The sequence below is a fragment of the Myodes glareolus genome, chromosome 23 (genome assembly GCF_982192425.1).
Source record: "Myodes glareolus chromosome 23, mMyoGla1.1, whole genome shotgun sequence".
Classification (NCBI taxonomy): domain Eukaryota; kingdom Metazoa; phylum Chordata; class Mammalia; order Rodentia; family Cricetidae; genus Myodes; species Myodes glareolus.
In genome coordinates this window covers 4,735,374-4,807,462 of record NC_142048.1, presented here as the reverse complement: position 1 = coordinate 4,807,462, position 72,089 = coordinate 4,735,374, and the positions used below count along the sequence as shown (strand labels likewise).

The window sequence follows — 72,089 nt, the reverse complement described above, 5'->3', positions numbered from 1 at the left end:
TGATTAATGTTTAAGTTTTCCACAATGAACAATGAGTTTTTCCCACAGTGACATTTGAAGTTTCCAGGAAGAAGATGGGGCCCCATAACAACAACTCCACTTGGTTGATATGATGTCATGATACTTATAGTGCTACTACAAGACCTGTTTGGGGTACCAGCTGCACAAGACGGTTCCAACGTGCTGAAATGGTGCACATTTTGTACAACATTCTGGCCAGACCTCCACAAAATACTCAGACTATTTGCAATTTTAAAAGACATTGATCTTGAAATTTAACCATCATTTTACTTTCACAGGATCCCCCAGAAAGAACATCGCCCCCATGACAGATGGAAGTAATTCTAGAGAATGACGTCCCCTCTCCCAGTAAAGTTTGTCCTTGGGTTTAGGGACATCATTTAGGGGTTGGTTATAATTAGTATACGGTTGAGGGTTGGGGGAGGAATTTTATAAGCACAGGAATCTTTTTAAAAAAAAAAGAGGGATAATTGGATTATGGGATAATAGATTTGTACTTGTGAGTTATTGTTTTTAGACAAACATATTGGTATCTATTCTTATATATTGATGCAAAGTTAAATTATGTTGACTATTTTATGCATGCATGCTTCTACCTCTGTTTAAAACATTTTTATGTATTGGTATATATATATTGTATTGATATATGTATATTTACCATATTGCATTGTACACTTCTACCTCTGATTAAGATACTTATATATTGTTTATGTATTGATATATATATTTACCACATTGCAATGTATACTTGTACATTGTTTATATTTGGATTGTTCTTATTTATTGCACAGTTGTTTTTATCTCAGTCTTTAAGTTAGATAGATATTGAGAATTATATAGATCAACAGTCATCTAAGTTTGTCATTTATAATTAGACTAATCAGGTTCTTTAGATACATAGAGATTATATTCAGTATAGATAGATAATCTTCAACCTCTTCAAAGAGCTGTAGAAAATGGCCTTTAATCTAATTCAGAGTTCTGTGGTATGGAGACACAATCGCTCCTGGCAACACCGATCTATTCCCAAGAGAATGTTGAGCACCAAAGACACTTCACCTGGAGCCTTTCTTCTTGGCAGAACTGGCCTTTGGGTAAAGAAATGCCCATACCTCAACTACTGACAGAGTTATAGAGTATCCATAAATGGATAAAACAGGACTGTCATATCCTGCCAAGACAGGGTAAGATAGTTTTGAAGTTTCTTGCCTTTGAAAATAGTATGTCAGTTACGTTAGGCCTTAGCCAAAGTTGGTTGCTTCAACGCTGCAAACGTGACTTTGGGTGTTTGTCCAGGTAGCCAGTTGTCTCTGCGATTTGTTACATGTTCTGGAAGTTGTTTGATTGCACTTCCTAATTACTCAGGTAACATTATTTCCCTTCTCAGATCTTCAATGGGATTGAAGATTATATAAACATAGTTACTTTCCTTTCATGACTTGACCAAGTTATTTGTTATACAAGACTTAAGCTAGTTAGAATAGGATATTTGTATTTATTGTATATAATTTCGTAGGTTTGTACTTATTGTATATAATTTCACAGTAGGCTTAGAACTCTCTTACTTAAACAAAAGGGGAAGATGCATCCCCAGCTTTTCTTCCCTGGGGCCCAGGTTGCCACACCCCCAATTCAATGTGATAGGTTAATAGAGTTTCCCTATCAGTTTACTCCTTGAATGAAGGTGGAAAGTACATAGCCTCATGGATTTTGTCTTTATAAACCTTTGACTAATGTAGTTTATCTCTATAGTCTGAGACTCCTGGCTATGGACCTGACCAGTATTTAATAAAGCTTAATTCAAATTTGGTTAAAAAATTGTGGTAGTGCTCTTATTCTTGACTGGGTGATTAACATCTTATCCCCAGCAAGATCAGACCATCTACCCAAGTTCTCAAGCTGGGTCTTAACTTGAGACTCCAGGGCTGAAGGGCCACTTCAGTAGGCAGATACTTTGAGACCTTCCGAAGCTCCGAGACTGCCTTCAGTTTCTTGGATTAGTGGAGTGAACTGCCATGTTGAGAAAAGCAGCAATTGCCTACAGAGGCGTAACTTGGTAAGTCATAGTGTTGTAAAACGGCATGAGGTGGACCTTGGTGGGTCAAGGGGCAGCAGGTGAGAGCCCTTAGTGGGTGAGAAACAGACATGCTGTGAAGGCAGAGCGCATGGGGGAGTTTTATTGAGATAGGGAGAGGGAGGGAGGGAAGAGAGAAAGAAAAATTATGAGGACCTGACTTTGCAAATTCTATTTTTTAAAAAGGGGCTTCATCTTAAGCCGTATAATGAGCTAGGGGAGGGGGCAGATCTCAGCTCCAGAAATGTGCTGTGGTAGCAGAAATTTGAACAGATTCCATAAAAATAGCCAATTAAGGAGCTAAGGAGAGGGTCATAAAATTTAATGAGGTCCAGAAGTTCCTAGCAGGCACCGTGTCCTTGAAGACACTTTGTCAGTTATTGATGGCTCTTTGTTAGGTTTTCTCAACCAAAAACTGACCAATGATTTCAGAAACAACCTCACCCTATGGCCTCCTTACCCAGTCTCAAGAAGACAGGATATGAACTCCCCTGATTGCAGTGTTTCCTCTTCATAAGTTCTACCCTCCTAGGGCTCCCTGCCACACTTTCTGTACCCACCATGCTGGGTGCTGGAAACTGAGTTGGTCCAAACTTGAGTTTGAACATTAAAAAACCCTCATGTAATTTGCATTGGAAATCCAACTCTGTGATTTCATTTGGGGATCAGAAACTTGAGTTTAACAAGATACAGAGAAAAAGAGGAAGAGAAAGAAGAGGCAAGGGGCAGACTGCTTCTTCAGAACAGCAGCAGATTTAGAGAGCAAAAATGGGTGGAGCTTGTCTCTTAAAGGGACCTTCACAGTTGCATAGTGACATAGCAGTCATAGGACCTTGAACTGGCTAGGGTTCATCCTGCAAGGTGACAGAGCCAGCACAGTGCTTGAATCCTAACACATAGTAAATCTGGTTTTGTTGGGATCTCAACCTGGGATAAGTTGGGGTTCAATGGGACCTGAACACTCTTCTGTCCAAGGCAAAAAGCAAGAAGTTGCCTGTCCACCTGGTTCTCATTTTTTAGAAAGTTTTGCCTGTCTGTTTGTTTGCATGTGAGGATTGGTCTCTGTTTTCTGGTGTGTCCATAATTTTATTGGCAAACGTGGGTGCTAAGATAAGAATGGGTCAGGCTCAATTGAATGTATGAATGATGGTGACCTACACATGTTTTGTTTCTGACTGATCTCCATTAAGTATGTGAGCTTTCCATGTTCTATGTTTATTGGTCTTATTTTTGCTATTTCTGCTGCTGCTAGCTGGCAGACATCACCACTAATGCCACTTGCCATGGCTGCTTTGATGGTCAGAGCTCAGAATTCATTTCTGAGATTTCTAGTCCCTGGATTTAGTTGTGAAATATTATGTTGAGAATGTATTACCTTTCTTTATGCTATGAAACATTTGTTTAATGATGCAAAGATGTTATGCATTCTTTTATGTTGCATTTGTGTAACTCTGTGAAGTTTTGTCTGTCTAAAACATCTGATTGGTCTAATAAAGAGTTGAAAGACTAATAGGTAGGCAGGAGAAAGGATAGGCAAGTCTAGCAGGCTGAGATAATAAATAGGAGGAGACATCTGGGAAGAGAGATCAGGGAGTGAGAGAAAAAGGGGTAGGAGACATCAGGGATCAGTCACCCAGCTACACAGTAAGCCATGGAGTAAGAAGTAAAGAAATTATTAGAGAAAGATAAAACCCCAGAGGCAAAGGCTACGTGGGTAATTTAAAAAGAAACTGGCTAGAAATATGCCATGCTAAGACCAGACATTTATAAGTAAGAAAAAGACTCCAGGTATTTATTTGGGAGCTGAGTTGTGGGCCCCCAATGAGCAAAGAGTAAAGAGTTAAAAACCAACTATATTTTAGTAGGGATTCAAATGTCTTTTGTTGTTGTAGTTTTTTATTTTATGAGACAGGGTTTCTCTGTGTATCCCTGGCTGTCCTTGAACTCATTTTGCAGACCAGGCTGGCCTCAAACTTGGAGATTCATCTGCCTCTGTCTCCCAAGTACTGAGATTAAAGGCATGAACCACCAATGCCTACTGAAATGTCTTTTGGGTTTGGATAATACTATCATGTTCTACTTTATTGAAAAGTTGGCTCTGAGAGGGGTCCAGGAGACCACAAGAACATGGCCCACAGAATAAAATATCCATGACTCATAGGGGCTCATAGAGACTGAAGTGACAATCAGGGAGCCTGTATAAGTTGGACCTAAGTCCTCTGCATGTATTTTATAATTGTCTGGCTTGGTATTCCTGTGGGACTCCTAAGAGTGGGAGTGGGGCTGTTTCTGACTGTTTTGTCTGTTTTGGGGATCCCTTTCATCCCATTGGGTTGATCCAGCCTTGAAATGAGGATATGTGCCTAATCTTATTGTAACTTGCCAGGCCATGCTTGACTGATATAACTAGGAGATCTGGGCTTTTCTGAAGGAAAACAGAGAACGAGTAGATCTGGAGGAAAGGAGAAGTGTGTGTAAGGGGAGTGGATTGAGAGGAAAGGAGAGAGGGGAAACTGCAGTTGACACATAATATATGAGAGAATAAATAAGTTAATTAATTTAATAAAAGCTGGCTCTGGAGTTGAGATATGACTTGCCCATCTCTAGAGCCAAGCATGCTTATTTAACACTTTCCTCTCTGTCCTGTGTCAGACAAGCACCTGACTCTGTGACACAGAGAAGAGTAAAGCAAAACAGCCAAAAAAATCTTTAGACTATTGATTTCATTTAATTGCCTAAAACTTTTGCTAAGTTACAAACCTTATCTCAAGATCTGGAAGACAATTGTGTGAATATTCTGTACCTCAAGAGTTGTAAGTTCATTGGATAAGGTTAAAAAAATCTCCAAAATTAGTGCAAAATTTAACTTAAAACTCATAACATAGGGAATTGGTAGTTAAAAATTTATACATAGGTAATTTTCAAGGAAGCCTGTGCTGAGACAACATTTTGGCCTATAAGCAACATGTGGCTTGTCACTCTTTTAGCTGCTGTTCCTCGTCAGGATGGAGGCAGCCATTTGCCTGGCAGCCATCTTTACTAGGGTTGGGGAAGGTAGATAACATGATACTTTACCACCATCTTGATTAAAGGTGACCATATGGTATAAATCAATTGAGGAAAAATAATAAGTCTTCAAGCTGTTTTGAATTAGGATGGGTTGAAGATGGAAGCTATAAAGTAATCCCATACTAGTTCAGAAGCTGAGTATAACAAAAGGTTATTTATTTAGAGGCAGACTCACAGATCACAGTCCTCTGCATGAATGAGGTATAGGAACCAAATCCAGCAACTGGGAGATGGCACATACAAGCTTTAAGGCTGTATTTATAGTATAAGAACACATGCCCAAGTGGACTGGTTTCTTAAAAGTTATTGGCTGAAGGAGTTTCCACAGCACATTCTCCTTTTGTCTAAATAAGAGAGTTCTAAGCCTAATACAAAACTATACACAATAAGAACAAATATCAAGTAAAAAATTAGAACTGCAACCAGCATGAAAAATATCAAGCAAGAAACATATGTTAAAAGTTTCAATGATTATCCTATCCTAAGGAGTCTAAGTCTTGTATTAGAAATAGCTTGGCCAAGTCATGAGACGAAAGTAACTAAGACTATCTAGTCTTCAAACCCATCGAAGCCCCGAGAAGGAAAATAATTTTACTTGAGGAAACAGAAAGTACAGTCAAGCAACTTCCAAAATGTGCAACAAATGACAGAGACAGCTGGCTACCTGGGCAATCACCCAAAGTCTTATTTGCAATGTTGAAGCAACCAACTTTGGTTAAGGCCATTTTAAGAGGCAGGAAAAATTTCAAAACTGTCTTACCCTTTCTTGACAAGGTTTGACAGCCTCTTTTTCTTGTATCCTGCTTGTCCTGTACAGACATCAAGCATTTTGTTAGTGGTTGAGGCATGGGCAATTCCTTGCCCAAAGGCCAGTTTTGCCAGAAGAAAACAAGCTCCAAATATAGAGTGTCTTTGGTGGTCAACATTCTCTTGGGAATAGATTGGTGATGCCAGGAGCAATTGTGTCTCATGTCAACAGAACCCTAAGTTAGGCATCCAAATGTCCAGGATCTCTTGACTCTGTGAAATCAAGTATTTTCCTGCAAAGACAAGAGCAGATCCCTGCCCCAATCTTTGTGAGATTTCCTTACCTCCTGATTGGTTGTCACCTGTATGGATGGGTTGTCATTTCTCTTTTTCAGTGGTTTCTCTTTTTCAAACTAAATCTTCTAATAAATATTTGATTAAAGAATCAGCCTTTTCTGAGCTCAAAGCAGTTTCCCACTGAAAACAGGAATAAGTGTCAATGGTGTGGTGTAGCATGGCGGGGGTCAACTTGTTGGGGTTTCTGTCCCACCCAGTACCCCACAGCCAGCGTACCCCAAAGAAAATCACTCACAAGACTCCATAAGGTTATAAACTGATTGGCCCATTAGGTTAGGCTACTTATTAGCTCTTATAACATATCTTACCCCATTATCCTTATCTACGTTAGCCACATGGCTCAGTACCTTTCTCAGCTGGGCAAGTTACATGCTACCTCTCCGGTGGTCTGCGCAGGAGTGCTGGAGGGACCTTCCTCCTCCGTAACCTTATTCTATTCTCATTGCCCCGCCTCTACTTTCTGTCTGGTTGACCCACCTATACTTCCTGCCTGGCCAATCAGCGTTTTATTAAAATACATGATTGACAGAATACAGATAATTCTCCCACACCAGTGTGGTGTACATTATTTACTTTTCCAAAATCATCAAAGTAGAACACATCCATCTGCCAGATCTCATTCCTTTGAGTACCCTCTGGGTAACTCGCTGCAGGCAACAGTGTTTGGTTATAGAAAGAGCAAGTAGGACATCTCTTAATCAGTCCGCACACCTATGGACACCTGATTATACAATTAACCTAAAATTATACAATAGAAAAAATTTTTGTTTGCCTTTTCTTCATATCTCTAAGGGAAATTTTCATTTGCTCTTTAAAGGTCTCTATTATCTTCACAAAGTTATATTTAAAATCATTTTCTTCTGCTTCTTCTGGGTTAGGATGATCAAGTCTTCCTGTTGTATAACCACACTGGGTTCTGGTGTTACCATGTTGCTCTTTAGGTTGTTGGATGAATTCTTGCATTGGCACCTACCCATCTCTTCCTTCAGTTGGTGCTGGCAGTGTCTTTACCTCTTGGCTTAATCCTTGCGGTAACCGTCTGTGTCTTTGGGAACTCTTCTTGGTCTGCTCTGTATTGTTACTGCCTGTATCTCAGGGAGCCACTGAGGTCTCTTTTAGTCCTATCTCTTGGCCTGCTCTTTTGGTCTGCACTCTTGGTTCGCTCTGTGCAGTCACAGTTTGTGCTTCAGAGTTCCTTTCTTGATCTTCTTTCTTGGTCCTCTCTGTGTAGTTGCAACTGTGACTCGGTGTTCCTCTAAGGTTGCTGGGGAGTTGGAGGGTTTGGGGTGAAAGTGGACTTGTAGCTTTCAGTGTCTGATGGTTGGGATGAGGGTGATAGGTCAGCCTACCTGCAGGAAACTCACCTGCTGTCTGGCTAGAGAAGCTGATGCAGGTGGGGTAGGGCCCAGGGTTTTGCCCTACTATGAAGGGCCTAGAGAGTGGGGTGTCCCTCTGGGTAGGTGGTGACTTACCTCGTGGTCCTCTCTGTGTAGTAGCAGGTTGTGTTTCAGAGTTCCCTTGAGGTTTCAGGAGGAATTGGAAGGTTTAGGGGCAGAGTAAGACTTGTAGCTTTCAGGGTCCAGTGGATGGGATGGGAGTATTGGAGCAGCTTACTTGCACGAAACTCACTTGCTTGCTGGCTAGATAAATGGGGGCATTGGAGGAATGGCTAAGGTTTTGCACTGTATGGAGGACCCAGAGACTCAACCAAGAAAAAGAATTACAGACCAGTCTCACTCATGAACATTGATGCAAAAATACTCAATAAAATACTGGCAAATTGAATCCAAGAACACATCAAAAAATCATTTACCATGATCAAGACCGTTTCATCTTAGAGATGCAGAGATGGTTCAACATACAAAAAAAACCCATTAATGTAATCCACCCTATAAATAAACTGAAAAATAACATATATGATTTTCTTGTTAGATGTTGGAAAAAAAATTCCACAAAATCCAACACCCATTCATGATAAAATTCTGAGAGATCAGAGGTACAAGGAACATATCTAAACATATATAAAGCAATATAAAACAAACCAGCAGCCAATATCAAATTAAATGGAGAGAAACTCAAAGCAATTCCACTAAAATCAGGAACAAGACAAGGCTTTCCACTCTGTCCATATCTTTTCAACATAGTTCTTGAAGTTCTGGCTAGAGAAATATGAAAACAAAAGGAAATAAAGGGGATTCAGATTGTAAAGGAAGAAGTCAAACTTAGCTATCTGCAGAAGATATGATAGTATACATTAGTGACCCAAAACCTCTACTAGTGAACTCATACAGTTAATAAATACCTTCAATAATGTGGCAAGATACATGATCAAATAAAAAAAATCAGTAACCTTCCTATGAATAAATGATAAAGAAGCTTAGAAAGAAATCAGAGAAACACTACCATTCACAAAACACACAAATAACATAAAATATCTTGGGGTAACACTAACCAAAGAAGTGAAAGACTTGTTTGACAAGAACTTTAAGTCTTTGAAGAAACAAATTGAAGAAGATACCAGAAAATGGAAGATCTCCCATGCTCTTGGATAGGTAGGATCAACAAAATAAAAATGACAATCCTACCAAAAGCAATCTAAAGATTCAATGCAATCCCATCAAAATTCCAACACAACTCTTCACAGAATAATACCGCACTTCATATGGAAAAACAAAAATGTGGGATAGCCAAAACAATCTGTGAAATAAAGGAACTTCCAGAGGCATCACCATCCCTGACATCAAGCTCTATTATAGAGCTACAGTAATGAAAACAGCATGGTATTGGCATAAATAGACAGGTAGACCAATGAAATTAAATTGAAGAACCCGATATTAATCCACACACCTATGAACACGTGACTTTTAACAAAGAATCTAAAATTATACAATGGAAAAAAGAAAGCATCTTCAACAAATGGTTCTGGCATTACTATATGTAAACATGTAGAAGAATGCAAATAGACCCATATCTATCCCCATGCACAAAACTCAAGTCCAGATGGATAAAAGACCTCAGTATAAATCTGACCACACTGAACCTGATAGAAGAGAAAGTGTAAATAGCCTTCAATGCATGGGCACAGGAGACCACTTCCTATATAGAACACCAGTTGACCAGGCACTGAGAGCAGCAATAAATAAATGGGGCCTTCAGAAATTGAAAATCTTCTATAAATCAAAGGACATGGTCAATAAGATAAAAAGGCAGCCAACTGGCTTGGAAAAGATCTTCACCAACCCCACATCAGACAGAGGATTGATATCCAAAATATATATAAAAAATTAGACATTAAAATTCCAAATAATCCAATTAAAAAATGGTGTATAGAACTAAACAGAGAATTCTAAACAGAAGTATCTCAAATGACCAAAAGACACTTATTGAAATGTTCAATAGTCTTAGTCATCAGGAAAATGCAAATCAAAACAACTCTGAGATACCATCTCACACCAGTCAGATTGGCTAAGATCAAAATCACCAATGATAGCTTGTGCTGGGGAGGGTGTGGAGTAAGGGGAACACTCCTCCATTACTGGTGGAAGTGCAAACTTATACAACCATTCTGAATTCAGTTTGGTGGTTTCTAGATAACTGGGTATCAACCTGCATCAGGACCCAGCAATATCACTCGGGCATATACTCGAAGGATGCTCAATCATACCACAAGGACATTTGTTCAACTCTCTTCATAGCAGCATTATTTGTAATAGCCAGAACCTGAAAACAGCTTAAATGTTCCTCAAAGGTAGAATGTATAAAGAAAATGTGGCACATTTACACATTAGAGTACTACTCAGCAGTTAAAAAAAATGACATCTTGAAATTTACATGCAAATGGATGGAACTAGAAAAAACTATCCTGAGTGAGGTAACCCAGATGCAGAAAGATAAACATGGTATGTCCTCACTCATAAGTGGATACAAGCTGTAAAGCAAAGGATATTGAACCTATAGTTCATGATCTTATTGAAGCTAAGTAACAAGGTGAACCCTAAGAAAAACATACATAGATCTACCTGAAAAGGGGAAATAGACAAGATCACCTGACAAAATGGGGGCATAGGGATGGGGGGAAGAAAGGACAGAGAGGAAAAGGAGGGGAGAAGGGGAGGGGGAGGAGACCTTGAGGGAAAGGAATAGTCGAGATGGAGAAAGGACAGAGATGAGAGCAAGGAAAGAGATATTTTAATTGAGGGAGCCATTATGGGGCTAGCAAGAAACATGACACAAGAGAAATTCCCAGGAATCCACAAGGATGACCCCAGCTAAGACACTAAGCAATAGAGCCAACTGGCCTTGCTCTGTAATCAGACTGATGAATATCTTAAATATCACCTTAGAACCTTCATCTAGCAACTTATGGAAACAGAGGCAGAGACTTGCAGTGGAGCACTGGGCTGAGCTCCCAAAGTCCAGATGAAGAATGGGAGGAGTGAGAATATGAGCAAAGAGGTCAAGACCATGATGGGGACACCCACTGACTGAAACAGTTTACCTGAGCTAATGAGAGCTCACCAACTTTAGCCAGACAGAGAAAGAACCAGCTTATTTTCAAACTAGTCCCTCTGAATGTGGGTGACAGTTGTATGACTGGGGAAGACTGTGGGGCCACTGGCAGTGGCACCAGGATCTATCCCTACTGCTTGTACTGGCTTTCTGGGTGCCCATTCTCTTTAGATGGATATCTTGCTCAGCCTATATATAGTAGGGAGGGGCTTCGACCTCCCCAAAGCATTGTGCTTACACTCTCTGAAGAGTGGATGGGGGGGCAGTGAGAGAGAGTTGGAGGTAATGGGAGGAGGGAAGGGAATGGGAACTGGGTTTGGTATGTAAAATGAAAAAAGATTTTCTTTTAAAAAGAAAAGAAAAAAATAAACTGAATATTCACAAAATTGTTGAGCTCAGCAGCGTTTAGATGTTAGTCAGAAAACAATGTTTACCCACAACTGTTCATTGTAGTCATTGGCTTACTCCCTTGTAAGACTCTGTGAATGATTCTGTAAAGTATCCCACTCCTTTCCTCTGTGTTAATCAATGAGACACACACACACACACACACGCACACACACACACACACACACAGGGGCAGACTCATGAGACAGACTTCTCTAGACAGGCACAGATTCAGATTCATGCAACTGAGGACAGAGACACAGGGAGCATTGAGCAGAGAATTCAAATCTAGATGTGCTCTTGGTTAAATGATTCTAAGCGAATGGGCTCCTATTTCTTTCCTTATATAACACTGATGCACTGACAGCGACTCAGAGTTAGTTGCTAATGTGTTTAATCCTCTCAATAGACCCTAGGAGAGAACCTCTATTGTTTGGTTTTAATGGCATGGTATCAACTTGCCTTCTAAATACTTAACATTTATAACTGTATAGTGGGGTATCTATCATCCCTCATCAGAGAGACGTATCTATGCAGTGAGCTGTGGTGAATGCAGACTCACAACTGGCCAAGATACAAAGGATGCATATATGTCTAGTGCTCAGCCCTCAACACAATAGCTATATCACACCCTCCAAGATTCAGGGACTACTTTTGAACACGGAGGCAGAGGTTGTAGATAAATACTGAGAAATGGTGTACACTACACAATGACCACATTCATGTGATCATCTATACAAGACCTCCATAAACCTGGACCATCGTTTCATCATGCATAGGAATGGGCTCATAAGGCCCCATCCCTCAGTGAGGTACTAGGGCCGATTAATAGGTGATGGGAGAAGGGATGTTGTAAAATTAAAAGAAGAGAAATTGCAAGTAAGTGGTCACACTTTAACTCTATCAATGAAGGACAACATTGCTCTTTTGCTGGCATTTTTATACACGTTTGAGTAGTTTGAGTATGTAATCCTCAACAAAGTTGGTTTTTGACTTGCAAATCAGTGAAAGTTATTGATGCCTGTTATGTCCAAAGGAAACTCCAAATCTCAAAGCTCTAAAAGCAGTCCACAGATTCAGAATTGAGTTCAACCTGGACTATTGGAGGATTTCTGCAGGTTATATAAAAAGCCAGCATTCCCCAGGAAGTTGTGAAACTGTTTCCCCCTCTACCAAAAGGAGACATTTTCACTTATGACCAGCTGGAAGGACAAATGGCTCCCTGTGCTCCCCATTAGCATACCACAACTCACACTGGCCTCCAGGCTCCTTTAGTATCACAGGGACCTGCTACACAATTCAGAATGTGAAAGCCATTCTCACTTTCTATCCCCCTAAACTACTTCCAGTTCACAGACTTATCATTCCCCTTATAACCCTTCTCTCTCTCTCTCTCTCTCTCTCTCTCTCTCTCTCTCTCTCTCTCTCTCTCCTACAATAAAAATCTTCCCCTTACATTACCATGGAGTAGTCATAGTGTCAGTTTATCTAATGTGAAAAAACAGTTTAAAATTTTTGCATAGTGTATTTAGTGTATTTTAATTGGAAACTATTAACAATTTGTGTGCAGATTTCAGTAAGTACAGTGTACTCTTTTAGAAAAATATTTTTTCCTTTAAAGTTTGTATGTGTTTTTCAGTTCTTTCTAATACAGATATTGAGGGAGAGATCTGGTCAGCCGTCCTCGTCATCTTAGACCATGAAACCCAATATGAACAAATTCAACAGAACTGCCATATATGGGCTGCCCATGAAGCCTCAGCATTGCCAGGGCATAAATTTCATTTCAATTTCAACATAGATATTAACTTGATTGCTTCAAGGTACTGTTGATCAACTGCAGCATCACCTATAAAGAAAAGAAAGAATTATTAGCAGTGTCATTAGGAACAATGGTGGCATCATCAGGATGGTTATAGGCAGCATCATCAGTACCATCATTGGTAGCATCTTATATAGATCATCAAATCATCGTGTCCAAGCAGGTGTGTGAACTGGAAGTTCCTTTTATTGTTGTTTTTTTTTCCTCATATGCTGCTTATTTTGGAGTGACTGTTTCCAAGATGATGTTATCCTCACAAGTCAGTGTATGGCCACAGAAAAGGCAGACACTGACTAGTATTTAACAACTATGTATCTATGTATATGCTTAGCCACTCAGAAACACAAAGTTATCACTGGGAGAGAAAACAATTCTCATTCTAGAATAGGAGGCAACCACAAGCCAACTAACATGACTTGGTCGGTTCTGGTGGACAGAACTAACTTTGTTATTTCATGTGGTATTTTTTAAATATATATGGGAATAAAAGAATAAGTTGTTTTCTGGTACCTGGTAAAGCCTATGTAGCCCTATGCGAAGCACGGAATTCATTAATCATAAGTATTAGTACCAAAGAGAATTAGTTTTCTAGGAGAAAATTAATCTATTTTAAACCACGGTATGTGGCCTGACGTATCCTGGATCATTCTTTCTACTGGAAGATTTTTGGTAATATTCTGCAGACCACCCATGCAGAATTTAGCGTCTCACCATGTCATCAGTCAACAACAATGGGAAGGGCAGAAACCAGATCTGTGTCAGTATCAAGTGGGAGAGTCAATTCAGCCTTGAAAGTCCTGCCCATGGCACCCGTTACCTGCATAACCAGCACAGGCAGCAGGAGCCGGTTCGACGTGTGCAGTAGCCCTCAGTGCAGCAATTCTATGCTCAAATGAGCTAAAATGGGGTGCATACAGATACCCTGAGGTCTTTTCTTCAACCTTTAAAGAAATATTGAGAAGTTACTTCTCATTAAACTGTTTACAATTTTATTCATTTTAACACTTGTCTGTTAATGTCACAGTTTTGATTTCAGTCCCCAAATCTTTATTGCTCAGTCTAATTTTAACATTACAGCCACTGATATCCTGTAACCTCTACTTCTTCTCTTTGAGTAAAAGGCCCTGGATTTTTAGAAAGCCCAAAAGAGGACTTGCTCAACTTTTGCCTTTCTTTCTCTGCTCTTTGCTACCCAACATCACCATCCTCTGTATAACAGGAAGACATAAAAAGAAGAGGACAAAAGGTGTCCTCTCCAAATGTTGTGACCTGAATTTTAGATCCCCGCTGATTAATGGGATGTGACAATGAGGAGCTTCAGCAACGAAAGGAACCTCTCCTTTCTGCACTGCAATAATCTTTTTCCCAGGGCCTTTCCCAGTTGTTCATTGGGACCCTTGAGAAAACCAGTGACCTGAACACGCGTGAACAAAGGTACATGAACAAAGCATGCCTCTACTAACAGCAGAGGGGAGTTGCTGAGCTGCAAGCATGGATTCTGGAGACACCTGCCCTCCTCTCACTCCTTAATCCAGACTTTTGCATGTGTGAGCAGTGGCCTATTCCAGCACCACTATGGTAGTTTGGATGAAACAAAACCCAATACATTCAAACATTTGAATGCTTGGTCTCATTGGGTGGAACTATTTTGAAAAGATTAGGAGGTGTGAATTTATTGGAAGGCATGTGTCACTGGGGTTGGGTATGTATGTGTGTGTGTGTATGTGTTTGTGTGTGCACCTGTGTGTACTATTCTACTGTGTGTGTGAAGAGCAGAGAACAACTTTCAGGAGCTGGCTCCCCCTTTCCTGGATGAATCAGGGTCTCTCATTGTTTTGCAGCTCAGTGTGTTCCAGTGTGACTGGCTTGTGAGTTTCAGAGCTAGTCACTGTTATTTGAATGAACATCATATTTCATTTGTATTTATTAACATATTTGCTAATTCTTTCAAAAGTGAATGACATGGTTTTAACCGTGACAAAGTACCCCTCATGTAAAACAATACTACCTCATTCTATCTAAAAATATTAAGCCTTGACTGTGGATACAAGCCTATTGTGTGAAGTTACATAATCAGCAACAAACAAACTTTAGTAAAAATAATAAAGAATAAAACACCAATTAAACTAAAAGCAAAACAAATGGACACACTATAGACTATATATGTTGCAGGGTTATATATACATATGTGGGGGTTCTATTTGTATGAGTGCAGTCTATCATGTTCCAGTGAACACATTGCATACAACTTTCATGATAATACTGACTTGCCATGTGGACCTACAGGATCAGATTTTTGAAAGCCTGCTCTATGGTTGTTGGGATACTTTAGGTGAGTATTCAGAGGGGTGACCTTGTTGGAGGAGGCATGTCACTTGACATGAGGGACATGTACAAAGCTGGGTCCTGTTGTCTGGACACTGTGCAGCACTGCAGACATGGGCTTGCAGATGTATGTTTGTCCTTAAACAAAATATACTGATTTTTAAAATTAGATTTACCTTTGATCTTGTTTTTTTCTTAGAGCCATGGGGTAGAGCTTCTTCCCTAGGGCAAACATTAGTTTCATATTTTCCAAGAACTTCACAAGTTCTCACTTTGAATTCTTTTTTAATGACTTCTGCAAGATGCACATACTGCAATTCACCATGCTCATGTTCTACTTTTTTCACTGTCTTGGTAGCAGGCTGCTCTGAATATAGGGACTTGCTGTCATATTTCTTCTTTAGTTTTTGTTCTGTAGATATTTTCTGAATAAGAGGGGGTGGGATGTTTTCAAAATGACTCTGACATTACATACTACAATGTTTGGATGAGGAAAAAGTTAAATATATTCATACACGTTTTGCTACTTATGGCATCACTAGCTATCTCCTGTGACCTCAGAGGATCCCTAGACACAGAATGTACCAAAAGTTTAGTGAGCTGCTCCCTGGATGGACAGCCCAGTCATGAGGCTCTAGGCCATAGGGCAAAACCCCAGGATGCTCCCCCATCTGCCACAACTTCACTAGCTAGCTGGCTGACAGGAATGTTTCCTGCAGGTAGGCTGCTCCAGATCCCCCATCAATCAGACAGACCCTGCAATCCAAAAGTCCCACTGGACCCTCAAACCCATCCATCTCCTGTGAACTCAGAAGATCTCTGAGGCACAAAATGCAACTGCACAGAGCAGACCAAGAGGTGAATGACCAGTTGCCTGCTGGAAAGCCAGTATCTAGGCCCTAGAACTCAGGGCTAAACCCTGGACCCCTCTTCCACCTACCTCAGCTTCCCTAGGAAGCCAGCAGGCCACCTGCAGGCAGGCTGGTCCAACACCCCACCATTGATCAGACCCTGTACTCTACAAGTCCCACTCCACTCCCAAACTCACCCATTCCCAGAGAACTCAGTGGCATCCTGAGATACAGAAAGCAATTGCATGGAGCCAACCAAGAGCAGCTCCCCAAGACACAGAGAGTAACTGCAATGATCAGTCAAGAAAGGATCCCTGAGACACAGACACCAACTGTAAGGACTGAAGCACGAGGCAAAAACACCGCCTGCACCAACTGGAAAGAGAGATGGGTAGGCACCAATACAAGAATACATTCAACAACCTAAAATACAACATGGTGACACCGGATCACAGTGGTCGTATGATAGGAAGACCTGAATATCCTAATGCAGAAAAGGCAGAAGAAAACGACATTAAATATAACTTTATGAAGATGATAGAATCCCTTAAAGAGGAAATGAAAAGTTCCCTTAAAGAAATAGAGGAAAAGACAAATAAAAAAAATGTGAGAAATTAGTAAATCTCTTAAAGAAACCCAAGAAAACTAAGAAAAAAACAAACAGGTGAAGCAAACAGTTCAAGACTAGAAAATTGAAATAGAAGCAATAAAGAAAACACATTTCAAGGGAATTCTGAAAATGGGGAAACAAACAGGGACTACATATGCAATCATAACCAAAAGAATTCAGGAGAGGGAAGAAAGAATCCCAGACATTGAAGATATGATAGAGGAAATAGATTCATTGGCAAAAGAAAATGTTAAATCCAAAAAATTCTTAACATAAATCTGGGACACCATGAAAAATCCAAACCTCAGAATAAAAGGAAAAACAGGAGGAGAACTTCAGCTCAAAGGCACAGAAAATATATTCAACAAGATCATAGAAGAAAATTTTCCCAACCTAAAGAAGAATATCCCAATGAAGGTACAAAAAGTTTATAGAACATAAAATAGACTGGACCCTTAAAAGTATATCACCTTGACATATAATAATCAAAACACTAAACATATGGAATAAAGAAAGAATATTAAGAGTTGCAAAGGAAAAAGGCCAAGTTATATATAAAGGCAGACCCATTAGAATTATACCCTATTTATCCATGAAACTCTGAAAGCAAGAAGGTCCTCGACAGATGTGCTGCAGACACTAAGAGAACATGGATACAACCCCAGACTATTATACAAACAAAGCTATCAATCACCATTGGTGGAGAAAATGAGATAGTCCATGACAAAACCAGATTTAAACAATACCTATCCACAAACTCAGGTTTACTGAAAGTACTAGAAGGAAAACTTTAACCAAAGTAAACACAGGCAACAGATAACTTCACATCAGTAAAACCCCAGAGAAGGGAAACACAAAAATGTTTTCACCAAAAAATAGCAAGAATTAACAATCACTGGTCTTTTAAATCAATGGAGTCAATTCACCTATAAAATGACACAGGTTAAGAGAATGGATATGAAAAGAGAATCTATCCTTCGGCTGCATACAAGAAACACACCTCAACCTCAACAACAGATGTTACCTCAGAGTAAAGGGTCGGAAAAAGATTTTCTAATCAAATGAACCTCAGAAACAAGTGGGTTTAGCTATCCTATTATCCAACAAAATAGACTTCAAACTAAAATAAAAAGAGATGGAGAAGGATACTTCATACTCATCAAAGGAAAAATTCAGCAAGATGCAGTCTCAATCCTGAACATCTATGCCCCAAATAAAAGAGCACCCTCATATGTAAAAGAAACATTACTAAAGATTAAATCACACATCAAACCCCACACACTAATAGCAGAAGATACGAACACTCCACTCTCACCAAAAAACCGTTCAGCTAGACAGAAACTTAACAGAGAAATTAAGGAGCTAACAGATGCCATGACTCAAATGGACTTAACAGATATCTATAGGCCATTTTATTCCAATACAAAAGAATATACCTTCTTATCAGCACCTCATGGGACCTCCTCTAAAATTGTCCACATACTTGGTAACAAAACAAACATCAACAGATCCAAAAAATTGGACGATCCCCCTGTGTCTTATCAAAGTACCAACGCTAAAAGTTAGAATTCAACAACAGTACTAATTGCAGGAAGCCTACAAACTCCTGGAAATTGAACAGTGTTGGGTCAAGGAAGAAATAAAGAATGAAATTAAAGACTTCCTAGAATTCAACAAAAATGAATGCACAATATACCCAAACCTGTGGGACACTATGAAAGCAGTGCTAAGAGAAAAGCTCATAGTAATAAGCACCTACATAAAAAAAAGTGGGGAAATCAAAGTGATTTATCGACACACCTGAAAGTTCTAGAACAACAAGAAGCAGACTCACACAGCAGGAGTAGAAGACAACAAATAATCAAATAAAATAGCAACTAAGAAAACAATACAAAGAATCAATGAAACAAAGAGCTGTTTCTTTGAGAAAAATCAACAAGATAGACAATCCAAATTAATCAAAAGGCTGAAAGAGAACATCCAAATTAACAAAATCAGAAATTAAAAGGAGGATATAACAACAGACACTGAAGAAATCCAGAGAAACATTAGGTCACACTTCAAAAACCTGTACTCCACAAAACTGGAAAATCTAAAGAAAGGAACAACTTTTGAATAGGTACCACATGTTAAATCAAGACTAGAGAAACAATTTAAATAGAACTATAGCCCCAAAGGAAATAGAACCAGTCATCAAAAGTCTCCCAATTAATAAAAGCCAAGACCCCATTGGTTTTATTGCAGAATTCTACCAGAACTTCAAAGAAGAGCTAATACCTATACCCCTACAATTATTGCACAGAATAGAAAGCAAAGGAAAATTGCCCAACTCTTTTTTTGAGGTCACAGTTACTATGATACCCAAGTCACACAAAAACTTAATTAAGAAAGAGAATCACAGACCAGTCTCCCTAATGAACACTGATGCAATAATATCTAACAAAATATTGGCAAACCTCAGCTAAGCAATAGTGGAGAGGGTTCCTGAACTGGCCTTTCCCAGCAATCAGTTTGATGACTATCTTAATCGTCATCACAGAACCTTCATTCAGCAACTGATGGAAGCACATGCAGGGATTCACAGTGAAGCACTGGGTTGAGCTCCCTAAGTCCAGTCAAAGGGAGAAAGGATATGAGAAAAGGGGTCAAGACCATGATGGGAAAACTCACTGAAACAGTTTACCTGAACTAATAGGAGCTCACTGATTCTGAGCTGACAGTGGGGGAAGCAGTATAGAACCAAAAGAAATCCTCTAAATGTGGGTGATAGTGGACTGTTACAGTCTGTGGGGCCACAGACAGTGGGGCCAGGGTTTATCCCTACTGCTTGAAGTGGCTTTTTGGAGTCCATCGTTTTTGAGGGATACCTTGCTCAGCCTAGATATAGTGGGGAGGGCCTTGGTTCTGACTCAAAGAATGTGCTTGACTTCCCTATGGGAAGCCTTACCCTCTCTGAGGAGTGGGGTGATGTGTAGGGTGGGTGGGAAGATAGAGGGAACAGGGGGAGAAGGGGAACAGTGGGAATTGAGATTGGTATGTACAATTTCAATTAAATTTTTAAAAAAATAATGAAGAATAAGAGAGGCAGAAAAGCCTGAGTTCCAGTTGCCTGATAACATAGGACTGTCCATTAGAATCACGTACTGTTTTTAAAGTCACAAGACTACTATCTTTGAGTTATGGAAACCACAATCCTTTTGGTGTACTAGATTTAGGCACATGTCTAACACTTAATTCCCAGGTCATTACAATTTGCTTATGATGCTATTTGCATATAAAGTATATTAGTACCTCTCATTCAACTGAAAATCTTGCAGAGGTCTTTATATTATTTTCTGTATTATTATTCAATAAGAAGTCTCACCTTGAAGTCATATTTGTTATATTTGTTATAGTCTGATCTTTTCACTTAAGCACAAGAAGGTGAATTGGAAGAGTCCCGGGAACAGGGAAGAGCAGGGTATGTGAAAGGTTGGGGTCCTGTTGTCTAGATGCTCTCTGTAGCCCAGCAGACAAGGACTCACAGATGTATAGTAGAAAAAGACAAGAACTCCTGAGTAAATTGGGAGCATGGGGAACTTGGGGGAGCGTTGAAGGGGAATGAAGAGACAGGGAGGGGAGCAGAGAAAAATGTAGAGTTCGATAACAATCAATAAAAAAAAGTAAAAAAAAAAATTAAGGATAGGGCCAGTTCAGGAGCCCTCTCCTCAGAGGGGTGCGCTCACCCACTAAAATGATGGGGCTGATCTAATGGGAGCTCACCAAGGCCAGCTGGACTGGGACTGATGGAGCATGTGATCAAACCGAACTCTCTGAACATGACTGACAATGAGGACTGACTGAGAAGCCAAGGACAATGGCACTGGGTTTTGATTCTACTGCATGGACTGGCTTTGTGAGAGCCTAGTCTGTTTGGAAGCTCACCTTCCTAGACCTGGATGGAGGGTGGAGGACCTTGGACTTCCCACAGGACAGGGAATCCTGACCGCTCTTTGGACTGGAGAGGGAATGAGGGGAGTGGGGAAGGGGAAGGGAAATGGGAGGAAGTGGAAATTTTTAATAAAATAAAATAAAATGATAAAAAATTAAGAAATTACCCTTAACTGTTTTCTTCCTTTAAAGGTATGAGGTAGTTCTTTCTCCATACATGTATCACATGTATATTTTTCAAGAATTTCACAAAAATTTTCTTTTAAATCTTCTTTGATGAGATCCTTTAGAGGCGTACAGTGGGAATCATTCTGGCCATCCACACTTTCCTCCTCTGTTTGCACCACGGACTTTCCTGAATGTGCAGGGGCACTGTCATGGGCACCTTTAGAGTTTTTCTTTGTTTCTTGTTCCGGGGCAGTTCTCTGCAGGAGGGAAGGTGGAGGCTTCATTTGCTTGGTTTCCTAGCAGAAGTTTTCTTATCTTTAGGTGCTTATTTTAAAATTATCTTTATAAGTTACAAGTTATAGACCCTGAGGAAGTAAAAAGTGTTCAATACTTAACAGTTAAACTTCTTCACATATGCCCATTTTGTCTCAAATCACTAGGCTATCACTAGGAACTGAAAATAAATCACTTTCTCGTAGAACTGACTATAAATCATGAACCCATGATTTTTGTCAGTGTTGATTGGAATACTTATGTCATGATGTGTCACACATCCACAAACATGAATTAGATAAGATGTAACATGTAAAATCAAGTCTCACAACTAAAGGTTTGACCTTGCATGCATATTTCTTCTGAGAACTTGTAATACTACCACCCAAGAGTGTTTAATAAACAATAATTCTCTTCCTCAAATTAATAATAGATTTCAAATTAATGACTATCTGTCTTAAACTATACATGTAAATGGAAGAAAATGAATATTAAAGTATTACATAGCTTTTGTACTTCATTTAAATAACTTTAACTGAATTTTTTTTTAATTTTAGCACACTTACAGGATTTTTTTCTCAAAAATGGACATAGGTAAAGTTTAAGTGTTAAGTATTGAACACTTTTTACTTTCTCAGGGTCTAAAACTTGTGTCTTAAGGGGTAAAGTCATATATTATTTCTAACTGTACATATTAGATTTGATTTGAGATCACAGACAGTAGGAGCAGAGATATTTAGTGTGTCAACAGCAAGAGACACACAATTATATGAAATCAGCCGCTTCTAAAAAAAGGAGAAGCAGTTGCTAATAAAGCTTTGGGGACAATAATTAGTGAATAAAGTTACAAACATCTATTGCACAGAGGCAGAAACCAAAAACAGAAATGGATGTGTAAGAAATATCAAGTGTGTTCTTCAAAAATAGTTTAGTATCAGCGTGAAACATTTATTTATTTATTTATAAAAAATTCCACTTCCTCCCCTCCTCCCAATACCCTCCCACTCCCTGCACTCTTTCTCACCCTCCATCTCCAGTACAAAGAGCAGTCAGGGTTCCCTGCCCTGTGGGAAGTCCAAGGTCCTCCACCCTCCATCCAGGTCTAGGAAGGTGAGCATCCAAACAGACTAGGCTCCCACAAAGCCAGTACATGCAGTAGAATCAAAACCCAGTGCCATTGTCCTTGGCTTCTCAGTCAGCCCTCATTGTCGGCCACATTCAGAGAGTCTGGTTTGATCACATGCCCCATCAGTCCCAGTCCAGCTGGCCTTGATGAGCTCCCATTAGATCAGTCCCAGCATCTCCAGGGGTGTACCAGCCTCTCGCGGTCCTGACTTCCTTGCTCATGTTCTCCCTCCTTCTGCTCCTCATTTGGACCTTGGGAGCTCAGTCTAGTGCTCCAATGTGGGTCTCTGTCTCTATCTCCATCCATCGCCGGATGAAGGTTCTATGGTGATATGCAAGATATTCGTCAGTGTGGCTATAGGATAAGGCGAGTTCAGGCACCCTCTCCTCTGCTGCCCACGGAACTAGTTGGAGAAGTCCCCTTGGACACCTGGGAGCCCCTCTGGAGCCAAGACTCTAGCCAACCCTAAAATGGCTCCCTTGGTTAGGATAACTTCTTCCCTGCTCCCATATCCACCCTTTCTACATCTCATCCCATTCCCCCAAGTTCTCCCCAATCCTCCCCTTCTCCCTTCTCTCTCCCCATCTCCCCTTCCCCCCAATTCATCCCCATCCCCTGCTCCCAACTTTTGCCCAATAATCTTGTCAACTTCCAATAACCCGGAGGATAAACATGTGTTTTTCTTTGGGTTCACCTTCTTATTTAGCTTCTCCAGGATCACAAACTATGGCCTCAATGTCCTTTATTTATGACTAGAATCCACTTATGAGTGAGTACATACCATATTCCTCTTTTGGGGTCTGGGTTACCTCACTTAGGATAGTGCTTTCTATTTCCATCCATTTGCATGCAAAGTTCAAGATATCATTTTTTTTAACCACTGAGTAGAACTCTAAAGTATATATATGCCACACCTTCTTTATCCATTCTTCTGTTGAGGGGCACCTAGGTTGTTTCCAGGTTCTGTCTATTACAAATAGTGCTGCTATGAACATAGTTGAACAAATGCTTTTGTAGTATGATTGGGCATCTCTTGGGTATATTCCCAGGAGTGGTATTGATGGATCCTGAGGTAGGCTGACTCCCAGTTTCCTAAGAAACCGCAACACTGATTTCCAAAGTGGTTGCACAAGTTTGCATTCCCACCAACAATGGATGAGTGTTCCCCTTACTCCACATCCTCTCCAGTATAGGCTATCATTGATGTTTTTGATTTTAGCCATTCTGACAGGTGTAAGATGTTATATCAAAATTGTTTTGATTTGCATTTCCCTGATCACTAAGGAGGTTGAGCATGACCTTAAGTGTCTTTTGGCTATTTGAACTTCTTCTGTTGAGAATTCTCTGTTCAGCTAACTGTCCCATTTTTAAATTGGGTTAATTAGAGTTTTAAAGTCTAGTTTCTTGAGTTCTTTATATATTTTGAAGATCAGACCTTTGTCTGATGCAGGATTGGTGAAGATCTCCCATTCAGTAGGTTGCCTTTTTGTCTTAATGACAAAATGCTCTTTATTCTGTATGTTTTGTGTTTTGATTATTATATGGCAAGGGGATTTTTTTTTGATCCAGTCTATTCGGTGTTCTGTATGCTTCTTGTGCTTTCATAGGAATATCCTTCTTTAGGTTGGGAAAGTTTTCTTCCATAATTTTGCTGAATATATTTTCTGGGCCTTTGAGCTGTAATTCTTCTCCTCCTTCTATCCCTATTATTCTTAGGTTTGGTCTTTTCACGGTGTCCCAGATTTCCTGGATGTTTTGTGTTAAGAATTTGTTGGATTTGTTATTTTCTTTAATCAATGAGTTTATTTCCTCTATAGTATCTTCGGTGTCTGAGATTCTTTCTTCTATGTCTTGTATTCTGTTGGTTATGCTTGCCTCTAGTTCCTGATCGATTACCCACATTTTCCATATCCAGCCTTCCCTTGGTTTGTGTTTTCTCCATTACCTCCATTTCATTTTTCAAGTCTTGAACTGTTTCCATTACCTGTTTGATTGCTTTATCGTGGTTTTCTTGGGTATCTTTGAGAGATTTATTCATTTCTTCTACTTTTTTGTTTGTCTTCTCCACTTCTTTACAGCAGTTTTTCACCTCCTGTTTAAGGTCCTCTATCATTTTCATAACGTTAAGGTTAAAGTCAATTTCTTCTATTTCTTCTGGAATAGGGTGTTCAAGTCTTCTTGTTGTGTGATCCCTGGAATCTGGTGTTGTCATGTTGCCTTTCAGGTTGTTGGAGGAATTCTTTCATTGACGCCTGCCCATCTCTTCCTTCAAGTTCAGCCAGGAGATTCTTGGTGTCTTGGTCCAATCTATGTTGTGACTGACTCTGGGTGGATCTTCTCAGTGCAGGAACAGGAACTGTTCCCCTTTGGGTGGATAGCCTCAGTGCAGGAGTGGGCACTGTTCCTGGGCCAAGGACTCTGCAGCCAATAGGGCAGGCTTGGGGGAGGGGGTGGGCAGGGATGTGTAGAACAAAGAAGCCCCTGCAGCAGGAGTTGAAGGGGCCCAGTGCTCCTTTCCCAGATGTTCCGCCCTGCCCCGGGATGGCACCCACTCACCGGTCTGAAAAGTTGTCCTCAGCACAGGGACAGAACTCTTGGAGGAAGGACCCCACAGACAAAAGGGTGAACTTGGTGGGGAGGGGAGAGTTGTGCCAGCATGAAATATTTTTAAAAGGCTAGGAAGGAGGGTCAAGCAAATAGAACCCTCTGTCCAAAGGACAGCAAACAGCAGGAACAATGAACAGAGTTTTTATTTCAAACTACACATTGTGAACATGTTATGCATGTATATGGTCTAGCTGTGCTACGACAAGTTCTAATGCAGTCTACTGTCCTCTTGTGACAGGGAAATCAATGATAGAATAAAACCCTAATTGCAAAGGTTCCATTCTGGTGAATGGTTCTCTTTCTCAGCATTGGGGTTGATTCAGGAACTTGTTCTCTCTGTCAGCAGAGAAAGATTAAAACCATAGAGCTTATCCCCAGCTGGTACTTAAAGGAATGGCTGGAGACCAGAACCTCTCCTGTGGAGGGCCAGAAATGTGAGCATGTTCCTCCTTGTCTGAAGGTCAGAGAGTTTTAGCTTGCTCAAAATTGTTGCCAATCCACCCTGAGCAAAGGACAGAGAGTTGGAACTTACATCCGTCTTTCAGGGTTATAGTCTGTTTCTACCTCAAAAAAACAAAACAAAACAACACAAAAAAGTCCCACCTAAATATAGAACAGAGAGTTCTGCTCTCACAAGGTTATTGTCAACAGGTATGGCTAATATCCAAACCTTCTATTTCAGGAATAGAGAAGTAGATATATTTCTATACTCCAAACAAGTTACTACTCCCTTAAGGAGATAACAATGGATCCCACCCAGGGAGTAGTTAGCCTACAGAATATTTGGTCTAGGGTGTGAATGTTACTTAAGTTGTCATAGCAACAGAATGTTTAACTAAGACCATAGCCCACAACCTTCAACTGGTATGTTCATTTCCTTGTATCATGTTAATACACTTTTCCATCTTATTCCTCCCCTTTGAGTTGGGTATTTAAGCAAATGGAAATTAAGTGTGGGTGATTTGAGTATTGACTTGAACTCCCTCCCAGTACTACCCTATGTTTTAAGTTTTATTATTTTTACTCATGTTGTCATTCTCTTTGCTATTTTTCTGATCCCTATAGCCCTACCCTGGTAAGTGGCATTTTTGTCGAAGCTGGTCTCTGACACTCCCAACTTCAGTGTTTCAGCACTATCGAATGGATCGGAGAAAACAGCACATGACAGAGCAAAATGACAGCAGACAAGTTTCAGAGAATGGAAGAAATAACGTTGCCTAAAATTAAGACACTCAGAGGGTTTACTACACAGCACTCTATTCGTGCATGAGAAGAGGAGGTGGCCTAACTTGGAAAATAATTTAAGAAGATAAACATTTGGAAAGTATGATAAATCTATAATTATGGCTGCAAATACACAGAAGTCTGAAGTAAGAGAGAAGAAATAGCTCTAATGCAACTCTATAGTCTGTCTATACCTGTTGACATGCAGGGCCGTTTTACTTGAGTCATGTGTTTTATTTCTTTGAAATATATAAAACAATGTCTTTTCTCTTCTTAGACATCAGTATCCATTTATTACATAATTTCATAATTGTACTTTTATTTATACTCTTACAATGGCATATTATCTAACAGGTCTGTTCTTTTCCTGTCAACGGTAACTACTCTCTGGTTTGATATTTTTCTTTATTTATGTACTATTTCAAGAATTGTGCTCCCAGACTGAGCCCCCCAAGGTCCAAATGAGGAGCAGAAGGAGGAAGAACATGAAAAAGGAAATCAGGACCGCGAGGGGTGCGATCACCCACTGATACAAGGGGACTGATCTAAGGAGAGTTCACCAAGGCCAGTTGGACTGGGACTGAACGAGCACGTGATCCAACCAGATTCTATGAATGTGGCCGAATTCTCTGAATGTGGCTGGCCCGGAGTCTTTCTGAAAAGCCATTGACAATGACACTGGGACTTGTTTCCTCTGCATATACTGGATTTTTGGGATCCAGTCTGTTTGGATACTCACCTTCCTGGACCTGAAGGGAGTGGGGAGGAACTTGAACTTCCCACAGGGCAGTAAACCCTGACTGCTCTTAGGGATGGAGAGGGAGTGGGGGGAGTGGGAGGGTGTTGGGAGGAGGGGCGGAAATGATGGAAACTTTTATAATTTAATAAACTTTGGGAAAAAAAAGAATTGTGCTCATTTGTATTAACAGAATGTTTACTTCCTGATCATCAGTTTTTATAGTCATTCACACTGGAACCACAGAGGATTATCTGCCGCTGGATTCTTGGGATTGAGAACATGAGGGCCAGGACATGATCAAAGCTGGGTTCCAGACAGGGAACAATCTGCAGCACTGCATAATCAGGCACGCAGGTGCATCTTTCCTCTGTCAATCAAGCACAGTCCTTCCCAGTGAGGGGACCTACCTGGAAGTCTGTAGTTCCTTGAGAGGGGCCAGGTAGTGGCTCTTCTTTAGGACAAATGATAATTTTGGAGTTTTTAATCTGTTTCCAAACCATCTCTTTTAGGTCCCTTCTGAAGAGGTCCTTCAGCCATAAGTACTGCAGATTCCGGTGAGCCTGTTGTATCTCCTTTGTCTGCTCCTTCAGCAGAGCTACCTGATCCATACATATTTGGCTTAATTCATTCCTGAGTAGTCCCCTAATTTCCTCTACATCCTTTCTGAGAAGTTCCCTCATCTTTGCATGTTCTACAGCCAATTCCTCCCTCAGTATATCTTTTATATAATTTCTGAGGAGTTTCTTCCATCGTGTGTGATGCCAATCAGCTTGCTCCTTTATGTCCTCCTTCTTCTTGACCGAAGGAAGTCTTGAATGCACTTGTGCATTTTTTCTATCATGTTTCTTCTTCCCTTCAGTCATTTTCTGCTAATGAGAAAAAGGAGATTAGTTTGCTTGTCTTTGTTCTCAGATTTATTGCTGTTGTTGTTGTTGGTAGTGTTTGGGAATGCCTTTTTTTTTCAAAGTGGCTTTGTCCTTGCAGGTATAGGGAACAGATTGGGAAAGTAGGGAGCACACTTTAATACCTTTGTTTCTTCATATGCATATATATAGGTATATAAGGGATGTATATTTCCTTAGGTCTCTTTCTGCAGGGATCCCTGGCTAAGTGTAGATTTTATCTCTCAGTACAGGCACTAGAGACAATTAGAAACTGGGGCAAAACTAAATCTATAAACTTGGCAGGAGTGTGAAATGTAATGGCACTACAATGGCATCCTGAAGAATGACCTCTTTTTAGCTTATCCTAACGTGCTGGTTATTATAGACACATTGTTCATAATGACAATCACATAATCAGGAGGCCTAAACTTATCATACATCATTAGGGGACATTATACAAATGAGAGAGAGCAAATCTTCCAGAATAAAGTTTACCTCAAATGTAAAGACAGTTTAAAATAAGATTTCATGGAAAATTACTAGATTCTAAGAGTGTATGTTTAGTTTAATTTATTTATGTACATGTGTGCCCAACAATTTGAATATGTACCATGTGTGTGCTGATCTCTTAGAGACCTGTATCAGGCATCAGATCCCTTGGAATTGGAAATGCAGGTGGTTGTATGTTACTGTGTGAGTTCTGGAAACTAAATGCAGGGCCTCTTGATGGAATAGTAAGAGTTTCTCTTCAGCCCTTTTTTAAAAGATTAGGTTTATAGTTTATGTGTAATGATTTTATGCTTTACAAAATATTTCTAGATAAATGTGAGCAAAATATTAGAAACAAATATACAATGCTTTATGAAGGAAAATTCAGATATGACTGATATGAATTACATGTAGAATGATAAATTGACCAGGTCACATGCACATTTTACTTAGTTACTTTTAGAGGGAGAGCAAATGATATTTGCTTGAGATTGTGTCTCCTAGGAAGGCCGAAGTAGCTGCAATCATTGAGTTTTATCAACATGGCCACCTAAACATGACCTGAACAAAGATGGCACCAATGGACACACTATGTCATGGAGCCTCGCCTGTATATAAAGAACTATGGACAATAGGGACTGCTGAGGGATGGAGAGATGGTCTTTCCCCAGGGACTTGCCTCCCACAATGAATTATCTACCTTTCCATTGCAGAAAGTACGTCAAAGGGCAGAAATGATAAAACACAACCTCAAATGTATCCTTGAAAAAACTTTGGAACAAGCAAGAGAGAAAAGGGGCAAAGACGAGATTTCAAAAACTTTTAAGAAGACGTGATGGAGCTGTTTGTCCTCAGAGACAGCCACTACAAAATAGCTCTGAAGGACATTCAAAACCACTTTATTCTTTAGTATTCACAGGGTACTGACAAATAGTTGTATCTAATTTTAGCAATGAAATATTTTCAAATACATTTACCTATTCACAAATTACTAGGGCATCATTAAGAAGTAAAAATATTTATGCTGGCCTAGGATATGAGAAAATCATGAACTAAGAATCTTGGCCTTGCCGTTGTGGTTTGGGCTAAAGTTATAAAACATCTAAATCCTGTGTAAGAGGATTGATTATTAATGTTAATAGTCCCACTTTCATCAGTCTTTCCCTTCTTCCATGGTTGGGAAGTAAAAATGCACATTAATTTCCATTCATATTCTTCTTTTAAAAATAAGCACTGATTTAATTACTAGTGTCGTCCATATCATAGTACCTGTGAAACTGCCTTTGAAACCCATTTGTTCATCGTTCACAGTCAAAATCATTAAAACACAACCTATGGTTCACATAAGCTCTCACTCTAGTGCTCAGGTTACACACACCTCTAGGAGCTCATGGTTATGAAAAAGTTTTAATATGAATATTATATATTTACATAAAAACCTTCTATTTCAAATCTTAGAATGTAAGTGTATATTATTTTTAAATGAAAAACAAAAAAAATTGAAATGTTACTGTATGGTAGGAGTCATCAGTTCCAACACTGGTAGAAATGTGATGGGGAAATCACATTGTTTAGCTAGATGAGGAGTTGTGAACACGTCCTCAGTCGAGTCAGACAGGAACACAATGCAAACCGTGATGAGTAGTTTGCATGTGTCTAAATTTCCACAGCTTCTGGTTTGTCTACATACAGAACAAACACAGATATAGAGGAGATGCCCTCATATATGATCAGAGAATAGGAGCATCCAAGGGAACATAAAACCTACCTTCATTTTTGCTAAAAGTAAAGGTAACTGGGAGGTTCCTGGATCACTGAAATTCCTACCTGGAACCACTCGAGAGTGTACAGGTGGACTGTCGGAAAGATGCTTTAAAATCACTCCAATGTGCACTTGTTTCTGCAAACAATCCTTGGTCAAATATCAAACATCTTCTATTGTGGGAGAACTCACAATATGTTTCAAGGCCATTCTCTTAACAGGTCACCACTACCTGCTTACTTGAAAGTTAGTGAAAGGAAGTTTCAGACCTACAGAATGGTGTCCTCTGACCAGCTTCCCTAGGAAACTTGGATAGGTGGATAGTGCTGCATTTTAACACAATTCATAAGAAAATGAATTTCACAAAGGAGCATTTTACCGTAATAACACCGCCCTCTGTCATAGACCAAGAAACATCAGGTTTGTCTGAGAACCTTTAGGATAAAAACATGCAACAATGGAAGGATTTGGTCATTTGAACAGCTCTGGAGAGAGATCCATTACTTAATTAAGTAACATTTCTGCATTTATGTAATTTAAAGTCAACCTATGTTTTAAAGTTTTCAGTTGTCTTTGTGGGTTTAACTTATCTCAATCTATCAAACATTTAACCAAGACTTACTCAAGCTCAAGTTTAAAAGGAAAAAGTCAGTAGCTTAGGAAATGGGTCAGAAAATCAGAGTGCTTGTTGCCCACACACAGTGACCAGACTGTGAATCTGCATCACACACATCAGAACTGAGCATGCACTTGGAGTCCCAGTACTGTGGGTGGCAGAGACAGGGGCATCACGGGGACTTGTTGGCTGCAAGTCTAGGCCCACATTCATGAGAGACCTTATATCAAGTGGATAAGATAGAGAATGACTTAACTTCTGAATTGATATGATATGGTTCTGCACCTTGAGGCCAGTAAACACATGTCCAATTAATCTCTACAGAAGGACAAGAGTTGGACCATAATACAAATAGTCAACTCTTGGGGCAGCAGTTGTCTAATCAGTTCTAAAGAGGTTTTAATAACCTAGATACTTTGAAAACTGACTGTGGTTACTATAAGATACTGTAAGCATTGCACGCGTGGTATTATGTCTACCTCAAGGTACACTCGACAATAATACTTCCTTATCTTTGGGCTTACCAATTACTTCATGCATTTTTAATTTATATATTCTTATCTGGATAAAAACTTCTGTTGAATATTGTTGTCCACTTCTAAACGTAAATGAAAAATATATTTTATAATGATCAGGTAAGCCACCTGCAGATCTTTTCTGCTCCCTCTATTCTCTCAGACCGAATCCTTCAGTCTTATCCTTAGTGCTACAAGAGAACTAGCTCAAGTCTCTCTCCCACTGCACTGTCAACATCTTCTGTGGATCCCATAGACCATCCACTCCTAACACTCCTCCCCCATTCATTGTTCACCAGCCTCCAACTTTAGCAGCTACCTCCTGTTCAGACACAAGCCATACCTGCCAGAACACCAGGTAGGCTGCCCACAGATCTCAGCACACTCTGTGTGTTCCTCTAGACCCAGTCCCTCAGTCTCTTCCCTAGAGCATCAACAGATCACCAGCTACAACCGCACTTCCTCTCTGCCCATGTCTCTTATGGAACCCACCGAATGTCTCTTCCTAACCTTCCTCCCAACAAGACATCACTGAATCCCAGCCTCCAACACTTGTAGCCATTTTCTGTGAACAGTTATGTGGCTTGGGCAATCTGTGCAGCAGCCGGCAGTGGGACAAGGATTTATCCCTAGTGCTTGAATTGGCTATTTGGAGCCCAATCTTTTTAGAGTGATGCCTTGCTCAGTCTAGATATAGTGAGGAGGGCCTTAGTTCTGCTTCAGACAGATATGTCAGAGTTTGCTGATTCCCCATGGAAAGCTTTATCATCTCTCGGGAGTGAATGGGGGCAGGGTGGGGGAAGGTGTAGAAGAGTGGGAGGAGGAGAGGGAATGGAGACTGGGATAGGTATGTAAAATGAGAAAAGATTGCTTAAATAAAAAGTTGTTTCTTAAAAAATAAAGAAAAAGAAATCCAAGAAAATACAAACAATTGGAAGACAACAATAATTCCCCTAAATAAAGTGAGGAAGAAATACAAAAAGCCAAATAGTTGAAGGGAAAAATAAAACTGTTCAAGACCTAAAAATGCAACACATAAACATAATGATACAATACAGAATGAAAAATTTAGGAATTCGAACAGAAACTTTCAACAGAACACAAGAGATAAATAAAAAAGAGAAGCTCAGGCATTAAAGACTCAATGTAAGAAATGGATAGATTAGTCAAAGACAATATTAAACCTAATATATTTAAACTATACATCTGGGAAATATGGGACACTAAACCTTAGAACAATAGCAATAGAGGAAGGAGAAGAATCCCAGATCAAATCCCTTAAAATATGTTCAAAAATCATTGAAGAAAATTTCCTAATAATAAGGATATAATTATAAAGGTACAAAAAGCATACAGAGCACCATATAGATTGCCATATAATAACCAAAACACTAAACATACAGAACAAATAAAGAACATTGCAAACTGCAGGGGAAGAAACCAAGTAAGACATAAGGGTAGAAACCTGAATTCTTAAAGAAGTCTCTAAAATCCAGAAGGCCTGGACAAATGTCCTGCACCTTAAGAGACAACAGATACTAGCCCAGACTAATATCATCAACAAAAATTTCATTAGATGGAGAAAATAAGATATTTTATGATAAAGACAATATCTATTTATAAATCCAGTCCTACATAAGGTGCTAGGAGGAAAACCCCAAACTAAGGAGGTTAACTACACCCATGAAAACACAGAAAATAATCTCACACCAGCAAAACCAAAAGAAGGAAAGCATACACACACATACACATTTACACTCAAAGACACACACCACCACCACCACCACCACCACCAACAGCAAATGACAGCAATCAACATCTCCCAATATCAATGCCCTCAATTTCATAATGAAAAACAGATTAACAGAATGAATTCAAAGACATGATCCATTGTTCTGTTGCATCCAGAAAACGAACTTCAACATTTAGGATAGACGTTGCCTCAGTGTAAAAGGTTAGAAAAAGCTATTTCAATCAAATGAACCTAGAAGGTAGCTAGTGTAACCATTTTAATATCTAACAAAATAGACTTCAAAACAAAATAAATTAAAGAATATGGATATGGACACTACACACTCATAAAAGGGAAAATCCACCAAGAAGACATTTCAATTCTTAACATCTATGCCCCAAACACGAGACCTTCAACTTTGTAAAAGAAACATTGCTACAGCTTAAATTGCATATTGACCCACACACACTGACAGTGAGTAAATACTCCAGTATCGCCAATGGACAGGTCATCCAAACAAAAAGGTAAACAGGAAGCATTGGAGCTAACAGACACGATAAACCAATGGACCTAAGAGATATTTATGGAACACTACACCAAATACAAAAGAATATACTTTTTAATCAGCATTTATGCATCTTTCTCCAAAGTGGATCACATTCATGGGCAGAAAGCAAATCTCAACAGATGAAGCAAATTGAAATCACCCTATCACACCACCATGGATTAAACCTGGATATGAACAATAACAGAAAGAACAAAAAGCTTACAAAATCATGGAAACTTAGCAACTCTGTAATGAATGAAAAATGGGTCAAAGCAAAAACAATTGAAAGATATTAAAATTTTGTAGAAAGCAATTAAAATGAATGTGCAGCACACACACAAACTTATAGAACACGGTAAAGTGGTGCTGAGAGGAAAATGCACAGCACTGAGTGCCTGTCTAAAATTGGGGAAATCTCATAACAACTCAACAACACACCTGAAAGCTCTAGAACAAAAAGAAGAACCCAAGAGGAGTAGACTACAAGAAATGATAAACTGGGGCCTGAAATCAATGAAGTAGAAACAAAGTGAGCAGTACAAAAAGGATCAATGAAACAAAGAATTTATTCTTTGAGAAAATCAACATGATAGAAAAAAACAAACTTACCCAAACTTACTAAATGATGGAGAGAAGATATTTGGATTAACAAAATGAGAAGCAAAAAGGAGGACATAACACTAGGCATCAAAGAAATCCAAGAATCATAAGGAGACATACTTTAGCAACGTGTATACCAAGAAATCGGAAAAATAGAAGAAAAGAAAGTTTTGTTGATAAGCATCACTTATCAAAGTTAAATAAAGATTAGATAAACAATTTAAACAGACCTCTAATCCCTAGTAAAATAGTAGCAGCCATCAGAAGTCTCCCAACCAGAGAAAACCAGGCAAGACAGTTTCAGTACAGAATTTCATCAGACTTTAAAGAAGAATTAATGCTAATGGTCCTTAAACTATTCCACAAAATAGAAATAAACATTGTCAAATTTATTTAATGAGGCCACAATCACCCTGATACCCAGATCCCACAAAGATTATGGACGTCAGCATTTAGAGAGAAAGAAAAACATATTTTAATCAAGCATAGAAAACTATAGCAGTAAAATGACAAGATGATGATTTCTTGATATGGATTGCATGAAGCCCTCCTATAGCATATTCTTCAGAGAATATTCATGAATAGACAATTAGCACTTACTTCTGCTTTTTGCATATTTCCAGTACAAGGAAATGACATCAATTTATTGAATCTAAATTCATAAATTAAACTGCTATGCACAATGGACATGACTCTAGCTGACCAACAGAAAGTGATATGCTTACCAGTATCATTGTCAAAGCCTGACTGTATCAAAGAAACAGCATGTTTCTGTGGTAGTAGCTGTGACTTAGCTCTGAACTAATTGTGTCCATAGAATACTCAGTGTTTTCAATTTGTAAAGAAACAAGCTTCTCCAAATACTGAGTTAAAATTATTCAGTTAACACAATCCCAGAGAACCTAGATAACAATGAGGAACCTAAGAGAGAGATACATAGATCTAATCTACATGGGAAGTAGAAAAAGACAAGATCTCCTGAGTAAATTGGGAGCATGGGGACCTTGGGGAAGCATTGAAGCGAAGTGAAGAGACAGGGAGGGGAGCAGGGGAAAATGTAGAGCTCAATAAAATCAATCAATAAAAAAATAAGATAAATTGTTTAGTTAAATCAAAACCTCTCTGGGATAAGGAAGCTAGGCTGTTCACATCTGGGAAAGATACTAATAAACTCTTTGGATCTAACTCTGGTCCCTGTCTTACAGGATAAAGTAGTATAAAGGATGATCTTGTCAGCTTCCACTGCTTCTCATGAACAGAACAAAGGGAAAGGTCCCTCCCACAAGAGTTATGTACCCTGAAGTGCACCTCTTGTTGAGAGAGAAGCAGAGAAGGAGCAGGGCAACAGTTTTTCTAAGAGTGTTATCTGACCTGAATAAATTTATGTGGTTAAATGTATAAATTAGGGTCTCACTAACTCTTTCCTCATACTGTTGTTCTCCACAAAAAGACACTAATGATTCCTGTATATTTCATTCAAATAATTTAATCATTTTATTAGGCATAAAATAATAAAAAGGATTAAATATTGTACCTTTGGGTTGTGACATAATAGTATTTTAGAGATAGTATCTGTATAATGATATGCATACACAATACAATGTGTTTATTGTTAAAAGCTAAAAGAAATATCTGTTTTTTATAAAAAGTCAACTTGTTACTGTGTGACTATAAGGAACCCATATTGTGTAATAGTGTTTTTCCCTTATTTTTACCAAGATAATAGTCACTAAAATGAAAAACACCAACATTTTTTAGATAGTATCTTTTCAGACCTGAAATTTTTCTTAAGTAATTCTGCCTTCAAAAATGCAGACTTCCTGCATTCAAAAAGACAAAGAATCAATTTAACTGCAATTTTCATGTGGTTTCCTTAACTCCCTATTTGAACTGTTTACATTTTTATTTTTATTTAGTGCTTAGACCACTTAGCATTTGTCATTTTCAAACTTTTACTTGGGACTGGAGAGATGGCTCAGCAGTTAAGAGCACGGCTTGTCTTTAAGAGAATCCAGGCCCAGTTTGCAGCCACCACACAGTGGCTCACAATCACCAGTTGCAAGTGTCCAACCCCATCTTCTGACCTCCACAGGCACCAAGCCCACATGTGGCGATGCATACACATGTGCAGAAAATACACAATCTTTAAAAGGTTTAGTCTTATCATCTCTGATCTGTACAGACACAGATGTTTGAAATACAGATTTCACCTGCTCCAGAGGTACAGCTTCACTGTGAAATATTTTTAAAGTAATAATTAAAATTCACATGAAAAACATTTACCAAATACTTTTAATTCTTTCTTTTTGATTTCCTAATATATTTTACATTAGGCATTTACAAAAAACTTAATTTGTGCTTCAGTGGTTAACTATGATTAGTGAATGGTTTCCTTACAACTTTTTCTCATGTCGAAGACAGGGAATAATTTACACCCTGATTAATACAACACATACACTAGCGTGTTGTTCAGTCTCCATAAGTTTGTGTATATTCCAGGCATTGCTAAGAAGAATGTATATTCTGAAGTATTTGGATAGGATGTTCTATAGATGTCAGTTAGGTCTATTTGATGGTATGTCATTTAACTCAGATGTCTCTGTCTTTGAGAAATAAATTATCACAAGATTTAAGAAAAAATTATAAAATTCTCTAAAATTGACGAATGTAAAAGTGCTTGATCTTTGGTATACAGTTACCGTCATATTCAAAAGAAATCAATAGCTATTAGTACCTATATTAAAAACAGTAAGAAACATCTCAAATAACTTAATGATGTATATTAGAGCCACAGAGAAACAGGAACATAGCAAAGCCAAATTAGTAGGTAGAACTTAACATGAAGGCAGAAATCAATGAACACACACAAACACACACATATACACACAAGAAGGAATAAGGAAGTTCTTCCACACACTTTGTTCTGAGGGCTGAAGAAACTGAAAGCTTTGGGCTTATGTGCTCAATGCACTCAATGCTGCTATTTCATTCTCCTTCCCATGGCCCTAGAGCACTATGGTCCCTTCAGTATAAGAAACATTTGAAGGGCCATGGAACTCTGAAACTCAGCTTGCTCCCATACTGAGGGGATCTAAGAGGTAAAAGAACAGACACAAGGCTGGATGCCCCACTCTTTAGGACCTCCCCAGTGGGATAAAACCCAGGGCCCTTCCCCAACTCTCTTGGCTTTTCTAGCCAGCCAGCAATGAGTTTCTGGCGGCTAGGTTCCCCCCAAACCCAAATCCATCCACTGGACCTCCCAAGCTACTAACCACACCCCGCCTAAGAGCTGAGAGCTTGCTACAATATCGAGCAGATCAAGAGTATGCTGCGACACTTAGCGGTTTAAGAGAGAACACCAAGAGAGCAAACCAGAAGAGAAGACCAAGAGAACAGAGACCTCAGAGGGTTTCTGAGACAGACATTGACAGTACAGGGCAGACCAAGAGAAACTCTCAAATACTCAGACATCCGAAGCAAAGATTGGACCAAGAAGCAAAGACACTGCTGGCCTCATTTGAAGGAAGAGATGGGCAGGCACCAATGCAAGAATTCCTCCACAATGTAAAAATCAGCAAGGTAAGACCAGAGCCCAGTGGACACACAACGGGAAGACTTGATCAGTCTAACCTGGAAGAAGCAGAAGAAAATTACTTTAAACTTAACTTTATGAAAATGATGGTGGCCTTTAAAGAGGAAGTGGAAAAAGTCCCTTAAAGAAGTGGAAGAGAAGATAAACAAAAAATTGGAAGAAATTAACAAATCCCTCAAAGAAAACCAAGAAACATTTTAGGCATTTCATTGAGTGTCATGTTCTCTCCCGAGAGGTTGTTTGGTAGAACATGAAACTGATCTCTACCTCTAAGCACTGAAGAGGCAGCACTCTCAGAGTCACCATCTTTTGGTGCTTTAAAGCTGCTTTTGATAGTCTGTTCACAGGTTTGTGATGAACTTTCGCATGGCTATTTTAATGCTCAGCAAACATTTCTGTATAGTGCTGAGTCTTTATAGAACACTGGGGAGCAACACGGCCCTCTCAGCTCCACTCCATCTGAACTACAGCTTACGGCTCCAAAGGTCAGGGCTTGTAGTTGGTAAGCTCTGGAAGAACCAATTCATTTTGCAACCTTCCACCTACCTTGATTTCCCCACTGTTGTGGAACTCTTCATGAGAGCTGTTTACCTATGTGCAGAATCATGTCCAAAAGCCCATTCTTAAGGAAACTTCAGCAAAGCCTGGAAGGGTCTTAAACCCGCCTTGAAATTCACACCCTTGCCAGCAGATAACTTGACCCAGACATATTACTGACCTGAATTAATGACCTGAAAGCTAATATTTTAAATAAATGTGTATGACCCGTATGCAGTTAACTTGCATACATGTGTGATTTCAAGAACATATATGCATGCCAGGGTGTAAATGTGGCTGGGTCTCTTGTTTTGAAAACAAATGCTCAACTAACTATTGAGTAAACTTCTGGGGATTCTCTGTATCCTTCCCATCTCACTCGAAGCTCCCAAGATTACAGATGCACCAAGACCATCAGGCCTCATGTGAATTCTGGGCATCCAAACTCCCATTATCACTCATGTGTGGCAAGCACTTTACCAACTGAACCATCTCTCTAGTCATGGATTCATAACAGTCTTTCAAACTATAACTGGGTGTAATTAGCAATTTCAAAATCATGTGCTGTACAAATAATTACTCAACTTGTGATTAAAGAAGAAATAAAGATGGCGATACTGACTTACACAGAGGAAAGCACAGTGCCAGTTTCCAAAGTTTATATTCTCCAGATTCTCAGTGTATTTTCAAACCCATACACTCTTACCTGATTGAAGTCTTCTGTTTAGCTCTTCCCTTCACTAGTAAAGACAAAGACAAAATGTGCTATAAACAACTGTAGAAAATATGACTATTAAATGCCAAGATTAAAGTTTTTTTAACCACATATACTTTGACACTAATTCTAGATAGTCTTCATGTGAATATTATTTATATACAACAAATATATGAAGAACACTTCATTTCCATTCCCTTTATATTTCAAAGACAAAGAGAAGTTAGTCTTTTAATAAATTGTTGTACAAATACCTATGACATGAATACTCTCAGACAGAGAAGGTGGCATCTTATCCTGAATCAGTATCCCAAACCGACAAGTTACAGAGATACTATTCTTTGGCTGATTTGAATTTTGTTTTTGTTCCAAGAGATGCTTATTGGCTCTTCTTAGCACCCCCCATGACTCAGGAAGGGGATTTGTACCACTGCCAAGTGTGATTGTGGCTCAGTGGTAAAGCTTAAGTAAATCATGTGGAAGCTCAGCCAGTCCTCATCACTATAAATGCAAAGAATAATAAAATTCACAATAACATGATACAAGAACCTTACGTGTATTATCATAATACCAACTCTTTTCATGTTACCTCTTAAGGGAAGAAGGTCATTTGGATTCACTACCTTGTGTGGTTGCCCATGACAAGTTAGGTACAAAAACTCTGTGATGACAGTTGCTCAAAGAACAAACTCTACAGTGTTCCTTCCACCGTCACAGAGGCTCTCTAGACTCCGTAGAGATGCAGCTAATACTTTGGAATACAGAATGATGTCATTTGTCCAACTCTCCTCATCATGCACAAAATTTTCTAAAAATTGTGCTTTGTAGTGTGTAAGCCATATTTTCTCATACCCTGATGTCCTTAACAAATACTAAACATTCTAAGGGCAGAGTTCATAGGAAGGACGCATGCCAGAATGTGCACAAACTCTTAGGTTCAATGCCCAGAACTTCAAAAGTCCAAAATCAAAGAGAAACAAAGAAAATAAGAACATATAGGGGCTGAATAGTCTTCCTCATAAAGCCTATCACACTTACTAAGACATGGCATTGTCATTCAACAATTGGAGATAATTAAACATAACCTTTTTTTCTTTCTTTCTTTTTTAAAAAACTACCTTTTCTCAATTTACATACAAGTCCCACTTTTCACTCCCTCCCCTCCTCCTGCTCCCTCCACCTCCCCCCATTCCTATCCTTGCATCAATTCCTCATAAGTAAGCCTTCCCACCTGGAGTCAGCAAAGTCTAGCACATTGCTTTGAGGCAGGATCAAGGCCCTCCCCACTATATCTAGGCTGAACAAGCTTACCCCCCCCCCATAAAAAAAATGGGTTCTCAAATCCCAGTACAAGCAGTAGGGTAAATTCTGGTCTTAATTCCAGTGGCCCAACAGTCCTACCCAACCATACTACTGTCACCCACATTCAGAGGGCTTAGTTTGGACCTATGCGGTTTCCCTCCCTGTCATGTCAGAGTTGATGAGCCCCCATTAGCTCAGGAAGCTGTTCAGTGGCTATTCCCATCATGGTCTTGACTGCCTTTCTCACTGTAAACAGTGCCTCCTTTTGGTTTCTTGGTCACCAAAACTGGAATAATCACACAGAAACTATATTAATTCCAACACTGTTTGACCTTTTTTGCTGACTTCTTAACTAACTCTTATATCTTAGGTTTACCCATTTCTTTTTATTGTTTATAATGAGGTACATATTTTTCTCCACTCCTCTCCCTTCCTCCTCCCTCTGCTTTTACCCTATCTTGTGATCTTCATGCTCTCAATTTACTCAGGAGATCTTGACTTTTTCTACTTTCCATGTAGATTAGACCCATGTGTCTCTCTTAGAGTCCTCTCTTTGTTGTCTAGGTTTTCTGTGATTGGGAACAGTAGACTGGTTTTTATTTGTTTGATGTCTAAAAGACACTTATGAAGGAACACATATTATGTTTGTCTTTCTGGGTCTGGGTTACCTCACTCAGGATGGATTTTTTCTACTTCCAAACATTTGCATGCAAATTTCAAGATCTCTTAGTTTTTTACTGCTGAGTAGTAGTCCATTGTATACATGGACCACATCTTCTTTATCTACTCTTTGATCGAGGAGCATTTAAGTTGTTTCCAGGTTCTGGCTATGACGAATAATGTTGCTATGAACACACTTGAGCACATGTCCTTGTGGTGTGATTGAGCATTCTCTGGGTATATACCCAAAAGTGGTATTGTGGGGACTTGAGAAAGGTTGTTTCCTAATTTTTTGATAAATCACCATACTGATATCAAAAGGAGCTGTACCAGTTTACACTCCCACCAGCAATGCAGGAGTTTTCCCTTTCCCCCACATCCTCTCTAGCATAAGTTGTCATCAGTGTTTTTGGTCTTGGTCACTCTTATAGGTGTAAGATGGAATCTCAGAGTTGTTTTGATTTCCATTTCTCTGATATCTAATGATGTTAAGCATTTCCTTAAGTGTCTTTCAGTCATTGTAGATTCATCTGTTGAGAGTTCTATGTTTAGGTCCCCATTTTTTTATTGGATTATTTGTTCTTTTGATGATCAATTTCCTGAGTTCTTTGTATATTTTGGAGATCAGACCTTTGTCTGATGTGGGGTTAATGAAGATCTTTACCCATTCTGTAGGCTGTCATTTGGTCTTGCTGACTATGTCCTTTGCTTTACAGAAGGTTTTCAGTTTCAGGAGGTCCCATTTATGAATTGTTTCTCTCAGTGTCTGTGCTACTGGAGTTATATTTAGGAAGTGGTCTCCGGTGCCAATGTATTCAAGTGTACTTCCCACTTTCTCTTCTATAAGGTTCAGTGTGGCTAACTTCACGTTGAAGTCTTTGATCCATTTGAAGTTGAGTTTTGTACATGATAGATATTTGTCTATTTTCATTCTTCTACATGCTGATATCCAGTTGTGCTAGCACCACTTGTTGCTTTCTTTTTTTCATTTGAATTTTTTTTTGCTTCTTTGTCAAAATCAGGTGTGTGGATTCATATCTGGGCCTTCGATTCGGTTCCATTGGTCCTCCTGTCTGTTTTTATGCCAATACCAGGCTGTTTTTAGTACTGTAGCTCTGTAGTAGAGTTTGAAGTCAGGGATTGTGATGCTTCCAGAAGTTCTTTTATTGCACAGGATTGTTTTGGCTATCTGGGTTTTTTGCTTTTCCATATGAAACTGAGTACCTTCTTTTGATGTCTATGAAGAATTTTGATAGGATTTTGCTGGGTATTGCATTGAATCTGTAGATTGCTTTTGGTAAGATTGTCATTTTTACTATGTTAATTTTATCTACCTAAAAGCATGGGAGATCTTTCCACTTTCTGGTGTCTTCTTCGATTTCTGTCTTTAAAGATTTAACGTATGTTCCTTGTATCCCTGCTCTCTCCAAGAAGGAATGTTGTATTTTGTCGAAGGTCTTTTCAGCATCTAATGAGATGACCATGTTTTTTTTTTTTCAGTTTGTTTATGTGGTGAATTAATCTATGGGATGAATCCGACCTACTTGGTCATAGGGAATGATTTTTCTTATGTGCTCTTGGATTCAGTTTGCTAGTATTTTATTGAGCATTTTTGTATCAATGTTCATAAGTAAGATTGGTCTGTATCTCTCTTTCTTAGTAATGTTTTTGCGTGGTTTGGGTATCAGGGTAATTGTAGTCTCCTCAAAAGAATTTGGCAATGTTACTTCTGTTTCTATTGTGTGGAACAATTTGAGGAGTATTAGCATTAGTTTTTTGAAAATTCTAGAATTCTGTAGAATTCGTGCAGAAACCATTTTGGTTAGAAGACTTTTGATGACTGTTTCTATTTCATTAGTGGTTATATGTCTATTTAATTTGCTTACCTGGTCTTGATTTAGTTTTGGCAAGTGATATTTATCCAGAAAATTGTCTATTTTCTTTAAGCTTTCCAGTTTTGTGGAGTACAGGTTTTCGAAGTATGACCTGACAACTCTCTGGATTTCCTCCATGTCTGTTGTTATGTTCCCTCTTTCTTTTATGATTTTGTTACTTTGGATATTCTCTGTTTGCCTTTTATTTAGTTTGTGTATTTTGTTGACTTTTCTCAAAGAACCAACTCTTTGTCCCATTTATTCTTTGTATTGTTTTCTTTCATTCTATTTTATTGATTTCAGCTCTCAATTTGATTATTTCCTGCTGTCTAGTCCTCATGAGTGAGTTGTTTTCTTTTTGTTCTAGAGTTTTCAGGTGTTCTGTTTACCGATTAGTGTGGGATTTTTCAGGTTCTTTTTTTTCCCCCGTGGAGGGCAAAGTGTCCCATATATATACACAGCATTGTAAGCATATGCAGTCTATATTACATTTGCTTCTGTCTGGTGTTTGCATGTCTGTCAGTCAGTCTAAGGGACAGATCTCAGGAGCCTTGTCCTGGTACTCCCCATCCCTACCTTCCTGTCCACACTGGAAACAGAGACAAAAGAGGCAGTGTCCCCAAGTTCAGAAGAAGCAAGCAGGAAGGGCTGCTCCACTTTGGCTCAGAATCCTATATGTGTGTTTGGGTGTGTATGTGCTTGTATGTACACTGGGAACTTGTATGCAATTATGTACAAAGGGAAGGGGGTTCATTGTCACAGAGGGTGGGGCAGGTGGGGTTGGTCCAGGCAAGGCCTGCCGGGATGGCTAGCTTACAAGTAGATCCGGAGCAGGTCTCCAGGCGCTGTGATGGTATTGCACTGAGGGCAGAGCTTCTTGGCGCCCAGAGTCCACAGCCAGTATCTTCACAATGCACATGCCAACACTGGATCGACGTTAGGGGCATAAAGTACGAATCCACGCAGATGAGGCATTTGTATTCATCCCTCCCGTGAGTGCTGCTGTTCAAGCTCCCTGACACGAGTCTTCAGGGCCTCAGAAGTAGTTACAGCTGAATCTTCGGTGATTTGTGGTTTCCCTTACTCCAGAGTGTCATCTCCATCCACATCCAGGTCAGCATCACTGTCTGGGTTCTCTTTGCCACTGCACAAGATGAAGCCGGAGCCTCGAAAGCCACCTTCTAGGAGTGTGGTGGCCCATATCCACTTCTGCCGACACCCCTCAAACTCTTCAGAGCGGTTGCTGCTCTCATGCTCGATGTCCACAGCATCATCCGCAGCCATGGAGGAGCCTTCCCTCTGCCCTTCATCTTGCTTCCTCCGTTCATTTTCCCAATCTGAGCGTTCAGTCGGGTTGCCGGTTGGCTTACACTCACAGCAAGGTCTACTTCTTCCCTCTCGCTGGGCCCCTTGCTCCACTAGCCGCTCAGGGCCCTCGGCATAGCTGCCAGGGCTGCACTAATGGGACCCCTGGCTCATGCTAGGTGAAGTCCCAGCCCCAGCCTCTGCCTCTGGCGCCCTGCCCCCCACTCAGTTCCAGAAGTTGCAGTGGCCATGTTGGTTCTCTCAGGCTCTTTTTTTATTGATTTTTATTGAGCTCTACATTTTTCTCTGGTCCCCTCCTGCCTCTCCTCTCCCCCTTTCAACCCTCCCCCAAGGTCCCCATGCTCCCAATTTACTCAGGAGACCTTGTCTTTTTCTACTTTCCATGTAGATTAGATCTCTCTCTGAGAGTCCTCATTGTTGTCTAAGTTCTCTGGGATTTTGGTTTGTAGACTGGTTTTCTTTGCTTTATGTTTAAAAACTACTTATGAGTGAGTACATGTGATAATTGTCTTTCTGTGTCTGGGTTACCTCACTCAAAATAATGTTTTTATGTTGGCATTTAGTGTTATGAACTTTCCTTTTAACACTGCTTTCATTGTGTCCCATAAATTTGTGTATGTTGCATGGTCATTTTAGTTGAATTTTAGGAAGTCTTTAATTTCTTCCTTTATTTCTTTCTTGAGCCATTGGTGATTCAGGTGAGCGTTATTTAATTTCCATGTTTGTGGGATTTCTGAAATTAGTGTTGCCGTTGAATTCTACATTTAAATTACGGTGATCTGATAAGATGCCTGGGGTTATTCCAAACTTTTTATATCTACAGATGCTTGCTTTGTTACCTAGTATGTGTTCAATTTTTGAGAAGGTTCCATGAAGAAGGTATATTCTTTTATGTTTGGAGGGAATGTTCTATAGATGTCTGTTAAGTCCATTTGAGTTATAACATCTGTTAATTCCCTTATTTCTTTGTTAAGTTTGCATCTTGCAGACCTGTCCAGTGGTGACAGTGGATTGTTGAAGCTTTCCACTATTATTGTGTGGGTTTAATGTGTGATTTAAGCAACAATAGGGAGCCCCTGGATTTAGGACATAGATGTTGAGTATTGAGATTTCCTCTTGATGGATTTTTCCTGTGACTAATATGAAATGTCCTTCTTTGTCTTCTTTGATTGATTTTAGTTTGAAGTCTATTTTGTTAGATATTAGAATAGTTACACCAGCTTGTTTCTTAGGTTCATTTAATTGGAAAACTTTTTCCCAACACTTTACTCTGAGGCGATGTTTGTCTTTGAGGTTGAACTGTGTTTATTGTATGCTGCAGAAGGGGGTGGATTCTGTTTTTATATCCAGTCTGTTAGCCCGTGTCTTTTTATAGGTGAGTGGCATCCATTTATATTAAGGGATATTAATGAACAGTGATTGCTAGTACCTGTTATTTAGTTTTGGTTGTTGGTGATATTCTTCCCTTCTTTGGGCTTTGATGGTGTGAGATCTTCTATTGCCTGTGTTTTTGTGGATGTAGCTGCTTCCTTGGGTTGATGTTTTCCTTCTCATACTTTGTGTAGAGCTAGGTTTGTGGCTAGGTATTGGCTAAAAATGGTTCTGTCATGGAATATCTTGTTTGGTCCATATATGGTGATTGAACGTTTTCCTGGGTATAGTACTCTGGGCTAGCATCCATGGTTTCTTAATGTCTGCATCGCGCTTGTCCAGGACCTTCTGACTTTCCTTGTTTCCATTGACATGTCAGATGCAATTCTGATCAGTCTGCCTTTATATGCTACTTGACCTTTTTCCTTGGCAGCTCTTAATATTCTTTCTTTATTCTGTGTATGTAGTGTTTTGATTATTATGTGGGGAGGGGACTTTTTATTGTTCAGTCTTCTTGGTATTCTGTAGGCTTCTTGCATCTTCTTAAGCATGTCTTTCCTTAGGTTGGGAAAGTTTTCTTCTATGATTTTGTTGAATGTACTTTCTGTGCTTTTTAGTTGGACTTCACCTTCTTCTATCCCTATTATTCTTAGATTTGGTCTTTTCATGGTGTCCCATATTTCCTTGACATTTTGTGTTAAACTTTTGCAAGATTTAACATTTTATTTGACTGACAAATATTTTCTCTCTCATATCTTCAACGCTTGAGATTTCATCCCTGTATTCTGCTGTTAATGCTTGCATTTGTGGTTCCTGATCGTTTTCTCATAATTTCCATTTCCACAATTCCCTCAGTTTGTGTTTTCTTTATTGTATCTATTTCAGTTTTCAAGTCTTTAAATGTTTCTTTCACATGTCTGATTGCTTTTTCTTCATTTTCTTTAAGGGATTTGTTGAGTTCTTCCAAATATTATTTGTCTTTTGCTCCACCTTTCATATCCTCTTTAAAGGCCTCAGACATTATCCTAAAATTATTTTTGGTCACTTTCTTCTGCTTCATCTGTATTGTGTTTTCAAGACTTGCTGTTTTAGAGTCACTAGTTTTTGTTGATGTTGTATTGTTCTTTGTGGTGTTATGTATGTTCTTATCTTGTCTACCCATTTTTTCCTCTGATTGGTGTAGTTGAGGCTGTGTCTCTGGTGATCACTCTTCCAGGTGTCAGTGGATCCAAGGTTCCAATAGTTGTTCTTCTTGGTGGAGTCAGGTCCACAGTTCCAGTCACCACAAAGGTCACTCGACCTTCCCAGAGGTCGCTTGGCACTCCCAGAGGTTGCTCTGCAATCTCAGGTCATTTGGGTCTGCTGCCAGGGAATTTGCCCACTTAGGCCGTCTTCCAACGAGGTTGCTGGCCCTATCCTGCTTCCATGGCTCAAGCCTGGTTGCTCTGAATTGGTTGTCTCAGGCCGGCTCCCATGGAAATTGCTGGCTTGGGCCTGCTCTGGTGCAAATCACTGACTCAGGCCTGCTCCCATGGAGGTCACACACTCAGACCTGCTCCATAAGAGGACAAGGGCTCAGGCCTGTTGTAGAGGAGGTTGCTGGCTTCGGACTGCTCTTGCAGAGGTCGCTGGCATGGACCTGGTCCCACAAGGTTGCATGATAGGGCCTGCTCTCATGGAGTTCACTGGCTCTGGACTGCTCAGGCAGAGGTTGCTAACTACAAATTAACCCTTTTTCTATTAATCTATGTGTCACCACCTGCTTGTAAGGTTCCAGCATCTCTCTTCTTTGGCAACAACATGGTCTCTTTCTTATTTGGTAGCTAAATGGCATCTTCTTGACTCTGCCAATTCTTTCTCTACATCTCTATTCAGATTTCCTGCCTGGCTTTATTCTGCCTTCCATAGACCAATGAAGTTTCTTTATTAGCCAATGGTAATAGAACATATTGACAGAATACAGAGGGAGATTCCACATAAGCTCATATTCTCACGTCTCCCACTCTTCAACTAGACTTTGGGAGCTCATCCCAGTATTCCACTATGGATCTCTCCCTTTGCTTCCATCAGTTGCTGGATAAAGGTTGTATGATGGCTTTTAAGATAGTAATCAATCTGACTACAGGGCAGGACCAGTTCAGGAATCCTCTCAACTATTGCTTAGGGTCTTAGCTAGGGTCATCCTTGTGGATACCTGGGAATTTCTCTGGTGCTCGGTTTCTTGCTAGCCCCATACTAGCTCCCTCAATCAAGATATCTCTTTCCTTGCTCTGTGTCTCTGTCCTTCCCCCATCTAGATCATCCCTTTCCCTCAGCTTCTCCTCCCTCTTCCTTCTCCCCTACTCCTCCCATCCTGCTCTTCCATCTTCCTCCAGTCCCATGCTCCCAATTTTCTTAGGAGATTTTGTCTATTTCCCTTCCCAGGGGATGGATATATATATTAAGGTTCACCCTGTTATTTATGTTCTCTGGGGTAGTGGACTATAGGCTCATTATCCACTTATGAGTGAGTACATACCATGCTCATCTTTCTGGGTCTGGGTTACCTCACTTAGGATTTTTTTTTCTAGTTCCAATCATTTGTATGCAAATTTCAAGATCTCGTCGTTTTTACTGCTAAGTAGTATTCCATTGAGTAGATGTACCACATTTTCTTTATTCATTCTTCGTTTGAGGGACATTTGGATTGATTCCAGATTTTTCTATTACAAATAATGTCACTATGAACAAAGTTGAACAAATGTCCTTGTAGTATGAAGGATCATCTTTTGGGTATATGCCCAAGAGTGGTATTGCTGGGTCTTGAGGTAGATTGATTCCTAGTTTTCTGAGAAACTGCCATACTGATTTCCAAGTGCTGGTACAAGTTTGCATTCCCAATACCAATGGAGGAGTGTTCTCCTTACTCTGCATCCTCTCCAGTATAAGCTTTCATTGGTGTCTTTGAACTTAGTCATTCTGACTGGTGTAAGATGGTATCTCAAAGTCCTTTTGATTTGCATTTTCCTGATGGCTGAGGATACTGAACATTTCCTTAAATGTCTTTTGTCCATTTGAAATTCTTTTGTTGTGAACTCTCTGTTTAGCTCTGTACCCCATTTTTAGTTGCATTATTTGGAATTTTGATGTCTAATTTCTTGAGTTCCTCATATATTTTGTATATCAGTCCTCTTTCTGATGTGGGATTGATGAAGATGTTTTCCCATTCCATAGGCTGCCTTAAACTTTCGCTATTTGCAGATGATATGATAGTATATAAGTGACGCCAAAAACTCTGTCAGGGACCTCCTACAGCTGATAAATACCGTCAGTAATGTGGCAAAATACAAGATCAACTCAAAAAATCAATAGCCATCCTATATACAAATGATAAAGAAGCTGAGAAAGAAATCAGAGACACATCACTATTCATAATAGACACAAATAACATAAAATATCCTGGGGTAACACTAACCAAAGAAGTGAAAGACCTGTTCAACAAGAACTTTAAGTCTTTGAAGAAAGAAGATGAAGAGACTATCAGAAAATGGAAGGATCTTCCATGCTCTTCGATAGGAAGTATCAGCATAGTAAAAATGGCAATCCTACCAAAAACAATCTACAGACTCCATGCAATCCCCATCAAAATCCCAACACAATTCTTCACAGACCTTGATAGAACAATACTGAATTTCATATGAAAAAAAACCAGATAGCCAAAACAATTCTGTACAACAAAGAAATTTTTGGAGGCATCACCATGCCTGACATCAAGCTCTTCTATAGAGCTACAGTAAGGAAAACAGCTTGGTATTGGCATAAATATAGACAAGTAGACCAATGAAATCAAATCAAAGACCTGGATATTAATCCATATATCTATGAACACCTGATTTTCAACAAAGAAGCTAAAATCATGCAATAGAAAAAAGAAAACATCTTCAAAAAATGGTGCTGGCATAACTGGATGCCATCATGCAGAAGAATGCAAATAGATTCATATCTATCCTCATGCACAAAACTCAAGTCCAAATGTATTAAAGGCACCAGTATAAATCTGATCACACTGAACCTGAGAGAAGAGAAAGTGGGGAGTAGCCTTCAAAGCATGGGCCCTAGAGACCACTTCCTAAATATAATACCATTAGCACAGGCACTAAGAGAAACAACAGATAAATAGGACATCCTGAAATGGGAAGCTTCTGTAAAGTTAAGGACATAGTCAATAAAGATAACCTTATAGAGCTAGGGAAAACTCTCTCAAGTGAGAAATTGCCAAGTAATTTAAAAACACAGACGTTTTGCATTACCTCATTAGGTAAGAAATTAATGAAAGGAATTGGTTCTTAAGTTTTGTTTGTGACATAATTATATTCTAGTAACACCCAAATTTGTAATCATTGGCATTACAAAGGACAACGCATTTGTTATAAAAATTGAAAGAAAAATCAATTTTTCTAGCATTCCAATTTGTTACAGTGTGATTATGTAGGTCCCCATAGTCTCGTTTACAAAAACACAACACATATATCAGTGTCAAATCAAATATGCAACATATTTGACAGTGTATTTTCATAGTTGAAAGTGCTTAAAATAATTTTATTAATTCTGACTTTCCTGAATATTAAAAAACAAATTTTAAAACAAAATAGCCGGATTTGTACTTGATTTCCTTGACTCTTTAGAAGTGCTAAAATTTTTATCCTTATTTATTTTATTTAGGGTAGAAAGAAACAAATAGAGTAGTTCACTATACAAATCTTACCTTCATTAAACCTGATATGCTTCTTACTTCTCTGTTCTGGTTCTTTGAAAGATGTTCCTTTGCTGTGACAAAAGTTAAAAGTTATCGCTGACTTACTATTCATATGGAAAACATTTGTTAAGTCTTCTAAATCCTCTATTTTGAATCCCTATCTGATACAGCCCAACTGTCCTGAAACCATGTATGTTGACCATGTAAGTCTTTTCTTCCTGAGTTCTGGGACTAAAGTCATGTGCAAACACCTGGCACAAACAACTTTGAATCCATTCTTCAGCAGATGATTATGACTGATAACTGCTGTCCTTATCATATTTCTTCATGTAGAAGAAATTACAAAAATTTGAATCTTTAGCTCTTCACTATAACATACACATATATATGCACACACAAACAGCAAGATGCATATTTTTATTTAGGTCTTTGTGTTTATTTTACACAACTGCTAACTGACTTAGGATAGCAACATAAATGAATGAACAAAACAACAAAGGGAATTGTTTTTAATGCTGAACTCATTTAGAATATCAACTAAACCCTAACGTGATTTTTGCAAGATGTAGCCTTGAAATGTTGCAAGTATCAGAAAATTATGAATCTTCACCTTGGGTATTAGTTGTTATATGCTTTGGGATCATTAAATTTGCAGTATATTGGAAATTTCACAATGTGTAACAAATTTATATTGATACATAGCCCCATTTAATTAGGTAACATGATTGTCCTTGACTTCAGAAGTAATCAATGGGGACTGAAAAGTAATTCGAACATCATGAAGAGGAATGGCCCTTCACTTCTACATTTTTTCTAGTTGACATAAAAGATAAAACCTTCTTTAAACACAGATGATGAAGAGTCATCATATGGTTTGACTCTTAAATCCAAAGACTATACTTGGATTCAAAGAATTCACTACTGTGTGAAACAGACCACTTGTGGGTGCAATGGGAAGTAGGCATCTATCTGCAAAGGTCTACCATCACATCAGCAAAGATACTGAATAAAATATACAGAGCCTTCTCATAAATTTCTTGTATGAGAGAAAGAAACTCTGGTGTCTTTCTATCTCTTGATGTGGTAACTAAGAACAGTACCATCTCAAGTTTTCTGCCAGATAAGGCAAGCAAATGATTGAGGTTGTCAACTCCCTGTGAAGATCAAGATCATGTGGACTCCACAGAAAGTTTTGATATGATGCTGGAGTGATGGCTCAGTAGGGAAGACAGCTTGCTGCTCTTGTACAGGACTCCGCTTCATTTTAAGATTGGCGCACAGCACCCAAGTGGGACAACTCATTAACTTCTGTAACTCAACAAGATATGATGCCCTCTACTGTACACATTCTTGGGTACAGAATAATACACACAAAGTTTTTAAATAAATTAAGGGTTTGAATAGGTATGGAGAGTTAGTTAGACAGCAATGAGAGTGACAAACACTAGACTCTCATTTCATACAGAGCGCTATTACTTTGGAAGTAATGACTAAACACATTATATGTAGATGGATACTGGAAAGAACTTTTCAGCCTTAAGAATGTATTCCAATGTCTGTGACATATGACTCTGTAAGTACAACTTCCTAATCATTAACAGAATTCAGCACAAGTTTTGAAATGCAAAAAGAACAGAACTGCTTATATATCCACTTTGAAAGCTCCATCTAAAATGTGGAAGAAAATTAATTGTCATGGATTGCACAAACACCAAAGATTCTGGGTAACTCTAGGATGACGGTGTCAAGGACACATCTCAGTTGGATGTGTCAAGAGTCAAACGGATAACTAGGAAGCCCTATTTGTTGCCTGTGTATATGGACCATATTCACATCCTACTCTAGCAGATAATTCTTGGGCTTTCTATGAACTCCATAACTAGATTTTCTCATCCCTGGAAGGAGGATTAAACAGCAGCTGTCTACACAGTGCTACTGTGAGGCTTCAGTCTGCACAAAGCATGTGCAAGTGTTCCTAGCCCCTGGCAGCTGAGTGGTTCTGGATAATGATGATGATTACTCTTCCTACTGCTATCAAAGACAGCATTTCAATGAAGAGGGAGAGTAGAATTCTACCTACTGCACACATGCAAATTTTCATTCAAATCAGCTTACATTTTTTTTAATTATATTGCCCAAGCTAGCCTTGAATCTTGTAATTCCCCATTTCATCCTCACTGTAAGTAGGGTTGCAGGCCAGTGTTACTTTATTCGCATATCAGCATCTCTGACCAGGGGATGTCACTTACAACTCATGATATCATATGCTGGAGAGCTACTTCAGTAGGAGTTTAGGTTCCAAAGAGGAAGTATGGAGTCAGTGTTAGGTAGGACGTGGAGGAAGACAGACAAGCTCTGAGGGGGAGTTTGAATAGCTGCCAGTGTGCTTACTGAAAAAGAATACACCTTTTAAACTCTAATTGCACACAGGATTAAATGGGAGAAAGGAGGCATGTGAGTGAAGAGTCCAAGAATAAGAATATAGAAATGTAGATTCCAGAAATAAGAATGTAGAATTAAAGAAACACAAAGTTGTAAGCCTGAGAGAATGAGAGCAAACTGTCAGCAGCTTTCTGAGCAGCTTACAGATTAACAGTGGGGTTACTTTGCTTTACAACCAATAGCTCTGTCTGCAAGGCTGAAGAGGCTTCTGAAAACTGAAGGTCAGCTTTTTGATAACCCCCTTGGCCACTCATGACCAGCAATTGATATGAACAAGTTAACCTTTAAATGATGGGGCATACCTGACTCTTTGGTTGTGAATTTTCCCATACTCTTGCCTGCTACATGAAACTGGCACTTTGGTAAACACCATCATGGAGCACAAGGGAAAAACAATAGACTAAACACAAACACTAGTTTAACTGAAAAACTCTGTTAATAGAAATTGTAAAACACAAACAAACAAATAAAAACCAAAAGCTAATTTGTATCTGAGTTTTGTCTCGAGATTGTAAAAATTCCTTTGTTATTCCTAATGGTTGTTGCTTCTTGCTATAAATAGGGGTATTTCCTGCATTGCTGGTTGGAATGCAGGCTGGTAAAGTCCCTTTAGATGTCAGTGTGGTGATTTCTCAGAAAATTAGGAAACAACCTTCCTCAAGACCCAGTAATACTACTTTTGGGTATATATCAAAGAACGCTCAATTGTGCCACAAGGGTATGTGCTCAACTATGTTCACAGCAGCATTGTTTGTCATAGCCAGAACCTAGAAACAACCTAAATGCCCCTCAACAGAAGAATGGATAAGGAAAATGTGGTACATTTACACAATGGAGTACTACACAGCAGAAAAAATAACATCTTGAATTTTGCAGGAAAATGGATGGAGCTAGAAAACATCATTTTGAGTGAGGTAACACAGACCCAGGCCCAGAAATACAATTATCACATGTACTCACTCATAAATGCTTTTTAAACATAAAGCAAAGGAAACCAGCTCACAAATCAAATCCCAGAGAACTTAGACAACAATGAGGACCCTAAGAGAGACACACATAGATCTAATCTACATGGGAAGTCGAAAAAGACAAGATCTCCTGAGTAAATTGGGAGCATGGGGACCTTGGGGGAGGGTTGAAGGGGAGGGGAGAGGCAGAGAGGGGAGCAGAGGAAAATGTAGAGCTCAATAAAATTCTATAAAAATGGGGGGAGTTCAGAAACCGTCCTTTGCCATAGCCTTACAAGTCAACTTTGGCTATTGTCTCTGCTAGATGATAAGCTTTTGGCCCCATGGAGATTTAGTTTTTTTTCAATTTTTTTCCCAGAATAAAATTATGGAAAAATTTAAAATTCTTTCCCAGAATAAAGTCTGCTTCTGTTTTAATAGGCCTTGGTGGTCTGTTCCCCATCTTTGCAAGACACCCATGGAGACAACATGAGCTGGGGTTGAGAAAGCATTGACCTTGACAATAGGCACCAGTCATATGTTAAAGAGAGGGCCACAAGTTCTCCTGATAGATAGTCCCCCTTTTTTAGCAAACAGGAACTTTCTTCAAGCCCCTGGGGAAAAGATATTTTAATCAAATTGACCTACGAAGCAAGTTGGTGTAGCTATTCTAATATCTAACAAAACAAACTTCAAAGTAAAATTAGTCAAAAAAGGTGGAGGACATTTCATATTCATCACAGGAAGAAAATCTATCAAGATGAAGTCTCTATTCTGAACATTTATACCCCAAATATAAATGCATCCACATTTTAAAAGAATATTATTGACATTTAAGTTACACATCAAACCATAAACATTGATGGGGCAGACTTCAGCACCCCACTCTCACCAGTGAACAGGACTGCCAGACAACAGAAGATTAAGGAAAATAACTGATGTTATCACTCAAATGGGCTTAACAGTTATCTACAGAACATTTCACGCAAACACAAAAGATAATACCTTCTTCTCAGCAACTCGTGGAACTTTCTCTAAAATTGACCACGTACTGGGTCACAAAGCAAATCCCAACAGATACAAAAAAATGAAATAACACCCTGTTATGTTATCAGATCATCATGGATTGATATTAGAAATCAACAACACCAATTACAGAAAGTCTACGAACTCACGGAAATGAACAATGCTTAACTGAATCACCCACTACTAGGTCAAGGAAGAAATAAGAAAGAAATTAAAGATTTCCTAGAATTCAGTGAAAATGAATGTACAAAATACTCAAACTTATGGGACAGTGTAAAAACGGTGCTAAGAGGAAAGTTCATAGCACTAAGTACCTACACGAAGAATTTGAAGAAATCCCACAGTAGTAACTTAAAAGCACACCTGAAAGCTCTAGAACAAAAAGAAACAAGCTCACCTAATAGGAGCAGGATTGCAGGAAATAATCAAACTCCAGGCTGAAATCAATAAAATAGTAAGCAAGAGAACAAAACAATGAATCAAAGAAGCAAAGGGTTGGTTCTTTAAGAAAATCAACTAGAGAGACAAATCCTTATCCAAACTAACCAAAAGGCAGAGAGAATATCCAAACAAACAAAATCAATAATGAAAAAAGGGACATTACAACAGACACTGAGGAAATCAAGAGACTTATTAAGTCATAAAAGCCTGTACGTCACACAATTGGAAAATCTAAAAGAAGCCAGACCGGCCAGCAGACGCCCTGGAAACGGAGCACAGACACCCTGCAACCCCCTAAACTATCTGGGTATTCAGCAGGGGATTCTCTCCCTGGCTACTACCTCTCTCTTCGTATCCCATCCCAGAGTGCTCCCAGGCACCCCTTCCCTTCTTCAGGGAAACAGGATTCCCCAACTCAGCCTGCTTTGGAGCTGAGGATCTGGGCAAATAGTGGGGAGTGCAAGGGTGCAGGAGTTCCTTTGTTTCTCTGAGCCTGCACTTTGCAAACTCACCCTTTTGTCTGTGAGGTTCCTGGCCAGCTAGTTGCCCTGATCCTGTAACAGAAGATACATCAGAGAGCAATTGAAGGAAGAGATGGGCAGGTGCCAATGCAAGAATTCCTCCAACAATCTGAAAAACAACATGATAACACCAGAACCCAGCAAACATACAACAGGAAGACTTGAACATCCTAATCCAGAAGAAGTAGAAAAAATTGACATTATGAAAGCGATAGAGTCCCTTAAACAGTAGATGAAAAACTCCCTTAAAGAAATGGATGAGAAGAATAACCAAAGAGTTTGACGAAATGAGTAAATCTCTAAAAGATACCCTAGGAAACCAAGAAAAAAACAATCAAACAGATAATGGAAACAGTTCAAGACTTGAAAACAAAAATGGAGGCAATGAAGAAAACACAAACCAGGGGACGGCTGGATATGGAAAATCTGGGTAAACGAACAGGGAATACAGAGACAAGCATAACCCACAGAATACAAGAGATAGAAGAATCTCAGATGCTGAAGATACCATAGAGAAAATAAATGCACTGATCAAGGAAAACAGCAAATCCAACAAATCATCCAGGAAATCTGGGACACAATAAAAAGACCAAACCTAAGAATAATAGGGGTAGAAGAAGGAGAAGAATTACAGCTGAAAGGCCCAGAAAATATATTCAACAAAATTATAGAAGAAAACTTTTCCAACCTAAAGAAAGATATTCCTATGAAGGTTCAAGAAGCATACAGAACACCGAATAGACTGAATCAAAAAAAAAAGATCCCCTCACCATATAATAATCAAAAGTCAAAGCATACAGAATAAAGAAAGAATATTAAGAGCTGCAAAGGAAAAAGGTCAAGTAACTTATAAAGGTAAACCTATCAGACTTATACCTGACTTCTCTATAGAAACCATGAAAGCCAGAAGGTCCTGGATAGATGTGCTGCAGACACTAAGCGACCATGGATGCAAGCCTAGACTACTATACCCAGCCAAGTTTTCATTCGATATCAATGGAGAAAACAAAATATTCCAGGATAAAAACAAATTTAAACACTATGTAGCCACAAATCCAGCCTTACAGAAAATAATAGAAGGAAAACCACAACCCAAGGAATCCAACAATGCCCACAATAACTCAGATATATAGCGACCCTTCACCAGCACAACTCATAGAAGGGAAACACACAAACTCTACCAGAAAAAAAGAAGAAAAAAATAACTGGAGTTAACAACCACTGGTCATTAATATCAATGGACTCAATTCACCTGTAAAAAGGCACAGGCTAAGAGATTGAATATGAAAACAGGATCCAACATTCTACTGTTTACAAGAAAGACACCTCAACCACAAAGACAGACATCTACTCAGAGTAAAGGGTTGGGAAAAGGGTTTTCAATCAAATGGACCTAAGAAACAACAGGTGTGGCCATACTAATTTCTAACAAAATTGACTTCAAACTAAAATCAATCAGAAGAGATGGTGATGGACATTTTATACTCATAACAGGAAAAATTCATCAGGACGAAGTCCCAATCCTGAATATCTATGCCCCTAATAGAAAAGCACCCACTTAAGTAAAAGAAACATTACTGGAGCTCAAGGCACACATCAAACCACACACACTAATAGTAGGAGACTTCAACACTCCTCTCTCACCAATGGACAGGTCAATCAGACAGAAACCTAACAGAGAAATAAGAGAACTAATGGAAGTAATGAATCAAATGGACTTAACAGACATCGATAGCACATTCCACCAAAATAGGAAAGAATATACCTTCTTCTCAGCATCTCATGGAACCTTCTCAAAAATTGAACACATACTTGGTAACAAAGCAAACTTCCACAGATACAAAAAAATATTAATAACCACCTGTATCTTATCATATCACCATAGAATAAAGTTAGAATTTAACAATAATTCTACCCCCAAAAGCCTACAAACTCATGGAAACTGAACAGTCAACTACTGAACCACCCATGGGTCAGGGAAGAAATAAAGAAAGAAATTAAAGTCTTCCTTGAAGTCAACGAAACTAAAGACACAGCATACCCAAACCTATGGGACACTATGAAAGCAGTGCTAAGAGGAAAGTTCATAGCTCTAAGTGCCCACATTAAAAAAACGGAGAAAGCTCACATTAAAGACTTAACAGCACACTTGAAAGTTCTAGAAAAAAAAAAAGAAGCAGACTCACCCAGGAGGAGTAGAAGACTGGAAATAATCAAACTGAGGGCTGAAATCAACAAAATAGAAACACAGAAAACAATCCAAAGAATCAATGAAACAAAGAGCTGGTTCTTTGAGAAAATCAACAAGATTGACAAACCTTTATCCAAAATAATCAAAAGGCAGAGAGAGAACACACAAATTAACAAGATCAGAAATGAAAAGGGGGACATAACAACAGACACTGAGGAAATTCAGAGAATCATTAGATCTTACTACAAAAGCTTATATGGCACAAAGTTGGAAAATGTGAAAGAAATGAACTTGTTTTTAGATAAGTACCATTTACCAAAATTAAATCAAGACCAGGCGAACCATTTAAATAGACCTAGAAGTCATGAGGAAATAGAAGCTGTCATAAAAAACCTCCCAACCAAAAAAAGTCCAGGACCAGATGGTTTTAATGCAGAATTTTATCAGAATTTCCAAGAAGAGCTGATACCTATACTCCCTAATGTGTTTCACATAATAGAATCAGAAAAGTCATTGCCAAACTCTTTTTATGAAGCTATAGTCACCCTGATTCCAAAACCACACAAAGACTCAACCAAGAAAGAGAATTACAGACTAATCTCACTCATGAACATTGACACAAAAATTCTCAATAAAATTCTGGCAAACAGAATCCAAGAACACATTAGAAAATTTATCCATTACGATCAAGTAGGCTTCATTCCAGAGATGCAGGGCTGGTTCAACATATGAAAATCTATCAATGTAATCCATCATATAAATAAACTGAAAGGAAAAAACATATGATCATTTCATTAGATGCGGAAAAATCATTTGACAAAATTCAACACCCCTTTATGATAAAGGTCTTGGAGAGATTAGGAATACACGGTTCATTCCTAAATATAATAAAAGCAATATACAGCAAGCCGACAACTAACATTAAATTAAATGGAAAGAAACTCAAAGCCATCCCACTAAAATCAGGAACAAAACAAGGCTGTCCACTCCCACCATATCTCTTCAATATAGTGCTTGAAGACAGCATAAGGAGATCAAGGGAATTCGAACTGGAAAGGAAGAAGTTAAACTTTCGTTATTTGCAGATGATATGATAGTGTACATAAGCGACCCCAAAAAATCTATCAAAGAACTCCTACAGCTGATAAACACCTTTAGTAATGTTGCATGATACAAGATCGACTCCAAAAAAATCAGTTGCCCTTATTTACACAAAATATAAAGAAGCAGAGAGGGAAATCAGAGAAGCACCACCTTTCACAATAACCACAAATAGCATAAAGTATCTTGGGGTAACTCTAACCAAGGAAGTGAAAGATTTATTTGACAAGAATTTTAAGTCTTTGAAGAAAGAAATTGAATAGGATACCAGAAAATGGAAGGAGCTCCCATGCTCTTGGATTGGGAGGATCAACATTGTAAAAATGGCAATTCTACCAAAAGCAATCTATAGATTCAATGCAATCCCCAACTAAATCCCAACAAAATTCTTCACCGACCTTGAGGGAACAATAATCAACTTTATATGGAAAAACAAAAAAACTAATCTTATACAATAAAGGAACTTCTGGAGGCATTACAATCCCTGACTTCAAACTCTATTACAGAGCTATAGTAATGAAAACAGCTTGGTATTGGCACAATAACAGAGATGTTGACCAATGAAATCAAATAGAAGACCCGGATATTAACCCACAAACCTATGAACACCTGATTTTCGACAAAGGAGCTAAAAGTATACAATGGAAGAAAGAAAGCATCTTCAACAAATGGTGCTGGCATAACTGAATGTCAACCAGTAGAAGAATGAAAATAGATCCATATCTATCACCATGCACAAAACTCAAGTCCAAATGGATTAAAGACCTCAATATTAATCTGACCACACTGAACCTGTTAGAAGAGAAAGTAGGGAATAGTCTACAATATATGGGCACAGGAGACCACTTCCTACGTAGAACCCCAGCAGCACAGACAATAAGAACAACAATGAATTATTGGAACCTCCTGAAACTGAGAAGCTTCTGTAAAGCAAAGGATGCTGTCATGGCAAGCTACTAATTGGGAGAAGATCTTCACCAACTCTGCAAGAGACAAAGATCTGATCTCCAAAATATATAAAGAACACAAGAAACTAGACTTTATAACTCTAATTAACCCATTTAAAAAATGGGGCACTGAACTGGAAGGAGAATTCTCAACAGAAGAAGTTCAAATGGCCAAAAGACATTTAAGGTCATGCTCAACCTCCTTAGTGATCAGGGAAATGGAAATCAAAACAACTTTGAGATGCCATCTTACACCTGTCAGAATGGCTAAAATCAAAAACACCAATGATAGCCTTTGCTGGAGAGGATGTGGAAATGCAAACTTGTACAACCACTTTGGAAAACAGTGTGGAGGTTTCTCAGGAAATTCGGGATCAACCTACCCCAGGATCCAGCAATACCACTCTTGGGAATATACCCAAGAGATGTCCTATCATACTACAAAAGCATTTGTTCAACTATGTTCATAGCAGCATTATTTGTAATAGCCAGAACCTGGAAAGAATCTAGATACCCTTCAATGAAAGAATGGATAAAGAAAGTGTGGAATATATACGCATTAGAGTACTACTCAGTGGTAAAAAACAATGAAATCTTGAACTTTGCATGCAAGTGGATGGAAATAGAAAACACTATCCTGAGTGAGGTAACCCAGACCCAAAAAGATGAATATGGTATGTGCTCACTCATAAGTGGATTCTAGCCATAATTAAAGGACATTGAGCCTATAATTCATTAAAGAAGCTAAATAAGAAGGTGAACTCAAAGAAAAACATATAGCTATCCTCCTGGATATTGGAAGTAGACAAGATTGCCTGTCAAAAATTGGGAGATTGGGGGTGGGGTGGGATGGGGATAAGGGGAGAGGGGAAGAGAGAAGTGAAAAGGGCAGGATGGGAAGAGCTTGGGGGAATGGGACAGTTGGGATGGAGAAAGTGTGGATATGGGAGCAGGGAAGTATATATCTTAATTAAGGGAGCTATTTTAGGGTTGGCAAGAGACTTGACTCTAGAGGATTTTCCAGGTGTCCAAGGAAATGTCCCCAGCTTGTTCCTTGGGCAGCTGAGGAGAGGGCGCCAGAATTGACCTTATCCTATAGCCACACTGATGAATATCTTGCATATCACCATAGAACCTTCATCTGGCGATGGATGGAGATAGAGACAGAGACCCACATTGGAGCACTGGACTGAGCTCCCAAAGTCCAAATGAGGAGCAGAGGAGGGAGAACATGAGCAAGGAAGTCAGAATGTGAGCGGTGCGCCCACCCACTGAGACAGCAGGGCTGATCTAATGGGAGCTCACCAAAGCCAGTTGGACTGGAACTGATGGGGCATGTGATCAAACCAGACTCTCTGAACGTGGCTGACAATGAGGGCTGACTGAGAAGCCAAGGACAATGGCACTAGGTTTTGATTCTACTGCATATACTGGCTTTGTGGGAGCCTAGTCTGTTTGGAAGCTCACCTTTCTAGACCTGGATGGAGGGTGGAGGACCTTGGACTTCCCACAGGGCAGGGAACCCTGACTGTTCTTTGGACTGGTGAGGGAGGGGGAGGGGGCTGGAGGAGGGAAAGGGAGAAGGGAGGAGGTGGAAATTTTTAACAAAAAATTTGCTGAAAAAAATCTATAAGAAATGAACAAAATTAAAAATAAAATTAAATCAAGACCACATAAAACTTTAAATAGCCCTATTACCCCTACAGAAATACAAGCAGTCATTAAAAGATTCAAAAAAAAAAAAAAGCCTAGAGCCAGACGGTTTCGGTGCAGAATTCAACTAAAATTTCAAAGAAGAGCTAATACCAATACTCCTCAAATTATTCTGTACAATAGAAACTGAAGGAGCATTGTTAAACTTTTTTATGAGGTGACAGTTACCCTGATACACACACCACACATCATGCAGTCTAGAAAGAGAATTACAGACAAATGTCCTTTATGAACATTGCTGCAAAAATACTCAATAAATAAATGCTGCTAAAACTAATCCATGAACTATCAAAAAAAAATCACATGAGCTCATGGGGACTCACCATCTCCAGCCTGACAACGAGGAAGCAGCATAGAACCAAACTAGGTCCTCTGTTGTATGACTGGGACAGACTGTGGAGCCACTGGAAGTGAAACCAGGATATGTCCCTACTGCTTGTGCTGGCTTTTTGCAACCCATTCTCTTTGGAGAGATACCTTGCTCAGCATAGATACAGTGGGGGAGGGCCTTGATCCTGCCTCAAAGCAATGTGCTAGACTTTGTTAGCTTCCATAGGAAACCCTGCACTCTCCGAGGAGTGCATGGGGTGGGGTAGGATAGAGAGAAAGTGGAGAGAGTGGAAGGAGGGAAGGGAGTGGGAACTGGGATTGATATTATAAAATGAGAAAAGATAGTTTTACAATATGTAAATAAATTTTAAAGAATCATCCTCCATGATCAAGGAGGCTTCAACCCAGAGTTGCAGGGATGGGAGGCTCCTGAGAGACAGTAGAATGTGTATGGTGTATAGTAGATATCTAAATAGTGTGTAGAATAAATAGACTGACAGAATGGATCAATACAGGGGGAAAATTCAGGGCTTTAAAGAAAGCACTAATAAAGCAAAAGTATTTTGGAAACAGTAATTTATTCTTCTACCATGTATTTTTATGAAGATCCACCTTAAAAGACTAAGGAACCCCTCAGATCTACACTAATGAGTAAGGAAGCATGTGGACTCTGTAAAAATTGCTGTTGTGTGACATTGGTGCCCCTTGGTAACCTAGCATGAAATAAGAACAAAAGAGGGGCTGGCCCAATGGTTCAGTTGGTAAGGTACTTGTTCTGTAATCCTGAGGACCTGAGCTCAGAATCCCCAGCACCATGAAACACTAGTTCTACAGCTGTGGAGACAGGATAATCCCAGAGTTTACTTACTTGCCTGCAAGTCTAGATAAATCAGTAAGCTCTGGAACAGTAAATCAAATATAATGGGGAGGAGTGTGAATGAGAGAACCTGCCTCAAAAACTGAGGTGTGGGGACCACAGGGTGGCTCAGCAAGTTCCCACAAGGAGGTCCAGTCCCCAGAATCCACAACGTGGCAGAACATAACTGCCAAATATTGTCTCTGACCTCCAAGTATGCAAGCATGTGTGTGTGTTCACATACACGCATGAATACATGCGTGCGCACACACACATTCACACACAATTTTAGTGAGATAAAAAGCAATGGGGAAAGACCTGTAAGCCTCCAGTCTTCACATCTGTAAACACACACACACACACACACACACACACACACACTACATACTACACACACCTCACATCAAGGGAGGAGAGCTGAACCTAGTCACTGTCCCTGTTCAAAATTTCCTCATGAGATCCTTAAGTAAACATGGGTCACACTGATGTGAGATTTTTTGGCAACTTTGTTTAGCCTTAATGTTGATGTCATATAGGAAAATCTATCTCATGATACAATTTTCTGCAATATATAATTTAGAATTAAAAACATGTATAGTAAAAGCTAGAGAGATGGCTTGATGGTAAGGAACTCTAACTTTTCTTACAGAGGACTTGGGTTTGATTCTTACCACCGACTTGGCAGTTCACATCCATTCATAACTCCAGTGGATCCAACGCAACACATGTGGTGCAAAAAAAATTGCATACAAGCACAACACTCATATACAGAAGTCTAAAATGTCTTTAAATATATACTTAATAAATTAAATTAAATGTATATAGTCTTACTAGCTAAATCACTTTAAAATGTCCGATAAAAATTCTCTAAAAGAGGCAATGTAAAAGGATTCAAGAACCAACTGTTTTGCTTCCCTTACAGAAAGGCCAAAAGCAAGACCCTTCCAAGGTGTGCAAACTCCAGATGCTTAAGGACCTAAGGCCGGCAGAAAACCCAATAGACTCAGTGAAAGCAGAAGTAAACCCTTTCTTCTCCACTCCCTTAGGAAGGAACCCTGGAAGGTGATGCTTCTCCCTGACTGGCCTTACTGGCCATGTCCCTCCTGCCCATCTCCCAGCACAAGCTCTCTCACCTTCTTCTGCTGTCCTGATTATCCACTTGGTATTTACCGGAGGTGATCAAGGGATCCACTGTAGACAAATAACCTGTGCTGGACGCCCTTTCGAACAGTTTCTCGGGTATATACGGGATGAAGGATTTAGGACATTGCTCGATTTGTTCCTCAAGGCACCCATAGCCCAGGCTAAAGGCCCTCATGTGGGCATACCAGTGTGCCTGCCCTGAAGAACTCGGTGTTTGTGTCTGGGCATCATAATCAGTGTCTTCCTGCATGGTTCAGGCCCAGGGCCGCCAAGGCCCTTCCTGCCCTCCCTATCCGCCCCCTTTTGCCACCCACTTCCCCCCAAAACCCACACTGAATCTTAGAAACACAGACAAGTTATCCCAACTGCGCCACAAGAACGTCCTGCCAGGACAAGTCCCTGGTTCAGTTTGAGAAGAATCCTTCTTTGTCTCCTAGCAACGAGGATGCACGCATGCTCGCGAGTGCACGCATTCACAACGAAATGGAATGCATGTGTCTGGCTCAGACTCCAGAAACAGGAACCTGGCCTGCCTTGCACGGTTCACCTGTAAACCCCTGACAATTGCAGCTCTGAAACTGACCTACCTGTCTGACCTCCAAAGGCCAAACACTGAAGGGAACTGTGTGATGGTTCAGTTCCTTCCCAGCCCTGCTGTGCTCATGAGCTCAGTAGGCCCTGTGCCTGGAACCGTTTCTAATGATTAGTTAAAATTTTCTGTTCCTCAGCTCTTGGCTGTGTTCACAATTTTTAAAATTCTGCAAGCACAGACCATATAAGAAGGCTGTGACACTTCTGCCCTAAGATTCTCCCCTAATGTTTTCTTTCTTTGGGGATGATATTTAGAATGATACTTTAAAATTAAATAGTGTCTAAAACTTATGAGTGAGTACATATGATATTTGTCTTTCTGGATCTAGTTTACCTCACTCAATATAAAGAAAACCAGCCTATACTTCACAATCCCGGAGAACATAGACAACAATGTTGACCCAAAGAGAGACAGACGTGAATCTAATCTACATGGGAAGTAGAAAAAGATAAGATCTCTTGAGTAAATTGGGAGCATGGGGACACTGCGAGAGGGTTGAAGGGGAGGGGAGAGGTAGGAAGGGGAGCAGAGAAAATGTAGAGCTCAATAAAATCAATAAAAAAAACTAGATAGTGTACAGAAACACAATTGATATAACTGTCTTAATTTCATATCCTACAACACTGCTGAATAAGGTTCTTAAGAGCAGGTTCAAAGTCCAATCTCCCAGATCCTCTGCAGAGGTGAGCCAAAGTGGAAGAGAGGAAAATGATCCTCTTTGTCTTGTGGAAACTGCAGCTCTTAGCTGTAGCTGGGAAGGCACAGAGATGATGGAAAGGACTGTCCTCTGTGAGCTTTGGCTCGGATTGTGAGTTCTGAGGACTCAGCATCACACAGAAATGCTTGTTGAGCACACACCACCCAAGTAGTGGTTTCAGCATTTATTCACAAATGAATTATTTAAAAAGCAGCTTGAAAAGTTGAAGCTGTGGTGGCTTCTAGAGTCCTGAGATGGATACTGAGAGGCTGGGACACTGAGATGGATACTGAGAGGCTGGGACAAATTCATTATCTACCACACCAACCGCTTGGGAGAGAATATCAGTCTCTACGAAATGTCCGCAAACTGTCGTGACAGAGACAAGGTCGGGTTGCTCTAGTGGCATGGAGGACGATTGAAACAGGAACCCTAGCCTCGTGAACGTGAACTAGGAAACCATCAGTCACTGCAACCATCGGAACAAAGCACATGGAAGGTCCACCGTGCACCGTCTCCCTGTGTGTATTTGTATTCGGTCATGGGGTTGCTGCTGTTTTAATCAGGGCTAAGCTCTCCCCATGTCTTCAACATAAGAAAAACTGTAAGGAAAGCAGGTGTCAATCATAACTCGTGAAACACAAATTTCATCTTTCTGAAGTCTTCTATGCAGGATACATTAGAAAGTCAGAATGAGAACTCAGAATATTTAGCAAATGGGTTTTCACATGAATGTTAGAATGATTTCATATTTCACAGTGACGCAATATCTTAAAAGAGGCAACACTGACAGCTAAGAGTCTGTACAGGGCATTGCCATGAGAAAGGGATGGGTGTGTATAAGACGTAAAATGTGGATGGGTGTGTACAACAGGTGAGAGTTGGATGGGTGTGCACTGCAGGTGAGATGTGGATAAAAGTGTGCACTGCAGGTGAAATGTGAACAGGTGTGCACTGCGGTGAGATGCTGACAGGTGTGCACTACAGGTGTGATGTGGATGGGTGTGCACTGCAGGTGGGATGTGGAGGGGTGTGCACTGGAGGTAAGATGTGGACAGGTATGCACTGCAGGTGTGATGTGAATGGGTTTGTACTGTGGACAGGTGTACACTTCAGGGGTTCCCATCTAAGTAACCCAAGAAAAGTAAGATGTTGTTTTTTATCAAAATAGCTATTAGCCAGATCAATAGTAAATTACAGCTATATTCTTTCTTAATTTGTTTATTAATATATCTGGAATATTATTAAGAAACTTCAAGTCTGGAACTACATGGTCTGAAAAGACTTGGGCTTATTTAATTTGACTCTAGGTATATGTGATGCATTTGTAAAAAATAGACAAAGATCTTTTGCCTCCCATCTTATATGTGTCCTCTGTCATTGCAAATGGCACTTGCTATAGAATGGACTTTTCTTTCAATTTTATAACAATGCAACATATTTTGCATGTAAATATCATTATATAGTAAAATACCACTAATGTGTGTTTTGTCACTAAAAAGATACAGTACCATTCACTTCCATTTTTTTATTTTATTCTTAATTATCAATCAACACTTTCCTACATTTTGTCCAAGCAGACTGTATCTTCATACTCAGTCAACTCTCTCCTTAATCATCTCCTAGGTTAAGGTGTCTATGTTGGGTCACAAAATTTTATGCTAGACTCACCCAATATTTTCTGAATAATTAATCCTATTCCTTCAGTTTTCCTAGGGACTAAACACAGAGCTTTGTGAGTGTTCTAGATAATTGCTCTCTCCCTATTAGTTGTATCTCCAACACCATTTTTAATTTTATTTTTTTTAATTAGCATGGAATATGATGATACATTGTTTACATCCTACAAAAGTGATTTTCAGAGCAATATGTAACAGCAGGAAGATGGTTGAGAAAATAATAACTTTCTGTTGTACATAGAACTGACCCTACCATCCTGGTCCATTGAGGCCCAGTAGGTTCTGTAACAATGGAAACAACACTCTTGAGAGTTCACACTGTGAACAGCTCTCAGCGGTGTCTTTTATACAGACCTTGTCACTGACAAGCAGACGAGGTAAAGAATACTCTGGAATCTAGATGAAACCAAATGAGAATATGCCATTTAAAATGTTTTAAAAACTTAGATTTTTCTCAACAGTGAGACATGTCTGCTTCTGGAAGCAACAATTAGTTCAGAGAGGTTGATAGGCATTGAAGAAACTTGTTATGGAATTTGCCTTCAGTATGACAAAGCTAGCCATTTGGGCAAGAAACTGCCCTTGCCTGGACTGCTTGATGGTAGCTGTATGAACTGGACATGCAGGAACCCCAAAAAAGTAATTGCTGAACTTTCCAAAAGATGGGATAGTCCTTCAGGGTTCCTGCTTCACAAAAGAAACAGCCAGACATTCTGCAGGTTGTAGAAGAAAGCAACAGATGAACTTTACTAGTGCAAGGCAGAACAGATCTTCAAATTTCCTGATTCACTGAAAAGTTCACCAGATATTATTGGGCTATAGGTTGAAGATAGATGTCCCAACATTACAAAAAACTTTGAATGACTCTCCAGGGCAAGATGTCTCTGTCATTTCTAGAACATTGGAAGTTGCTTACAATGCACTTCCTGTTTACTTAAGTAATGTTATATCTTTCTAGGATCTTTGATGGAGTTGGAGACAGATAATTATAGTCATAGTTTTTCTTAGTTATAATAAAAGAAAAATTAGATATAAAACTTTAGACTCACAAAAATAAAACAGATGATAGAATATTTTCTTTAATTTTGCCAAATACAAATAGATTAAATATTGTAATTCTTGCCTGATACCTGTTTTGTTAAATGTAGTTTTACAATATTAAATTTAAAACCTTCCTTTTAATTTAGACAGAAGAGGGAGATGCTGTGGGATTCCACTGTATACACTGTGAATACGTTTTGTTGCCATTGGTTAATAGAGAAGCTTCTTTTGGCCAACACCTTATAATATAGCCAGGATGGAAGAGAAATAAAAAGAAAGTAGGCAGCATCTAGTAGATGCCATGGAGTTACCAGAAGAAACAGACACTCTCTACCACTCGCTCTACCACCACCACCTCCACCACCACCATCAGCACCTCAACTACCTCCACCACTACCTCTACCACCACCATCACCTTCACCACCTCTACCACCACCACCACCACCTCCACCTCTACCACCATCACCACCAACTCAAGACCCCTAGATCTGGCCACCTAGTCTGTGCATGCTGCGGAGAGGGATGGAGGCAGCCCAGTCAGCCCTCTGCTCTTCACAGCTGAAGAGACCTGGGCTGCAGGGAAGCAAGGCAGGATCTAACAGACTTCACATCTGCTATCTTTAAAACAGCTCTGTCTTTAAGCACCAGAACCACGATCAACAGCCTAACTAATATGATTTTTACCCTGTTGAGGATGGGAGAGGGGCAAAGCCTGTGAGAGCTGCCCTGACCTCAACATTTATTGATGTCCTGCAAAAGTTTGCTTATTATCAAGTCAGTAGAGCTAAGGTTTTTCTAATGATGCTGAGTTCTCAAAGATGATCTTTTAGTGACTTGTTAACTCACTGTGGAGCTCGTGAGTTACAAATGATCTTTTGCTGACAGGGTTGTCTTCTTTTATGCTGCATTTCATGGGTCAGTGATATGATCTCCTTGTATATAAACTAAACTTAATATGCATGATAATTGTGTCCCCCTTTGGCATATTCCTTGGATATTCATTTCACTTTCTTGAAAGATGGATTCATTTATCCCATGGTAATATCAATTCCCTTTAGGTGAAGCTGGCAGGAAAACTTCAGCTCCTGCCTCTTTCTCCAGAATTTTGGGTTATAAATGTGTAATCACACACAAAGCTAGCTTGGCATGTGTTGTTTTTATTTTAGTTTTTTTTTGTATTTCTAATTAAGTTTTTGTTTTCTGGGGTTTTTTTGCTTTGCTTGGTTTGGTTTGTTTTGGGGTGAGGAATTGGTTTTGGTGTTTTTGAGACAGGGTAGCACTAACTGTCCTGAAACTTGCTATGTAAACCAGGTTGACCTTAAACTCACAGAGATCACCCTGCATCTGTCTGCCTAGTGCTAGGATTAAAGGTGTGCACCACCACACTCTTCTAGTTTTTAATTACATTCCTATTTAGTGTGTGTGCACAGGGACAGGTATGTGTGTCTGTGTGTTTGGGCATGTCTGTGCCATAGAGAGGTGAGAGGACAATTTGCAGGAGTCAGTTCTTTGTGTCCAAGGTGTAAAGTCTGGCAATAGATCCAGGAGGTCAGGGCTGGCCACAGGTGTCTCTACACTGCGCCTCACACCAACCCCTGTTATGTTTTTATTTATGGTTCAATCTGTGCAACCTTAGAAACAGAGATAGAGGGAGCGCTGTCTTTGGTGTGCCATAGGGTAAATTCTAGATTTCTGGAGAATGTTGGGCTTCAGGCCTCATCTAATGTGACCAGCTGTGCGCTAAAGATGGTCTAGGCTCTTGCATCGCTAGCAACTGATAATTATTATCTTATCAATTATAATCCTCCAGAGTGTCCTCAGGGACCTCCCTGTGATCTATTAAGTCCTTAGCACTTCTGTAGAAATAACAGCTCCATTGTCCATCCAAATCCTATAATGTCCTTTGTAAGACAATGAAGTGCACCATTGGATTTGGGGTGGGCTGGGTGCTTGAGTTCTGAGGCACAGCCATCTCTCCATTGGGCATGAGTACATAGTGGACTGTGCACACTAATGACTCTGGGCAAGGAGGGAGCACAGGAAGTGCCTACTGGATTACAAAAAGACAGCAGTGCCAACCCTGCCAGGCAGGAACAAATTCTGCTTATAAGCAAAATTCTCATGCATAGGTCTGTGCCTTGCTGAGTTAGGCCTGGGACAGGTTGTAGGTCTCATTCTGGACTTTCTAACCAATCTGGGCCTCTATACATGCTGTCCAATCAGGAGCTCTGAAGGGAGTAGGAGGTGAGCTCTTCCCAGCTGCCCTGCTGAGAGCCTCAGGGATGCTGAAAGCCCAAATGGGCCACTGCTGCCCCTTGCTGTGCGGCCAGCTGGGCAGCTGCCCTATGGTGAGCATGAGACTATGGTCCTCCGTCGGGGAGGATGATCAGCAGAACCACAGGAGCCTGTGTGCTAGGTCCTCCCCGCGCTGGGGAACCGAGGACGCCGGTCTGGGCGGAGTCGCTGACCCCTTGAGGACGTCTGTGGACACCTCTCCCATGCACGTTCTTTTGTGCGCAGACTGTGACAGCTTACAGCTAATGTCCCCAAAAGCGGCATTGCATGTGGCCAGCGGCAGCTCTGGGATAGGGGCTGTCCTGGAAGGCCCCAGGGTCGGACAGGGAGGACAAACGTGGAGCCACACTCAAGGGTCCGCAGAGTGGAGGATTTCTGCAGTGAGACAGATGTGAGGTCATGGGACAACTTATGAAATGATTGCTCTCCTTCCGTGGTTCACCAACCGACCTCAGGCTGTCTGGTTTGTGTTGCAAGGGCTCCTATGTACCAGCTGAGCCATGTCGCAGTTAGTAAGCTTTCTTTTTCTTCACCAGCTTCTCCTCCTCCCCTTTCCTTTTCTTCTTTTTTAAATAAATCCCTCTCCTCAAAGCTAGACATTGAATGCAGGAGCTTGAGCATGCTGGGTAAATGTGCACTCCTTAGGCCCATCTGCAGCTCTATCCTACCCTAATGATAATTCTTTAAAGTTAGTTATTGAACTGTGAACCGTGAATCCCTTGAGTCTGCTTTACTCTTTCCCACAGCTGTTCCTGTATTCTAACTTCCTTGCAAGTCCATTGATTTCTGAAGCAGTTTTCAAATCTGAAAAGGTTGGCCACTGGGGTTCCTTAAAAATGATCTTGAGTTTATAGATCATAAAGTTTATTATCAATTACTAATAGGTTTGTAACCCATTAACACAAGGTGATTTTTATTTTCCTTAAAACTTTAGGTTTTTGTCCTGCAAGATACTTCAGTTGGTGGGGGTGCTTTCTGCCAGTCATGGAGACCTGATGTGAGACCTTGAAATTCAGGTGGTGGAAGGAGAGAAACAAACTTCGTAAGTTGTTTTTTGATCTCCTATCCTTTGATTGCTATTCATGACCATGGCACAGGTATGGGCACATAGATATACAAATAGAAATAAGTAAAGATAGATAGATAGATAGATAGATAGATAGATAGATAGATAGATAGATAGATAGATAGATAGATAGATGGATGATGGATGGATGGATGGATGGATGGATAATCGGGCTCTTTTAAATAAGCTTTCATTGTTTTCAGCTATAACTTATCCTATTTTGTTGAATTTAGTTTAGTGTATTTTTGGGCAAAAATGGATTTGTTTTCTTAATTGCATTTTCAAGTATTATATCGTAGGTGTATAGAAGTATAATTGAGTTTTGTACATTTTGTTTCTCAATATTGGTGAGCACATCCTCGTCCTGGTTGCCATGACATTACACAAATTAACTTCCTACCGTCTGTGCTCATGTGATGCATTTTCAGTTCCTTTGCTTCAAATCACCATTTGGAATTATTTGGGGTCCAGGACACTACCTTCATGTATGAGAAAGAAAAGAGGCAGACATTTCCCAGTATCTCACAGGAGCTTCTGTGGGTGCCAGTGACCCATGGAGGTGGGCCTTGTAGCTTGAATGCACTTGAAGCTGTGCTCTATCTGATTTTATAAAGGAACGTGTCTTTTATTCTATGGGAAGATTTTTCAGGTAGACTCAGGTCTCCTGGATTAATACAAGGAGATGAGCCCAAAGGCTGAGGTGGGCTTTGGCCTGGCAGTCAGTGACGCACTTGATGGTCTGCCCCACTGGTACAGCATTGAGAGCATGGAACGAGCCTTTGAATCTCACAAGAGGTGTGTGCAGAGCAAGGATACATCTCAGAGAACTGAACAAGGTTGACACAAGTTATAATTTTGTGAGTGATGTGGGATTTATTTGGTGTTTTTTTTTTTACAAAATGAAATATAAGATAAAACAAAACCCATCAGATCAAGGTCAATCAAGGCAATGTTGTCAAGGATCC

The 72,089-nt window shown here is 39.6% G+C and overlaps 1 protein-coding gene across 3 annotated transcripts; it reads right to left on the bottom strand.

The window, feature by feature from the left end:
- Positions 1-12,711: 12,711 nt before the first annotated feature.
- On the bottom strand, positions 12,712-64,144 carry LOC125395707 (uncharacterized). 3 transcript variants are annotated; one of them, XM_048427310.3, is made up of 9 exons: positions 63,745-64,144; positions 50,106-50,167; positions 38,820-38,853; positions 30,354-30,408; positions 27,247-27,708; positions 20,870-21,127; positions 15,488-15,736; positions 13,804-13,927; positions 12,712-13,013 (listed from the first exon to the last, which is right to left on the bottom strand). In XM_048427310.3, the coding sequence occupies exons 1-9, from the start codon at positions 64,002-64,004 to the stop codon at positions 12,946-12,948; spliced, it is 1,572 nt and encodes a 523-aa protein (XP_048283267.3). In that variant the 5' UTR covers positions 64,005-64,144; the 3' UTR covers positions 12,712-12,945. The 3 variants fall into 3 exon arrangements, with proteins under 3 accessions (XP_048283267.3, XP_048283268.3, XP_048283269.3); XM_048427311.3 differs by having other exon boundaries at positions 27,247-27,705; XM_048427312.3 differs by lacking the exon at positions 27,247-27,708.
- Between the last annotated feature and the right edge of the window lie 7,945 nt (positions 64,145-72,089).

Excerpts from the sequence above, each read along its gene's own strand:
- LOC125395707 (XM_048427310.3), bottom strand. The coding sequence starts at position 64,004 with ATGCAGGAAGACACTGATTATGATGCCCAGACACAAACACCGAGTTCT. Across the intron at positions 30,409-38,819 it reads AAACAGAAGACTTCAATCAG|GTTCTCAGACAAACCTGATG; the intron begins GTAAGAGTGTAT and ends TTTATCCTAAAG. Across the intron at positions 13,014-13,803 it reads TGCCTGTGCTGGTTATGCAG|GTGATGCTGCAGTTGATCAA; the intron begins GTAACGGGTGCC and ends TTTTCTTTATAG.